This window comes from Lissotriton helveticus, chromosome 6 (genome assembly GCF_964261635.1).
Source record: "Lissotriton helveticus chromosome 6, aLisHel1.1, whole genome shotgun sequence".
Taxonomy (NCBI): domain Eukaryota; kingdom Metazoa; phylum Chordata; class Amphibia; order Caudata; family Salamandridae; genus Lissotriton; species Lissotriton helveticus.
Window position 1 is genome coordinate 350820224 of NC_136067.1, and position 72089 is coordinate 350892312.

Genomic DNA, 72089 nt, shown 5'->3' on the forward strand with positions numbered 1-72089 from the left:
TGTGCAATTCTCTACCCTGTACTGCTGCTGTCCTTGTTGGCGTAAAAATCCCCAGCCATCCCAGGGAGCCTGAATATGGGATATAGCAGAATGCTTACTCTACTCCCTCACTACTGCTAAGTGATGGATGGCAAGCACACTCTTGTCACGCGCCGCCTTTTGTTTTGTTTACTCCTTAGCTGATGCTGCAGCTCAGCATCTGATAGACTGGCAAGCTGGCTGGATCAACAGGTCTGTGTACTTTACAGTCAGCTCAATGTACGCCCCTTTAATCATGGAGATCCGTAACCATCTACCGAGCTCTCTATTCTCAATCCAACCGCACTAAACTACTCACCCAATTTCAACATTAAGCCATAAGATAGCCTGATCCTCCTTAACACAATTGCTCATTTTCAATTCACCGAACACCACATCCCATTATCTAGTCTTTCATTGCTTTGTCCAAGTCTACCCAGAAAGTTAAGGAGTCCAAGGTTTCTAACTTTCTATTGTAGACAAACTAGCTAGAGTTCTAGATAGTAGGAAACAAGAGCACACCTATCATGGACAGTGCTGCCGACGCGACTGCACGGCCCAGGGTGAGAGCCAAACATGTCGAAGCTCCCAGATGTCAGATCTAATGGCTCAGTGGACTAATGCATTTCCTACAGGGCTGCATGTTTCACCACATGTTCCCACTAATCATCAATGGTGTGACCCTGTGTTCCTAAAAACCTGTCTATTGTTTGGTACACAATCATATCTTTCAGTCGGAATGAGCTGGTAGCACATACACTTGTCGAATTATATCATATGAGGAAATAAATCCGGAAGAGGGAAAAAAAAAAAAAGACACGGGTCTGTATAAATGCATCACATATACGCAATGAAAAATCCAGTGACAGTAATTCATTCAAAAAGGTGCCTGTATGTGTCATGTAAAAAAGTGCTCATTCAATAAAACAAAAATATTTGCCTGTACAAATAAACAGAAGGCAAATTCAGAATGCTAAATAGGTCGGTACAAGAGGGACAAAACGTTGACGACATTTATATGCTGACCTTACTGTATCTCCACATTTTGGGCATCATAGGAGAGGCAAAAAAAAAGATAATTTATGAGAGACTCTAAATTTGTAAACATTTTTAACAGGCCAGTCAAGAAATCTGAATTTGCTTTATGTTTATATGTACAGTCACTCTTTATGCATTGCACGAGCACTTTCACTTGCCACATACGGAGCACCTTTTTGAATGAATTACTGAAACTGGATTGTCATTGAATAGATGCGATGCATTTAGTTATATATACACACCTGTGTTTGTGTTGTTTTTTTGTCTTTTGGATTTAGTTCCTTATATGAATTAGACAAGTGTATGCATGTGCTACAAACTCACTCCGACAGACCATTGGTTCACATATTCAGATCCCAGCAGGACAACTGTCCTTTCATCCTTCAGAGGTCGGATAAAATAAGTACGCTGATCTTAAGCAACAGTTGCAATCAGTAATCATAAGTGCTGAAAGCCCATCGGGTGATCGTGTCAAACAAAACTGTTCATTATGTTAGACTGCTTTGTTGCTTGTATGCTCACACTTGTTACAATCCTGTCCACAGTCGAGATACAAGACCTGCCAAGAATGTTCAAATACACCAGCTGTGCAAATCTGCAGAAGGACAGTGCCGAATTTAAAGGACACAGTGGTCCATGTGGCAACCTACATTTTCTAAGTTCAGTCCTGTTGCCCCTCCAGGTTTGTTAAAGCATAGGGCTCTGGGAGCCCAATAAGTCCGATCAGCCCTCCACGCTGGAGAAACCGAACTACTTAACATTCCCCCTTCAAGCGCAGAGTCTTACTTGGTGAGCAGTGAGCACGTGTTTCGTCCACCGTTTGCTTTCAAGGCTCATGGAGTTCTACAGATACTCTCACGGATGAAGCTCAGTTTAATTACCAGTAAAATTAGTGTGAGGGGTCTCAGGCAATTCCATCCCTGTATTTCACAAGGAAACAACTGATGGATCGCAAGATGGCAAGTTTAAAAGTGGTAAATACAATTGTACCATCCATGATACTTGATCGCCAATTAAAACAAAGAAAACTACTTCCTCAACTGAAGGTCTGTAAGTTGGATTAAAGGTGTGGTAGTGGAAACAAAAGTATTTAAATGCAAATAAATGGTGTTGGAAAGCTGCAAGAAGGTGACATGGGGCAGAGATATAATTATGTACTGTAGCTTACTTTTAAAGATTTTGAAAAGTCGAATTATGCAAACGGTTGAAAATACAAAGGTTTGAAGAAATGCAGTGTTTGCTTGCAGCCAATACTGGACTTAATATAAACTTAAATAAATAGTGTCCCCTGGTTATTGCTGCATGTAGTTGTGGAAAAGCTATGGACTACACCTAATAGTTATTTTAAAGGGTACGGCCAAGATTTCCCGTTGGGTCTTTATTTTTTAAACACTGTCGGAACCCAATAGGAATGAATGAAAATAATGGGGGGGTGGCCGTTAGGACATGGGGCATAGAGGGGCTGTAGATTTTCTCTGAATCGAGGTTATGCTTTTCTGAAGTATTTTGTAAGTTAGTAACTGATCAGCAATGGATAGGGGTATTCAATTTCCTGGCCAAATACCCTATATACCCCTACCCACTACCCTCCTCCCCAAAAACAAAACTAAAACCCACACAACCAGTGAAGAATGCACACCATATGGTTTATAATTTTCTCATCACTGACGAGCATCAAACTGCAGTGTATTCAGTGGTCAAGTCGGGCTCTTTCTTAAAGGGTGGTAGATAATCGTAGCACAAGCTACTTTTTTGTTCCATATAGACACTTTCCCTATGTTTGTCTTTTGGAAGATAAACATCTGATGGTGCGGATCCACTGAGACCATAAAGACAAAGGACCAAAAAATAAAAATCGCAATATTTAGGTAATGGATATCCTGATATCCTGAATGTGCTGTCCATAGTGAGACAAAAGCAGACCAGTATAAAAAGATAAAACAAAATGTTGTTAAATATGCACATTTTATTTATTGAAGAGATTAGGACAAAACATTGAACCAAATACATGACAAATAAAGCACCAGGGGCTTAAACCCCACCATGCAGATCATCACCAATCTTTCCTTGGATCTGGTACTTTTTGGGGCGTGGTTGTGGGTGGCAGGGGAAGTTCATCTGGACACAGCACCATCTTCTTAATTTTAGAAATATTACTCCATTAGGATTGCCAAAACAGAACCAACGCAGGTCAGCTGCAGCCTTTGTCTTGTTATCAAGAGCTGTGAACTCTTCAGTTTGCCAGTCACGTTCTTGGAGCAGGAAACTAACATCCCATAGTCAAATGTAGTAGCCAAGTAGCAGTATGTACATGCCACATACTATAATTAAGCACAGATTCAAGTAACAATTACATACTACAGGATCCACGTGTACTAACCCAAAAACATGACCACTGTACAAGACATATGCAGGCAGTTAAAGTACAACTGAGGTACTAGAAACACAAGTATTGATGCTGAAGGACTTCAATATTCAATAGCAATATAAAAAAGCAATAATAAAAACGTTTACCAGTCTAAATAATAATTTTAAAAAAAGAAATAGGCCAAACAAACTGCTTCTGGGGACAGCGACACCTGAACACAAACATACATACAAGTGTTAACTACAGCATGTAACATGTCATCCGAAGTCAACCCGTAATTGAAGTACTGGCTTGTTACATCACTACTGTGACATTTTCCTCAATAAATATCATAACATTCTTGACAATACAAAGGTGCATATTAATGTGTATGGTGGGGCAAGCATTCGTACTACAATAAAGGTCAGCTTATAAGAAGGCCTGCTTTGTCCTGCTTCGTAAGTCAGAGACGTTTTACCTCTGCACACTGAGGGGGTGGGGGTGGAAGAAAGTTTTTCAAATATTTAGTTTTTACATTAAGGATCGAATGGCTGACACCTTTTGCAAAATATGAAAATCTGGGCACTCTGCTTACAAATGGTTCAATAGCGCTCATTTAACTTAAGTGCAAAGTGGCAAACGTGGAAGGAATTATTTCTGACCCTGTTTGTTTGACATCAATATCACAGTTGGAAGTTTGAAATAATAGCTTCCTGAAAAAATACTGCTTTTTAATACAAGGATATTTCCCTTGTGTAAAAGAAATTACTACAAATGTCAGTTTGACAAGAGGTGCAACTATTTTTTTTTTTTTTTTATAATCGAATGGAAAAGTCGTTTACTGTTGGAAAACACGAGCACATTTTGCACCCACTTTGTGTCACGCTATCTTGTCAGAACACAACTTGTTTTGTATCCAGTCACTACTAGACAACATCCAATGAAAAATAAAAAAGTTAGCCAATTATTCGATCAATGAAAAAAAAAAAAATGGCAGAAGTAAGGTTTCTAACAGTGCGATGCCAAGGCATATTTGCAAGACAAAATGGTTCAAATGTCTGCAAATATTTAAAAGCAACGGAAGGAGTGATCATTGCAGACTCCTAGTTTCCTCGGATTGAAGCTACATGTTGCTTCATGCTGCCATAAACGGATAGCAGAGGCCCCTCCCCGTTGATGTGCCCCCATGCTACATTTGTGTACTAGTTCATTGTGGAAGTTCCTTTTGACTCAGGGAACTCTTTGCTACCAAGTTAGGCCAAGATTGTGATGAAAGCGGCCAGCAAAGACTCCTTCATGTGGCCTGGTCCCGCTGAAGTACCTTCTGAGAAGCACTCTCAGCAGTCAGTTAAAAAATGGGTCAATGTCTTCGTCCATGTTGACATCAGGCACCAGTTGATCCAACACTTCCTTAGCACCATATCCTGAATTAGATGCACTGAAATCTGTAGAAAACCAAGGATGGTCCAAAATTTCCTGCGATGTCAGCCGTTCCGATGGCTCACGGCGCAGAATGCTACGTATGAGGCACTTTGCCTTGGGCGATAGTGTCTCTGGAATGTTAAACTGCCCACGGCGAATCTTGCTGAAGAGGGAACTGGGCTCAATGTCATGAAAGGGGTATCGACCAACTAACATGGTGTAGAGCATGACTCCAAGGCTCCATACGTCCGCCGCCTTGCCAGAGTAGCTGCCATTTGTGTTTAAGATCTCAGGGCTGACATAGGCTGGACATCCATGTTTGTCAGAAAGAGAGTCATCATCTCCACGCAAAATGTAGGCATCTTCCAAACTTTCTAACTTCACTCTTGTCCTGAAAGGTAAAGGAAAAAACAGAAGTGTTACTTTGACCAAGATATTTTGTTCATCACACTGTATCTATAATCCATAAGGACCCTCAACTGCAACCCACACGTTAGAAGCAGGGCAAAAGAATGGGTACAGTAATAGCAACAATATACCCTCGGATGAATGTTGACTAGGCTAAATTTACGTTACGCCAGTGCTTTGGGTTACTTTTGTTAGGTAGACTTGCCAACATTTCGCCATTACATGACATCGTGTAATTAGGCACTACTCACAGTAAACAGTTACTGCAAAGGCAAGGGAACAGTGTGAACAGCAGAGCAGGAGCAGCTGTTGCTCATGGGGCACTTCTTTTTTGCACTTCTTTCAAATGGGAAATGCATCCTCTAATCTAAAGTGGACGCTAGAGTGCATTTTACACTAAAATACAATGCCAGTAATTTGGGTGAAATTTTGCATAATTTTACAAAAGCAAGTCTGCGAATTTCGCACATTCCTAATGGACACTTGCATTTGTAAACCAAAAATACAAAAAGGTTGAGTTAATGAAATGAGGGGAAAAGATTATATAATTGCAAGACGTGTGCAGCCGCAAGTCCCACAAGAATACGTACAGAAACGGACACTATGCATTTTGCTTTTTAATTTATGGTATTTAACACTTCATTCTACTACTCAGCCACAGAAAAACAACATTTTAGGACACTCTTCAAAGTGTCTAGGAAAAATGTTTGCACTTCATATGCAACATCTAGATTTGGAAAGAGGCTCTTCCTGGTCCAGGAGCCTTATCAAGATGGGTACGGGACTAAAAATGCATGAATACATGAGCAACCTAAAGTAAGGCACAACAACAAACCGGTCCTCTAAAGATCCTGGAAAAAGTTATATAAAGTACAGACTTTGAAATGCAGGTCAGAAGTCCTAAAATTGAGCCTGATGCACCAAGATGTAGTCCACTTCTATGACTTAAAGTACCATAATCAGGGGCACTGGAATTATGCAGTAAATTATGCAGCATGATCGGTCACATTTTAGAATTGTATTACGTTATTTGTCATTTTTACACTTAACATTGTCCATGCATTGGTTGCACCTCAACTGTTCGAGTAGAACACTCGAATATATAGCAATAAGCAACAGAAAGAAGGCCAGTCAATCTCTGCAAACGTCCGTCCACTGTGCAACACGTGTTGCTGTGCTTGGAGTAACTTTTGAACCGCTTGAGCTAAAAACAGTTTCTTTCTTAAGATTATGCAGCAGATGGTGGATTATGTTCCAAATCTATAAATTATGTATAAAGAACACTGCAGTCACAATTGCATAATTCCAGTGGGCCGGAACATAATTTACACTATATGCTCTCAATAAAAGTTACAAAATTATAATCTCTAAAGAATTTAAAAATGCAAAGGTTTTAAACAATGAACTTAACCGTAGGGGGCATACCAAACTGAAATTGTGTGGAAACCACAGAAAAAGGATTTGGTCTGTCGTCGTCAACAATTAGGAAATTAAAAACAGCATATATAAAACAATATCCAAGTCCCTCAAGCACCCTAGAGTTCACAATTTAATTTTTACACAATAAAAACATGTATCTTATGTGGGAGTATCGCACAATCAGCCTACCTAAAATAGGTTACTACAACACATGAGATCGAAATGCCCAATGCAGAGCACGCAAGCCCAAAATACAACCTCAAATGTAATTTGCCTTACTTAGTATTAGTTTTCTCCGACTTCACAGCCCTCAAACTGTTCAAAAGTGCAGCAAATACATTTGGAAGGATGAGTATAAATCCAATATCTGAAAATCTTTGGAAGTTCGAGATACTGTCTCGGAAAGGAAAGTGGATCTGAAAGGCCACAAATTGTTTTTCAGATGCTTTACCTATGAAGGCCTGGTCTTCTCCATCTCTCCTAAAAACCTAAGTGGGGAGCATACCCCTATTTTATGTCTAGTCCCCAAATAAACAAAAAGCTAAAACTGAAGTTGCCTACTATTAGGTTCCGAGAAGGGTTGACAATATTTATTTAGGAGAAGGGGGAATTGTTTGCAAGAGATATATTACTACAATGAGTCAATATTTTTAAAGACATACATTCCGTTTACTGAGAACTATTTTTAACATTTCATAACAACCATTTTACCTTATGAACCCCTGTTTTTTTCTGAAGCTCTTTAGGGATATAAATATAGCAAGGGTTTCGCCCAGAGTTTTGACTTAAAAGTGCTACCAAATGTAGACAGACCGCTTTTGGGAAGAACAATCGCCAGGGTCCTTCCTCGTGATTTTGCTACAGTGGCACCCTTCAAAGAAGGAGTATGCTATAGAGACTGGTGGAGATTTTAAGCAGACATCTGTCAAACTGGTGATCCACACAAATCTCCCTCCGTTTCATTTAAGGAATGACTGAAAAATTAATTTTCAGCACCCTTTGAAGCCAATCAGAATTCTCTGCAGGAGTTATCAACTGTTCCCTAGTGATGAAACGAACAGAGGTTACTACTTCACGACAGGGGCCAATACCCGAAATGTATAGTATCAGGAGCAACTTTGAAACCCTCAGACTGCAGCCATGGACTTGCAGCGGCTGCCAGCCTACCTGCTTTGTCATAGATTGTGTTCGGGTTATGTTTCCTGTAAAACCTCATTGTTTCGCTAAAAACTGCTTTTTGTTCTCAAAGCACACGACCTAGTATTCCCGGACACTAAAGGAGCTACTACTGTGCAGATGTGCTCCTCCAGTCCAAAGGAAGGAAGGTGAAAAAGTAACAGGAAAAGGATGGTTGGATGGCAGGGTGAAAAAGTACCAATGCAAAGGCAACAGGATCAATGGATGCATGGAAAGGTGAAAGGATGGATGAATCAATGGAATGACGGGGTGGAAGGGTGGATGGGAGCATGAAAGAATAGATGGATGAAGGGGGGGGGCTAATCGATGAGTGAACAGATGGATGAGCGGAAGGATGGATGAACAGTCTGAAGGGTGTATGGATGAAAGGACTGATGAATGGAATGGTGCAAGGGAGCCGGGATAAATTAAAGTAATGACAGCGCAGATGATGGATGGAGAAATGAATGGATAAACTGCTATAATGGTGAGAGGATGGATCGACAGAATGGAAAAATATAGAAGCATGAATGGTGAAAGTATGGGAGGATGTAGGCTAAAAGCATGGACGGATAGATGGGAGGGTGAGTGGGGACTCTTCTAGGGCGAGTCAGGCTTGCTCAATATCAAATGGGTCAAAATGTGTGTTGGTGGAGGGTTGGCTACTTCCTGGACAGTCATAATTCACTTTGTAAAAGTTAGCATTGTTCCCACCGAAAATCTGTCTACAGAGCAATGTTCATTCACAAAACATACAACATATATAAACGTGTATGAATGGGCCCACTCTCGGTGAGAGAGAGAGAGAGGGCAGGGCACATTTCCACTCATGGAACTGCTTGAACCTAGGAGGTTTTTTTAAAGAAGACGACATGCACATTAAAGGTTTATTACTGGACTGCAGTAGGCTACATTCTACAAAATACCACAGCAAGACTCCTAGCGAAAAAACACATACCCCGCGCCTGCAAAAGCGTGTGTCAGGAGCCACGTAATTAAAGAGCGCTCCGTTTAATGAGGAAGAAAACTAGAAAGCACTTAAGGAGACATTTGTGAATATGTCAACAATGCAAAATCAGCGTGTATTGTTGATTCACACTAAATCAAAGCTATTTAAGAGAGGAGGAAGCTATCGTGTCTTAACGCTTCCCTGCCACTGCTGGCTGAAACCGCAAAAGTGCAATCAGAGGGCAGCGGAGATCCTCAGACGGGAAATTACCTCGGTCGCCATAGAAACAGGCAGGGAAGCCCGTACAAAGCAACACCGTTTCTTTTTTCCAATCAATGTGACATTCGCTACCCCGCACGATCAATTAAAAGTCATGGAGAATATTCTTTGACAAGCACTGAGAGGTCGCCTGGCAGTTCCCCCCACATACACACCCAGTGCCCCATCTAAGAAAGCAGGCTCGGCCAGTCTCACTCCCACAAGCGGGGCAATTATTGCTAGCGCTGTGATACTACCGCTGCGGTAAACCCCGATAGCGGTAACTACCAATTACTGAAGGGGGGAAAAAGCTATACCTTTTGGGTAATTAAGTTAATAGCGTTCCCTACCCAAAATATTCCAAAGTCCACCTATGTGCCACAACCAACTTAACCTAAACTTACAGCAGGCGTTTAACACCCCAGACAAGCACATTTCTACCAGAGGCACCGCACTAGAACTGACAAGCAAACAGGGGCTGCACGGAAAGGCTGAATCCCAGACTGACAACTGCTGTTCCTTATGAAAAAGTGAATACACACAAGGAAATTACTTGCATAGGTACACGAACGGACTAAAGAGTGGAAACCACTTGTGAAAACACAATAGCAAAAAAAGCAATCCAAAGTCCTGCCTCATTCTGGAAGTCTTCCAGAAAGTTGTGCCACCTTATGAGCAGTCCCGTCCCCATCAGTAATGTTGCAACTACTCTCCCCCCCTCCCCCCCACCTTCACCCCAACAGCCGAAAACCCATCAGTCCTCACAACCGTTATGTACCCTTGTGGTTCGTTTGACTTTTTGCCGTGTCACTACCCCATGTACACCAGAGCACAGCCAGGCATTTTGTGGATACCTGAAATGTTTCAGCATCTTCGAGGAAGTGAGCACCACGGGAACGCACCAATACCTTGACGCACCATGCTCTCTGTTAACCTCGAGTGACTGCATAAATGCTTTGACATTTGTGCACCCAACACTCTGAAGCAGCTACAAGATAGAGGCAGATTTTAATTACACAAACACCTAAAAACAGTTGTAAGCAGTCAGCCACCAATAAGAGCCTTTTAGCAGGAGGACTGAGATTTATAAAATGGCGAGTGCAAGTCACACTTTTTGGGCCAATATTTGGATTAGGATAAACATGATCAATGAACTTCTCCTCTTATAAACGAGTTCAATATGCACTGCTTCCGTATCTAAGGTTCAGCAAAATGTATAAATCACTAAATCTGGGTGGAAGAAATAAAGTCCACTTTAAACATCCTCAGAGAAGATCCAGACATGGCACCAAATGGAATTTAAATCACTAATTCTGGCGAAAAGTGCTGAAATTGCTATTATCAGAGGATGATAGTTAATTAAAAGGGAGGGGGGGGGCGGCGGGACACTCGGTAACAGACCTGTCTAATTTAATGGAAGTGAGAAACAAGATTGGAAAACGTATGCTACAGGTTGGGCCAAGAGTCAAGGGCTTCGGTCGACTGATAGTGCAAAACTATCAGATGGGGCAGAGTGACCTCTTTTCAACTCTGTAGGGAACTGGAACACTTATCATGCCACAGTTACAGAATAGGAGAAAAAAAAAAAAAAAGAAAAAAAGAAACTGGACAGTGCAAAGGCGAAATTCTTAGGGCACCTGAGGAATAGCCAATCTGTCAGAAGCAGGGACGGTAGCAGTGCTTCCTTCATAAAAATAGTACTCTGGCGCTCCGCTGCTTTTTGGCAGTCTTTGTCCTGTACAAATAGCGCGTATATGCAACTGAACAAAACCTTCGATACAATCCTAAAGGGTGTTTCCCCAAAAGAGGTTATGTGATGTCAAATGAATCCCTATGGCTTTCTGCAAGCTTCACTAGATGGGTAGCAGGGTAACTTAATTCTAGAAAAAAAAAAAAGAACAGATGATGGGCGGAATGCTTAACAAATCAAACATTCACCCCAGTCACATATCTGAGTTGAATTGACCAGTATTTTGCTCACCACACCGTTCCAGTTTGGACCCAGCCATATGCAAATCAGTCTTGATCCTGCTCCCCATGGGAATAATGCAGCCAGAACTACCAAGCCAGGTCCTTCATGGACTTAAACAAGCATTCTGGGACCGGTTTCTGGGTATCACCCCTCATCAGCCAGGCTAGCTTGAATCCGGTGGCATAGCGAGTGCGGGACCCATGTCAGAGCACAGCCTCCCACTTAGCGTGAAGAGCGCAAAAAGAACAGATGATGCCACTGAATACAGGCTAGCCTGACTGATGAGGGGTGAAAGCTCTATATGTGGTAGTGTGGTCAAGCAGTTAGGCTTATCAGAGGGCTGTGTTAAACATTTATTTTACACACTCAGGCAAGTAATGATAGCACACACTCAAAGACTGAATCCAGACCAATTGTTTTGTATAAAAAGTTATTATTGTTATTGTATCCTTAGAACCAAGAGGAAATCCGTTGCAGGCAAGTCAGTTTAAAAGTAGCAATACTTTTCAGATACAGTGAAATTGTTCTGCAAAGCAGTAAACAATGCTTTACAGAAGTAGAAATACTTTAGTGTTTTCCGTTTAGAACAGTAGAACTTTACAATGGAAATAGATAGACTTTTGTATGTAATAGATAGAATGCAATGCAATCCAATGGAAGGAAAACCGGGTTAAACATTAGCAGGTAAATACTCTACTTACCGTGCCAGCCTTAATGGGTTTGGACTAACACTGGGCAAGGCTCAGTTCAAGTTAGGTACTACACCACCAGCGGCACTGGGGCAGCCAAGTACAGAGGTCACTGGGCCCAATGTTAGTCAATGGAGAATGGGGAAACTTGTTGCACAAAGAGGCTGCAGGCTCGGGCCAGGAGGCTAGATGAATGTGACCACCAGCTGGGCAGAGAGTTAAAGGGCTGAGGGACACCTGGGTACCATCGGCTGGGCTCCCCAAAGTCGAGGGAGGGGGAGGTGAGGATGCATGGGTGCCTTTTGGTGCCAAGTTTACGTTACCAGAGCCGGTCGCGGTCAGGGCGACCCTTCAGGTTAAGGCTGTAGGTAATTTTGTGGGGTCCTGGACAAGTCAGCCACCGATAGAGAGGAGGTGAGTATCACTGGAGAGAGGAGGTGAGTATCACTGGAGAGACTTAACAGGACAGGTAAGTCACTTGGGCCATGGGCGTCGGGTGCAGGGAGGGCAGGGGTCACGGACCCGCAATCCTTAAAGATGCGAGCTTCTTTCTGGACAGGGCCGCTGTCCTCAGGAGATCTGGTCTGAAGAATGGCAGTCTTCCTGGGGGTCTTGGAAGTCGCTGGCCATGGGACAGGTGTCATCTTCTTTGCAGGGTCTTTAAGCAGAAGGCCGGCCGGAAGGGCTGGGGACAAATCAGCCACCTTCCAGGCAAGGCTGAATGGCATTTTCTTTGTCCTTTATCAAGGTTCAGGGATGCTCCTATATACTGGATTTAGGGGTGTTACAGGGACTGGCAGGTGGTAGCAATGGGCTACTTGCCTTTAGGGTGACAACACACTTCTAATGCCTCCTCCCTTTGTGGAGAGGGCATTGCCCTAACCCGATTGTGTCAAAGACTTCCATTCAAGATGGAGGATTTACTAAGTTGGAGGTCACCTCGGTCCAGGGCACCTTAGGGGTGGTCCTGGCAGAGGGAGGACACACCTCTCCCGACTACTAATTTTCCTGCGGACCTTGCTGTCAAAAAGTGAGGCTTGGTCAGGGGGCGGGCATCTCTACTAGCTGGAGGCCCTGGCTAGCATATCAAATAGCACTAAGCCTTTGAGGCTCACCGCCTTGAATGCGGTTCCTGCTTGGGGGGGCGAAGTACCTCCACACCAAACAGCCTTTGTGCCTGACCCAGACAGCACAAGAGCTCCCTCCTTTCCATGGAGTCAGAAACATGTCTGCGTGTGGATACCTGGTGCAGACCAGACAGCTGGACACAAGGAAATGGATCATTTTTCAGAGGGCATCTCTAAAATGCCTTCTGGGTGCATTTTGTAACAAATCCCACAGTGGCATCAGTGTGGGTTTATTATGCTGAGGAGTTTGATACCAAACTCCTTAGCATTCAGTAAAACTATCATGGTGCTTGGAGTCTGATTAGACTCCCAGCCTACGCACTCAATATAGCTCCACTGCGCTTACAATATCTGTGAATGGAACAGACAATGAAGGGGCATATTACTCATTCATGCGGGTTAGCCCTCACCTGTGGGGTAGTGCACCCTGCCATATAGCTAGGAGGTCTGTTAGAGGGGTGACTTACCCATATCACAGGCAGTGGTCGGTGGGCATGGCACACAGGGATGTGTGACCAGTTGACTCTGAAGTTTTGTCTGCACCAAAACACAGTCTGCAATGGCTGTGTGTATGAGTTTGGTGAGGGGTCTCCCAGGGTGGCACAATATATGCTGCAGCCCTTAGAGACCCTATCTGGTCACAAGGCCCTTGGTACCACTGGTACCTTTTGCAAGGAGCTTACAGGTGAGCCAGAGGTGTGCCAATTGTGGAAACAAAAAAGGTACAGTTTTGGAAAACACAAGCACTGCAAACCAGATTGGCAGGGACCAAGTGCACACTCCGTCAAAGAGCTTCAGATATCATGAAAAAAGTGTGCGTGTGTGGAGGGGGCGGGGGGTAACGATGCATAAAAGGGGCACACTCCAACAACAATCAATTACGTTTGACTTCAATAGGGCCATGGCCTACCTCTCTTCAGCTGTCACTTGATTAGTCACCGGGCCTGTCCACATAGAAGATACAGCGGTTTTCATAGCCAATGGCCTAGGCCTTGGCTGAAACCTAATTACCTGCCATTTCCCCAAATTGCATTTGCAAAACCCTGAAGTTCGGACAGCTTTCATCACCGAACAGTGACTTACAGTTCTCAATAGTTTAGTAATAAATCTTCTCTTTTGAGAAAATGGGTAAATTATTGGCACAATTTTCTACACCATAGAATTTATATCCTATTAATCGTTTCCATAACAATTTTGTCTTAATTATATTGCTGGGACGTTTTCGGAAAGACTTTACCATTACATTGTCCATCTAACGTAGGTTTTGGAAAAAAAAATCCTTGAAATTCCTGATCTGTCAAATCTGTAGCTATGGGCGTACTCTTAACCAAGGCGGGCATACTAAACTTGGTTATGATATGCTAATTGTTCAGATAAATTTAGCATTGATCACACTGAACGTATTCCATTGCCCAGAGCCCGTAACAGAACTCGTCCAATTGGTCTACCTAAAATGCAAAAGAAAACCTTTCATAATTTAAAGCTGGCGCCTAGAGCAGTTTTGCAAAGTACTCCTTCTGCCAGGATGGATTCTTTCAGCAAAGAAAATTGTGCAAACTCTTTTCGATTCCTGGTTTAAACTTCCAACACATTTCATGGACTGTAAGGAAAAGAGTTTAGACCCAGGTGAGAATCTGTTTTCCACAAAGAAAAAATAAACTGAATAAAAAGTGAGCTTTTCACACTGCCTAGTACAGCGGACTCTGCAACGCCAACAGCCCAGTGAAGGACATGAAAAGGACCATTGGGGTGCCCAGAAATTTACGATTACCATAGACTTCACAAGAGAAGCAAACTAGTTTGAGGGATCTAATGAATGTGTCAAATTATGCAAATCTACGGTGCAAGTGTAGAATACTTAGATGTACACATTTACTACTAATTGGGCCACTCAAGTCTACAGCAGTGGTCTAAACCTTTGACTTCCATTAACCCCCGCCAAATCACTACTGTAAGCAGAGTCCCCCCCCCCACTACACAATTTTAAGTATTCCATTTTTTAGGTTGAAACACAAAAAACACAAGTGTACATCAAATGTACAAATAATGAAATATTGCATTTAGTTCAAATAAAAAAACTACAAAACAAATCTACATTTTAATTGGATGGTTGGAGTGTTTCAAAATGTAATTTTATTCATAAAAGACAGTGCTGGACATAATGGACTCCAGTATATAATTTTGTCTTTGCTGCTTCAAATGTGTGTACTCTTTACGAGGGCTTCAATTGAGGCCACCAATCACGCACTCTAGATTCCTTTGCTATACTTGTGCCGCTCCCACACATCATGATAATGATACCAAATCCCTTCATCTAGAACATTTTAGCTTTGTAAATGTTGCGTTTTAAGTATATAATTCCTTAACCCACTAATATTTAATTTCCTAAACAGTTGCAGACCCTAGAGGCCTGTGGGCCACAGGTTAAGAATCCCCGATTTAGGAGGCCTGAGCAGAACTTTAAAGCTGTGCCTCATGCATTACCCTCAGGACCTTCAACCCTCTTGTTGGCACTTGGATCCAGCAAGCTCCCTCACTCACACTCTTAACCACATGGATGCTCAGCATATTCCCCTGCTGTGCTGAGAAATCGGAAATCCCACACAACATGACGAGCTGGGCTCGTCATGAGCGTGCGAGAAGGCTACTTCATGACGAGCCCAGCTCGTCATGAGCGTGGAAGGGGTTAAGGATGATCTGAGGACCATCCACTTAAGTAGTACCTCATACATGTAAAACCCATGGGACAAACTCTCTAGCTGGCCACACCCCCGCAAACTTTCCCACCCCCAACCAAACTTTGTTCAACAAGCCATTGTTTTATAGTTAGATTTGACCAGCACAAATGCCCTTACATTAATAGAGCACACTCCTGCTCTCTTCCTAGATCATGAGCTATAAAACACTGCTTTCCCTGGAATACATTCAGCCAGCCTCTCCACTCATGGTTTACAGTGTACACCATGCATATTTTCTCTCGCTGCCCTCTTACAGTCTTTTGCTATGAAGGTAATAAGATGAGCTGTACGACTTAAATGTGTTACATGTTTGCAGTTTTAAAAAACAAAACTGATATACCACACTGTGGTTGCCATTTTTGGCTACGTTACTTCTTTAGTGTGTTTTTTGTTTAGAAAAAGGGCCATAAAAACTACAATGTATTTTCATCAACGAAGTCCAAGCTTTTAAACCACACTAGGGTCATACTAGAAAGAAGTATCAAGCTTCTTTCGCCCTTTTCAAAATCAATGAATTCTTAATCTCGGGCTTTGAAATAAGAACCGAGACTCTAAAATACTAGATTTGAGCTTGGTCATTAGGATTTGTTTTAAAAAAATGCTGTGGGATATTATAATTCAACAAAATGTTTTACTTTTACCTCTGGGGCGAGTACAATTAAGTACAATATTCAAGGTGAGCAGAAAAGGGGGGTTTGATCACATCTGCTTCAATCGAAATTTGTTTGTAGGGAATAATACGTTTGGGCATTTCATTTTTGGCAAAAGGACCAAAAACGTGTTTGTAGAACCAAGCAGTGAACTAATGGGCGCAGACTGATATATATATATATATATTTGTTTGGTTTTCTAACAGCCTCTGATAAATAATGCTCCACCCTGTAGTTCAGATTTAGAGAAAACATTAGGTGTAAGAGCCAAAGCAACGAAATTAGCTGGGCTAGTGCCCAGGTCTGCTTCCCTCTGCTTGGCGTGACCCTCCTCGTGACCTCGGTCTTCAACGCTGATAACGAATTTCCTTCGGCTCCTCGAAAGCCGGTTTGTTCGCTATTCATTACGAGAAAGGTCACCGTGTCACCGATGGAAGCAGAAAACCAGCCACGCCTGCGGAGCCAACTCCAGCCGCACGGCACCAAGGCAGGGAGGGGAAAGTACTGCCGTGCAGGGTCGACCCGGGGCGGAGGAAAGTGGCTCGGCAGCTGACGAAGCCCCGTTCATGTTTTATTCCAGGAGACATCTGTAGGCTTTGCTGAACTCTACAGAGGTGCACGTACTCATTCAGCGTCTCTAAGACAATGCACAATAAAGGCATAAGGAGGGACGTGCTCTGCTAATCTTAGCAACCTCCAGCCCCCATATATACATAATAAAGGAGGCCATCATCAAAATAGAGGAGCCTCAAGGGCTCATACGTCTAACAATTCCAGTCTGCAATGCCTGGCCCTGGGCCAGCCTTAGGTCAGGATGGCAATATGGAAATTAGGAGTGCACTAGGAGCAGGTTCCAGAGCATCTCTGTGAATGATTGAATGTGTTGGATTCTGCACTTGCCACACTCACTGGCATAAAATAGAGAGCAAAGCTTGTGCACGAACCTGCGTGCATCGGCCCCAGTTTGGACACATGCATCTCATTTTATATGGTCACAAATTCCCTTCATGAATTCCTGCATTTGCAAAATTAAAAAGAAAAAAAAGTTTGAATATGCACTCGATTGATTCGCACAGTTAAAATCCTCCATAATCTAAGAACATGCAGTCATCAGGCAGAAAGTAGCCAATAGGAGAATTTCTGGACTGTCAAAGTTTTGATGTTCATACATTTAGCATGTGCAATGAAGATGCACATCACTGGCATCATGGGATGATTTTACAGGGAGGCATGACAAGAGCAGGTTCAAATCTCCAGTTCCACTGACAAGTAAAGGAATCTATTTATTCCAGGTCGAGTCTGGATGGGATCCTTTTAAGGGTAAAAGTTGCACACATTCAGAACATTCCATTGTGCATACGCATGCCAACTGGGTGTGAATACAATACCTCAGTGCCAAGAGACTACATTAGGACCTCGGTATGCTCCACTACATGCACTGCTTAGACCCAACTGATGGTGGATTGGGTTAGCTTGACCTAGCTGCATCCTTACCCTGATATTTAATCCATGCTGCATGAAATGTTCAAGAAACAGAAATGTAGCTGCCCCAATACTCTCTCTGAGAGGATGCAAATGCTGTACAAGCCTGAAATGGGTCAGTGGGTGGATGGATAACCTTTCTGCAGACTACTTGAAGCCTGTTGGTAGAGCTTGAAGCAGAGTGAGCCACCAGCTAGTGCCAACTGTAGTCGACACTTGGGCAACTCTGGGTGAGGCCTTCCATTTAGATTACAGAATCTGAACTTACATGAGCAATGACCAGATGTTGCAAATTGTGTTGTGGCTAGGCAGAGATCCAGCTTCAGATCCCTGTGGTGGCTATGCCGCAAGATTTTCAAGTATAATACCACGTGTATACTGCCTCAGACCAATCATCTACATTTATGGAAAAAGGCATACTAGAGCAGAATGTCAACAATACATCACCAATATGCAACTCATTCCTGGGGTATACCCCTAAAGTTACCTTAATAAAACTGCAGGTAAAAAAAAAAAAAAACAGTCGGTCAAGTTTATGGGGCAATACGGATGACTTTTTTTTTTTGTAGTCTTGATATTGGAGAGAACTACTTGTGCTAGAAACTGGGTGGGTGTAGAACTTGGGGATGCTGGCAATGGCTGCATGTATACCACTCACTGGCGACGCCTGCTTGCTCAGCACAAGTAGGCAGGTTTGACACACTAGAACCTTAAGGTCGATATTCTCTCTTAAGGATGTGTGCCCATTATTCCAATACATTATTAGTCGATTATTCCAAGACAGTTATGGTTGAGGGATATGAGGCAGACATTTACCTCGTCAATGCTCTCACTTTGAGTAGGGCATGGGTTGATGGAGTGGTCTCTCAAAGTAATTAACAAGAACACTTTTGTTCCGGTATGAAGTCTAGAAGAAATACAAACATACATTTTAAACACCTCATTTATAGAGAAAAGGTGAGAAGCTTATAACAGGGGAGGTCTGCCTCTGGAGAAAACTAGCAAGAAGAAGTGGTGTGGCTTAAAGTCCACAGATAAACATCTTTAACAGGGTGTCCCAGGCACAGACTAGGTCAGTGCACTATCACAATGAATGTACTGTCCCCAGTGCAACCGAGAATCTGTTCCTGCACTGTGGGCAGTGCATTAGTGAAATACATTCCAGCCGTTTGAAACTGCTATTCTGCCTTTGACAGTGCAGGTGGTGGCTCAGCCTACATTACAAAGGGGGAAGAGTACTCCCGCCAGGCAGATGCAGTGAGTGATGGCACCTACCTACACTGAGATATCTATGTGGGGAGGAGGTGTTTCCTTGGAACAACCTTTGACATTCTTCCAGGGGGCACCTGGTATGGGGCAGGGTGGTAGACCACCATCTGTGTGCCACCTCTTTGTGGCACGCAGTCATTGACACTGACTGCCTCTTAGCCTCTACACCTACTCTGTATTTTAAAGGAAGGAGCAGAGGTAAACTGCTTCCTCACTTGCATGGAGCTACACGCCATGCTAATGACTGAACATCACCATTACATCAAAGCAGCACCGTGTGTGGCATGATCTGTATTAAAAATAGTCTGTCCGACAAGCACTTAGGGGTCCCTTCTGTAATGGCTACCTGCCCATGGGGTGAAAAAAGCGGGTGTACATTCCTATTGCTTCCCTGGGGCTCTTTTGATCCACTCAGCCTCTGCCATAAACTACTCCGGATTAACCAATACAAAACCGAAGGATACATTTCGGTCTACCTCAAATGCCAAAGTTTATTATTTCCATAAGGATTTTCACCAAGACTTCTTCTCAGTTCTCCAGTTCATGAGCTCAGCCCAGGTTAACAGAGTCCCCTACTTGCATACAACACACAGGCTGGGTTCTCTGGTAACTCTTCTCTTGGCTGGAAAACACCTCCAGTTGGATGCATTCAAAAACACTGCACAATTCTGGAGTGCCTTGCTACCAACACTTGATTTCAGAAGAACAGAGTGAAAAACTCTAGCGTTGTTTATGAACACCAATCAACCAAACCGCCAAATAATGGTAAATGCATTTCTGATGGGACTTTACCTTCTAATTTACCGTCATCCAATAAATTAATGTGTTTACAGGGTTACGATGTACTTTTGGCACAATTCGCATCAGCCTTTCGCACATGGTAACCATTCTCTGATGGGGTTTTATGGAGTCTTTGATGGAGTAAAATCACACCACACATTTAGAGATTATCTATAAAAACCAAACGCAAAGAAGGGATGATCCAGTTCCAATTTGTTCATAGCTCTGAACAGCTCCGTTGCAGTGGAGGCCTCACTCAACAAGCCCCATGGATCTTTGACTGATATACTGCCTACAGAACAATTTGGGCACAATCATGTGCCAGTGACCGGTCTTTCACCATGCAACTACATAACATAAAACCAGAGGAGAAAGGAGTTCACGTGCAAACTAAGTATCAAAACCAATATTCATGTGAAACCATTTTCGGTTCCCCAGAGGTATGCTTTAGGGTTTGCGGTGCGCTGAAATCCAGATTTTTCACTCACTATGCAACAAGAAAATGGAGTAGAGCAAAGTCTGAACACTCCAACAAAATGCACGGAGACTGATGTTGATTAAGATTAAAAACAAGGACAATTAAAAAAAAAGTAACCCTGCCGCAGAATGAATGGGTGTGGACTTCTTTAGGAGTAAACTGCGTTGTTAAAATGGTAAAAATCATTGTAAGAGCGCTCCATTCATGGGTTCTCAATTAATTGGTTTTAAAAAGAATTCCATTTCCTACAAAGCGTTGAGTCTCCTTTTCTCTGCTGTCCATCTCACTGCTTTCATTGTGCGTGCACCTGTGCTTCATGGAAGAGATCTTTTCAAACCTCTGTGGTTTGCTTCCCCATGGGTGTGGTGTGACTTTTTCAAACCATGTTTATGAATCGACTGCAGCAGCAGTTAATAGGAATGACTTCATCAGCCGGTGTACTTTCTAGTGTGTGCCTGGGCAAGGGATGGTACAGGATTTCCTTGAAATGGAGAACATGTTTCCAAGGTTGCGTCACCGGGTCTCCCCTTTCCTCCCCGTGTGGGTTCCTTCCAGCCAGCGCAGGTTTTGAGAGGGAGGAGGCGGGCGAGTAATACACTGCACCCAATCCGGCTCATGTATGAATAGCATGGTTTAAACAAAGTCGTGAGTGCAGCAGGTCTGTGGGTAGGCGAGGAGGTAGGTACCACTAAAAAACCGGCAGTGTTGGTGCCTGCCAGGTGAGTAAAGCTCTGTCCAAGAAACCTTGAGTGGAAGAAAGTGTGAACATCTGTCTATTTATAATGGGAAGCCACAGAAAACACAGTGAATGTTCTGTGCACTCGAGAGAAAGTTTCCCCACATGACCTCTCACTGCGGTGACTCACTGGAGTGGCATAGTCGCCCCCCATCATCCCAACACACTGGGCGAAGAGGAGAACCAAACATCGCTTTGTTCTCTCTTGCACAAGACTACATCCCATGATAATCACACTGCAAAATGTTTGACCTCAACGGACGTAAACGAAAATAAAACTCAGTGTTACTGAAGGTTTAATTCAATCAATCATCTACCAAAGATGTCAGTGACTGGGACAAATCCGACGATTTGTTAAAACGCTAAGCAACTGACCAACATGCTGTGATGTGCAGGGAATATATCCATCTATCAGTGGATTCATGTTAATTGGGCAACAGGTTTTTCTTATAATAAGATGACAAGTTATCAAAACATTGTTGAAATGCCTTATCGAAGGCAACTAAATCTATCACTGAATAAAATAAAAGTCTGTATGAAAAACAAAGCGCGGATGAAGCAGTGACCAAAGACCAGATCTCAAAGACTCAGTGGCGAACACTGCAACTTATTTTTAAACTCTTGGATATCTGATTTCACTTAAAACTTTATTCTGAATCGATCACGTGATTCTTTAGATACAGGTGCCTTCTAAAGTTAAGAAAAATACTTGCATCTAGTGTAAGCAATGTTTCAATTCTGATCACTTCTCCATAGCAAGCTGCAGAAGAAAAATACAGCAAGATGCAATTTAAGGAGTCAAATATTGTATGATGTGGTAAAAACAAAAATCCAGTGCCCAAGTTAACATAGACCAGTCCTTCAGAAGTACTTTGGGTTACAGAAGCGCTGCAGGAGATTCAAATTCAACATAGTGGAAAGAAATTTGCTAATGGAGTAACACATAAAACTCTAAAACAAGGAAGCACGTTTTAATGTTAAATAGACAGGTACATGGCATGGGATAAGAGGGAATACTCTATTAAAAAAAAAAAAAAAGGCCAGCAAATAGTGCTACTGGTGAGGCATGTTATTCTAATATCATAAAAAACAATGTTGCCAATGGTGAGCTGCCGATAAATAAATGCTCAAACGTTGGCGATTCCCCTCCAGCAAGATTGGCACCTCAAATTCTCAAACTGTTAGTCTTCAAGAGGAAATGTAATCAGAACAGAGACTAGGCAAGAGACAAGCAGAGGCAAATGATCTCTGGAAGACACGTCTGCACCGGAAGGCCCAATGCTGGCTGGCCAAATGCTCAAATGGGTGAGGGGGAGACACTACTACAGAAAGATAAGGAAGTTTCAAAAAGGTAGCATTTAGCATCTTAGTAACCCGGTTTAATGCAACTGCAGAGACAGGCAAGGTTCTGAAGGGTCAGAGAAGTATAGGTGTATTCTCACTTCAGAAAAGATAGAAAGCAAATCACATAGGCAAAAGCGGGCCAGGAAGAAATCAGCAAAGGTGAAATTAATGTGCATCATAAAAAGGAAAGAATGTGATTGTGCTGGCTAAACACAAAAACCCCGAGCGCTTCTGAATGAAGCTCTAGTGCCTTCAAGACTACCACTACTAACACACATTGCAGAAAACTAAAGGTTAACATTCGCAAACTTACATCTACAACATGGCTTACCTTTCATCGTCTTTGAAGACGAACTTCCGGAGCTTGAGGTCCCGCAGTACCAGTCCACCCTTGTGGCAGTGTGCTACAGCAGAGGCTATTTGATAGAACAGTCTGGCTGCCTCTTCTTCCTTGAGCTTTTTGCAGGTACGAACAAAAGAATGCATGTCCCCATGGCTCCTCTCGAAGAACACATAGGCCTTTGTCTCTCCCAGAATAATCTCAGTGATTTGGTTAATGTTGTTGTGTGAAGTTAACGAAAAACAGGGCGCCAGGGACTCCTGGTAGCAGCGAATGTCAAACACCTGCAAAACCAAAGGGAAGAAAAAAAAATCAGAAATGATTCTTCAAATAAGAAAACCTACATCACTGCATTGCAACCCCTCGAGCATAAATGGTCAATAGAAAATACATTTCTAATCCTAGAAGGTGCATGCATTTAGGACTGGTTAAGATGAATTTAAACTTTCTGGGTAGCAACAGATATCACCAACATGGGCCAGAACTTCTCTAACAGGGGGGTTGTTGGGCAGAAAAGATAATAATGCCACCCGTGTTCAAGAGGAATAAGCAAGCGTTGATGGAAGTGGTTAGCTTTTGGACCTTCAAGGTGCACAAGACGAGTCAGGCAAAGATCTAGGCAGAGGCGATAGTCTTAGTTCACAAAAAGAGAATGAATCTACAATCTGAATAAATGTGTATAGTTCCAGAATTCAAAAACTCGATAAATACTGCAGTTAACCTGCTTGAGGACACATGGCAGATGCCCCCCCACCCCCATCCCAGGGATCACGTTTTTAATTCTGCAAAAGCCATGTACCCCACTTGTGCAAGACATTTGAGGTGCACCTGTTCCATTACCACTATGGTATGGGACTTCCTCCTACGCTTAATGGTAACTTTCCAAGTTAGGAAAGTATCAGCAGAACCGTACACAGAGTGATAGAATGTGCTAGGTTTATTGGTGGTCATGAACTTCTTGCTAGACAGCCTGAAAGGAATGACCCCCTCTCACTTTGGGTCAGGGAATTACTCTGAAGGACATACTGCCCAATGGGGAGATTGTCTGCAGGAGTAAAGTGATCTGGAGCCAGAAATGACAGCTCACAATGATTCTGTGATTTAAGAAGTTCTGTTGGGGTTAGTATACAAATAAATTCAACTGAGGCATACAAAAGAATTTGGTACAGTGTGACAGTCTATTAAATTATGTGCCTGATAAACCACTGTATTGCACCTAGAAGCAATATCTCTGTTTTTTGTTGCACACTGAAAATGTTGAGGTGCGGAGAACGAGGAAAAGCTGGCCAGACTTTTTATCGGTCTGGAGAGGCGGAAATAAGTTAATGCGAACCGAGCGCTGGCGTTACGAGCCTGGGGGCCTAAACGGAGCTAATTGTTATTTCGGGACTCAGCCTGGGAACACGGAATGCGGAGATTGAATCCTCCAGTTTTAAGGAGACATTGTGCCGCTCGCAGCCGTGGACGTAAGCGCTTTGTGACCCTGTTTCCCTGCCCGCATTTTATAACCCTGGGACACAGTTTTTAATTAATTAATTGTACCGATACCTTGCCGAGTGAAGGGACTGAGCACCGGAGGAATCACAGCCAACCTTACCGAGGGAGCGGGACTGCGAGGACCAGCAGTCTGTGCGGGAGCACATCGGCCGCACCTGCTTCCTCTTCCCGCCCCCTTCATCAACTATATATTCAACCACTGATCCACGTATCGCGGCACGTGCGCGGGACGGGCGCAAGGCGGGCCCATTTTAGCCCGGGAGAGACCGGACCGGGCCACCCCTCTGGCCCCTTCTTGTTGGAAAAGCATACTTCGACACGGAGATCTCCAAGTGCTCTGCTTCGCAGGAGATTTAGACACCCCAGGATTAACGGACCATGACAACAAGGGAGACACGGAGTAAAGCAACGGCTATGTCCATCATGGCCACAGGTACTTTGGATAGTTTCTTTATCAGAGCTAATACTGTTGTAAATAATGAACTGTCGGCCCTAGAAAGACAGATAGCAGACGGCATTGAATGTACTAGCCACCCCCAACCTCTAACTCTAAATACTGCACCCCCTTTTGGATAGTATTGACCAAATTATTGATGCGGTCTTACAACAGCTACGGTCTTCAACCTCTCAACAATCTATACTCAGAGTCACCCCACCCCACATCTGATCCAGCTCTGAACCAGAGTGAAGGGAGTGAAACAAACCAACATCATGTACGGGGCCTTCGAGAGGGTGCTATTCCTAAAAGGAAAAGAACTAGACAATCTAAGGCGGTTAAAAGGGCAAAACTGAATCATGCCTCTAGTACTGTTAATATCCCGGACATAATGGAACCCTCTTCTCTCACGACTGTTAATGAAATTGTGACTTCAATACAGCCTTCCCAATTGCCTGTGTTTGGGGAAGCGGGTCCATTCATTTTTGGTGAGGGGTCTTGTGGAAGGGGGGGGGGGGGAACAGTCTACATCACTTATTGTCAATGTTATGCGGAAGCTTTTAGAACCCATTCTTGTGCGACTCGATTGTATTGACATCAGATTGCAAGCAATTGAAAATGGCACTGGGGCATGGAAGGAACAACTAAGAACCTTGGGTAATAGCTCTGATGTAACATTAACAAATTTGGGGAGTTTCTCACTCTAATTCAGCTACTATCCCAGCCACAGGACTTACTACATCACCTATGACAATAGCTGTACCTATAGTTAGTCCTCCCACCTCTGTCCGTGTTCCCCCTCCGAGGCAAGTCCCCCCGGTACCCCTAGTGCGGAAATCAAAGCTACCCGTGACAACAATCCCGTCAAGGCAAGAAAAAAACTCAAACCAAGATCGCCGACCGCCCTGCTCAGAATGCCCCCTCTTTAGATTGCTCACACATAGTTAATCTCCCTCCAGAGGCGGCAGCCCATACAGTAATCCTGTCCGGAGTACCGGAACTCTCCACCTCTGTACCAGAACCCTTTGATTCCTTAAGAAACAAGGTGATTAGCTGGCTAAACATCCACAGACCTTTGCCACCAAATTTAAGAGGGGAAGTACTAATGGTCAGGCGGGTTCCTTGGGTCGGACATACAAGAAAGGAGATTAACGGTGATTGTATTCTGGTAACTTTCAGGGGTTCTCGGATTGCTCCGCATATTACTAACTGGCTGGGCAGTTAGGGAAATACCATGATCCAATTGCTACCACTGTCCTTTTACCCGCCTAGAAATCATAACCCGCATCCTAGGGTCATTGATGGTTGGACTAGGGTGGGTTTTGCCATTGATGGCACTAGGTATAGGTCCACACGGCATGAAATGCCAATGCAGAGTCACTATCTCCATCCCAATAGCTACAGTTGTCTCGAAGAGGTGGACTGACTGCATCGAGATGTATCTAAGGGAGGAAGCGATAGGGCGGTGCCTTCTGCAGTAGTACTAGAGATTGCTCCAGACATCACTGACACTGAAAATTCCCCGTTGTCCCTGTCCTTAAGGGTCCGACGACTATCATTTCAGAATCCCGTATGGATTCTTCTAAAATCGCCCCTGGTTCCCATCTATTAAAAATTCTTTCCTGGAACATAGCGGGCCTAACTAATAAATTGGCTTGCCCAGACTGGGGTTCATACATTGATTTGAATGACATATGCTTGTTCCAAGAAACATGGGCACGGGAGGAACAACATCGTTTGGGATTCACTTCATTTTCGGTTGCTGCTAAATGGGCGGGTAAAGGTCGCCCATCCGGGGGGCTAACAATTTGGGTGGCAACTCATTTGGGCTGTAGTGTTAAAACCATGGACACAGCCACAGATGATGTCCAGTGTCTAATCTTGGAATGGTTTTAGATTGGCAGTGGTTAATGTCTACTCTAGACCTGTGAGTGCCTCGTCCGAGTCTGGAACCATTGAGGAACTATCCTCCTTTTTATCTAGCATACCGAGGGTCTTATGTATGTGGTGGGAGGTGATTTTAACTTTCAGTTTGAACCACCCGACGGTCTGTTAGATGCTATAAGGATGATGTCTGGGAAATCCCACAAGTATCAGGTCCCCCAGTAAGAGCATGGACCCCTCTAGCTCTACAAATTACTTCACTGATGTGGACTCATTTGTTAAGGGCGTGCAACGGGCGTTTAAAGTCTGATATACCACCTGCCTTCACTTTCAATCAGTTAGGGAGGAGGGCATGCCTTGATTACATTTTTGTGGAGTGCAGGGCTTGGAAAAGAATCCTAGATTTTAGGGTCATACAGAGGGGGAGAGCGACCATAACCCATTAATCCTAGATTTTACAATCCCGGGTCCCGATAGGGCCACTCTATTGCCCCGACCTGACATTCCTAACACGTCCACCCTTTCAAGTACCAGACGCAGGATAAGATGGGACACGTTGGCTAAAAATCCCAACGGTTTGGCCAATTTATATACCCAGATAATCCCAGTATTGGAGGACGTTGCTGTACTTAAGGAAGAGCACCCCCTGGACACTTTCTATGAAAAATTGGGAGAACTACACTCTGCATTATTAAGCACAATAAAAGAAATGTTAAATCCCATAGGACCAACTAACGGAGGGCCCCATAGGAACCCATCCTGGTACAATAAGGTATGTAGGCAGGCGAAAGCGGACCTCCTAGAGGCTCTAAAGCAGAACAATAGGGACCTCATAAAAACCAGGAGACAAGTATATAGGAACCTGATACGTCATGCCAAGGAGGAATGGGAAAGTGAGAAATGGGTAAATTTAACCACGGCACTCGCAGTCAAAATGCGCGTAAGTTCTGGTTAATTGTGAGTACTGGCTCATCTGACCCAGATCAGGCAGTAACATCTAACATCGCTACTGAGGTATGGGAACAACATTTTGCTGAGCTTTATAAGGAAGATACCCACGGCACATATGCCCATACGATGGACATAGTAAGCACTCTGGTCCCTGATCCCCATGACCTTAAGTTTTCTCTAGCTGAGGTCCATGCGGCCATAGTTAAGCTCCCAATGGGAAAAGCCCCAGGGTTGGATAAGGTCCCGGGGGACCTTTATAAACAGGCACCCGAAATATGGGCCCCCTACCTTCAAAAATGTTTCCATGCAGTCCTCGGGGGAATGGCACCTTCCAATACTTGGTTGGGAGCCAAGCTGGTCCCAATCTTCAAGAAGGGGTCACCTCTCCTTCCACTCAACTATAGGCCAATCAGCCTAATAGATGTATCACAAAAACTTTTCTCAAGGCTGATTTTGGACCGTCTTTTAGATTGGGTTGAGGAGGCAGAAATCCTGAGTGATTTTCAGGCAGGCTTCAGAAGGAAAGTGTCCACAACTGACCAGATCTTTAGATTAAACATGCTCTACTGGAAAACGGTCAAAGTCCAGGGCGGCTCGCTTTATACTGTTTTCGTTGACCTCCGTGCGGCCTTCGATCTGGTCCCACGGGGTAAACTCTGGAGCGTACTGGGGGATTTAGGCATTCCAACCCCCCTCTTAAATATGTTAATTCGTCTCCACTCTCAGAACTTCGCGAGGGTAAGGTGTGGGAGACATGGCATTTTGTTATCTAGCTTCTCCGTTGGCAGGGGGTAAGGCAGGGTTGCGTTTTGGCACCAACCCTGTTTTGCCTCTTTGTCAACGGAGTAATCAACCACCTGAACTCGGTCCCCAATAGAGACGCTCCAAGGCTCGCTGGTGAGGGGATCTCTGCGATTATGTCGGAGGATGATACCCTGTTGCTGGCTAAGACACCAATGGGCATACAGCAAGTCTTGGATGCATTTGTCTAATTTTGTCATGATCGGGGACTGGAAATAAATCCAAAACGAAGTTCATGATTTTTAACTCACCGAAAACAATCCGCCCGAATCCTGCTATAGGAGGTGTTCGTTTAGAGAGAGTCCAAACATTTGAATATTTGGGACTAACCCTAAATGAGGATATGACTTGGGTACAACACCAGATCAAAACCCAATTAAAACTCTCCCAAAAAGCAGGTGGGATTCTTAAACTTCTGAAGCAATCAGTCTCTAAACCTATTTCTCCCCCCTTGAAATCTATAAGATGCAGGCACGGGGAGCGGTGATCTATGGTGGTGAGCTATGGGGCTATAACTGCAACCCTGAAATCAACACCATAGAAAACAGGTTTCTCAGGCAGCTGGTCTCTTTGCCAGCCAGCACGCCCCTACTTCCCCTCAGGATGGATTTGGGACTCAGACCCCTTAAAGAACAATTGGGACTTAAACCCCTTACCTTCTGGAGACTTCTTTGGGTAACACCAGAACTTGCCAGCTACAAGCAAGAGCTCGCAGAACTTCTAAAAACACCAAATGTCTGGAACCTGCCCTGGCTGAAATACATTGGGAAAGAATTCAATAGATTGGGATGTTCTCTAATATGGATGAACCCTGAAGAAGCGTGCAGTGGTCTATCCAGACTGGAATTGGTTAGCCTGTATTATGATAAAAATATGTCTGCTTGTCTAACCAATGCCAAAACTGGAACATTGACGAGATCATTTTTGGGTCAAAAGGACTACTATAAACTAGAGCCTGTTTTTGACATTATAAGCCATAATGGCCATAGGAAGCTATATCTCCAATGGAGATACGACTCCCTACCGATAAGGGCCCTGACCTCACGCTGGCTTCCCAATGCCCCCAGAAACTGCCCTGCGTGTGCTGCCGAAACAGAGTCCAAATTACACATACTATTCTTTTGTCTTTCCTATAAGTACTCTAGGAAGAAGTGGATCATCCCTATCTGCAAAAATGTGGGTATTAGGCAGTGTTCTCACTCCTATCTAATACTAAAAACAGATTTGTCCCCAATTATTGTTTTTGCGGTCACGAAATTCCTGTCTGCCATGTGGAACACTAGAAGGAAAATTTTGGAAAAACGAGATGCACTACAATTGTGTAATTTCCTTAAGGAGTTCCGTGGTCTGTGATGATCTGAGGCCTTCTTCGGGGGATAGTCCTATGATTTGTGGTTTTGTATTTTAAATAATTATAACACCGGAACATATTTTCTTTTAACAATTATATTGATATATGATGTTTTATTGTGCACTCTTTTATGACATTGCCTTTGTCGAAATAATGATGAAATGAATGAATTAGTCTATTAAATGATGTGACTGATAAACCACTGTATTGCACCTAGAAGCAATATCTCTGTTTTTTGTTGCACACTAAAAATGTTGATAACAAATAATTATACAAATACCATCCCACGTCAGCGCGCCTTAGAAGCCGTGCTGTTGGTATTTTAGAGGTTAAGACAGCATTTACAAGTAGTGCGACAAGAAACAACTAGTGATTTTTCTCTTCATTATATTGGCAGGTGGGAGGAGGATGACAATTGATCTCCTCTAGGTATTTCAGGACAGTTGGGAATGTAATGAAATTAACTTTTAAAGCCCGTGGAGCAAGTATCAGGTCTGATGGTTCAGATTCTTCTATGGTTTCCCTGCTCCCACAGGTAGAGGAAAAAGATAAGCACTGCAACACAGACTCTGGTGAGGGGCGGTATAAGCAATTGAGACTTGGATGACATAGGCCGCGCAAGGAGAGGTGCTCCCTGAATTGTACACTAAAAGGACAAAAAGTGCATAGCTGGTAGCAGACCACCACCTTCCTTCAATCTTCCAGTGTTAGGCCCATCTCCCCAATAAGTCCCTAAAAGATATTGGGACAAAATACAAAGAACCTTTTTTAAATATACTCACTACAATGTGCCACTTGTGGCCTGGCCCGGCGCATTTGAGGTGACCTCAAGTATAGCGTGTTATATGCCAGGGATAATGTTTATTTAATGCAAGTGTTGGCGTGCCATCTTACTGTTGCAAGCATTATTTCTACTCTGTATATTAAGTAGCAATGCAATGATTTCCTTGAAACCAAATAAGTAGCAAGGTTTATTGTCCAAAAGAAACAATTATACAGCTCAGCTTTGCAATGCCAACGCGTGTTTTGCAAACATTTCAGGCGCGCAATCTGATACAATGTGTATCAATAGTTCAAGAATCCTTTTGCATGACGTGATTATGTGCATTTTTTTTGCTTAGCTTACTCTCTCTCATCAGTCTTTGGTATGGACTCAGTAATGTAGTTTTCCGACCCGTCGTCGAAATGGCCAGTGTGTCGAGTCTAGTAGCTAATATGAAGAGTACCTGTTGAAGCTGAACTATAAACTACACATTTTCTTGGCCATTAAACTGGCGGCTTGGTTACCTTTAAAATTAAAGTTTTTTAACATAACGGGGAACACGTGAGCAGCGTCACGTGTGTATGGATGAAACAGGAACTTTATTCCAGATGGACCCACGACTGATTCCGTGCACAACAGCACGACAAATGCTTGCCAGGAGCTTACATTCTAGAATCACCATGTGAATTCATCATCCACATTCCATACACTCTAACCAAACCATACTACAAAGCGTCTAAAGAACCATGCTTGTAAGTCTGTGGGTACTGCGAGTCCTCGCCAGACCCAACACCACGGCCAAATGAAAGGGTTGCAGTCCCGAAATGGAGACCTCGGGCCGGTGATGCAACAAAGCGTACAATCCACAGAAGAGCGGGGATCTGTTAGATTGCATCAGGAGGTGTGCTGAGGGGCCTGGTTAAGTGCGGCTGCGCTCACGTGTGCCCCGAGCACGAGTTGTCCTGCTCATTGCACTGTGGGGCTTCAGCTTCACTAGCTTGCACTGAGTGCTCCAAGCACACGATTGTGCTGGGGGAGGGGTAGCGGCATCTTCACTAGCATGCACCGAGTGTGCTCCAAGCATATAGTCTGCTGGCTGCACTGCTGAGGGTTCTAGGCCGCACCGAATCAGGGCGCTCGCCCATCTGCAGGCCGCTGCATCCGGTCCATGGGATCGCGGGGCTCTGCTCCGCATGCCTCGCTGATGCGCGCGGCTTTTGTTCTTGGCCTTCGCCACAGAGCCGGCCGGCGTCCCATGCGGGCACGCGTCAAGCTGTTTCCGGAAGCGATAGTAACTAAGCCGCGCGTAAGAGGGCGGGATATCCGGGGCGCAGCAAGGTGACTTCAGCCCTCGTTACCTGTGACCGCAGGGGGGCTACAGCGGAGGGGGTTCCTTCGTGCACGCGGACGACATTAATTGCCCAAACGGGGTGGGGTGGGGGCACCCCACGTGCCAACCCAGCTGTCCGCCTAGGCGAGAACCGTGTGGGGCAATGAGTTATTGAAAATAAAAATACAACGATGCCGTGCAAAGAAAAAGGGGGGGGGGTGAGGGGCATATGTTGTACTGGTAAAGGAATTTCAAGACGCTTTGTTGGTTTCACGCGGAAGGTTGACGTGTAGAAAAGGGTGCGAAGGAATCTTCCTAGTGAGTGCAGAGAAGCTTGGTGGCGCTCAGTGGAGTCCCATAATCATGATCACAATAGCGCCTCTCCACTGAAGGCTCCCTTTTGGGGAGCAAAGGAAGTCACACGATGCATGCAGTCCAAAACGTGGCGTGTGAAGACTCGCTGTAAACAGTCGGCCTCTCGACCCATCTAACTTGCTACAAATTTAGACCTGCACTCAAAATGGAAAGAGCCCAGTGCCAAACTAGTTTAGACATGACTGAGTGAATTCAAGCTACATTTCTGTAATGGGATATGGTCAAGGTGTTCACACTGTATATAGCCTGTATTTTTGCAAAGATTTTGTTTACATTAACCATTCTGAAAGCGTGTTTTCGTGTTACTGTTCACGCCCACGTGTTATATGCAATGCAAGCGAGCACAAATGGTCCCAATATTTACATCAAGTAAAATGAGTCGGGCCTAAACACTCTTGGCTAGGTGGGCGCTATTACCGCATGTAGTAAAGTGCATTGTTCAATTCGCCTCCCGGACCGTTCAGGCGTTGCACACCGCATTAGGTCTTCGTGGCACTAAGCTTCTTTGCCTCCTTTACTTCTACACAACTATTTTCATCAGGAAATGTATGAGGCAGGTGGGGAAATGTTGGCCTCGCGGTCAGACGCCTCTGGTTCAAAGTTGGTTGCTGTACTCAACTGCGTGACTGGATTAGTACAACAAAAGAGCGGAGTGCCCATGTGTGGAGTAAACCTGCAGGAATTCGGCCATGGGCGAACATCACAAAGACAAAGTAGGTGCTTGCGTCACCCGTGCATAGCTGGTATATTTTGGGGAGTTTCTGTGCAGAGCCTGGAAAGCAGCGCGTCTCGTACTTCACTGCGCGTGGGCGAACCCCTCGCCCAACAGGCGCGCGCCTGCTACCTTAAAACAACCTCCGGAGGTGCAATCCCGCCACATCCTGCAGGGTGCTCACCCAGACACCGCCCCCAAAAGGGGACACAAAGAAGAAGCGCTCACGTGCGGCGCTGCCACCTCCCCCCAGGCCTTTGTTTATAATTACCACCACGAGGCCCGGCGGATTTCGGAGGACGTGGCATTGGCGGGTGGCTGGAGCTGCCCTATCTAGTGACTGGAAACAAAGGGGAGCCGGGCACATGGGGGGGGGGGGGGGACAAAGCGCTGCGGAACTCCCTTAAACGTGTGCGCTTTAGGACTGTGGAGTTGTTCTAGTTTAACTCAATGCAAGGGCAAAACACGGTAGCATGTGCAATCTGTATGGAAACATTGATAACTTAGCAAAGGGCCAGCGGGTCTGGAGAAGCTGGTGGAAAGGGAGGGGAAAACTGACATGCATGGGAGTGATATTTCCCCAACCCAAGTGACCTATATATCATTTCAGTATATATTGCTTAAGGTTTGGAAGATAGAAGATTCACCATCTTGCCCCCACCAGGCTTCTATAGTGCTCCAACGAGACCAGTATACCCCTGTCATGTACTGGACCTTGTGATGCCTGGTGTACCTATGGAATGGGTGGAAAGAGTACTACTAAGAACAAAACGCTGCGCCCGCCCTGCAAATGTGAGCCCACTACAGAAGCGACCATATTTTTGCTTACCCCCTGCAAGGGCAAACAGCAAAAAGTTATGCTTGCAGTTTTCAACAGGCCAGTTGCCTTTTAAGAGAGTCAGCTATGCAAGTGACAGGCCACGCTCCACTGACACAAGTGCATCCGACTTGTGAATATATATATATATATATTTTCACATTTATATTATTTCCCCACAGTTTTGCACAACTCCAAATAGCCAGGTCGCCTCTGCACCCCCAGGGCCAGCTGGCCACGGCGATGCCCAGCATGACCACACGAATCCTCATCGTTCAATAACAACTGGGGAAGAGGGGGGGGGGGTCACACTCACCTTGCAGAGCAGCTGTTGTCCGCTGTGCTGTTGCACAGCCAGGAAGGTGCGGTCCCCCTCCAGTGGCTCTAGCAGCAGGTAGTTGCCGATGCGCGAGGCAACGCCGTGCGGAGAGCTGGGACTCTCGGGCGGGCTGGGCGAGCCCAGGTTTGGGCTGAAGGCATCGGGGGAGCGGGTGCTGGCGGGCTCGTCCAGGTCCGGCTGCGCTTTGTGTCCGGTCCGCGGCCTCCCATAGCGCGGCAAGACGAGCATGGGGTTCGGCCATGGTATGCTCATGGGGACTTCGGCTGCACTGCAGCCGCCCGGCTGGTGTGTGATGCGGCTCCGGCAGGGAAGGTTTCCCAGGTGGTGGCGGGTTCGGGGGGAGTAGTTCTCGAGCCCCGAGACTGTAAATGAGAAATTATTGCCGTCCTTTGAAAAAATTAACAGTCCTCGAGGGCTCCCAAGGTTCGGGGAGAAGGGCTCCCACTCACTGTGCTACAAAGAGAGGGTGAAAAGGCAAAGCATTAAACCCAGTTTACGTTTGTGTTGGATATTGTAGTTACAATGACGATCCGATGCAGTCCACTCAAATAAAAAAAGTTGAGAATTGTGGTCACCCCCCAAAAAAATATCCAGATGATGCAGGGGGTGAGGTGGGGGTTAGTGCTGCATGATACCGGATTCTCCTCCTGCAGCAGGCGCTGCTGCCTGCCTCCGACCTGTAGATGGCGCCCAAGACCTTCGAAAGGTTGACGCCGTGCAACAAATGGAGCAGAAAAATACGAGGGACATTCGGTTCACAGCGGCCGGCAGCAGTAAAGAAGCTAAAAAGGACATTTAATTTTCGTGCACGCCGGGGCAAGCTGCAGGATGCACCATGCACTGAGGTATACTCAATGATTTAAGCGTGGAGCACGAATTCCCAGCGGTTCTCTTGTGCTCGGCCTCTCCAACGATGCAGACGCACAACGAGAACAAAAAAAAAAACAAGCGAGAATACAGAGGGACGGTTCGGGGTTCACTTGTCCAGGTTTTGAGATGATTTGTTGTCTTTAGTCTAATTTCCTTCGCATTCCGCGGGGAAAAAAAGAGAAAAAAGGGATGGCCGGGCCGATCCCTTTCAGCAAGACATCATCTCCGCTGCGGTGTGTGAGGGGACTGGATACACCCGCGCGCCGCTGAGCCTGGATCGCCACTCAATGTCAGCGGCACGCTGAACACAGAGCCCCCTATCTGTGGCGCCCGCCTCCTGTCTGCTATTGGTAGCTCCGGACACCCTCCTCTATTTCTGTTGGCGGAGCCGCGCGCCAGTCAACGTCCCGGCGGCCAACCATGTTCCTGGTATCACAAAGGCCTGTTCAACGCTCTTCCCTTCTCTTTCTTTCCAGTTTCCAGGAACTTTCTCTACAGATAGACCATGGGTGCGATTTCAGCGTATCCCTCCGCCACTCACAGTGTGTGGTACGTCAGGTATCCCTCCACGCACTTTATGATTCGGGTTATGGAATAATGTTACACACATAATTGCGGATCCCGAATTAATCTGTACGTTCAAAAAACGGGCCGTTTTGCATAAATGTTTATTGACCTGGAGTACCCCCTTCAATGTGTATCGTGATATATACGCACCTGGCTCTGCAGATGCTAGAGTGTGCTTCGCACCTGGTTAGTCGGTGAGCGCACCCATTTGTAGAACACTTCCACGAGGAGATGCTGAAAGGGGTTCCACGCACCTTTTTTTCTTATGAGAACTTGTCAACGGAGGACACGTGGGACTTTTTTTTGCAGTTTTCCCCGAGTTAATACATGTGTTAGTCTACTGCCTGCGTGCCCGGTGCATGCTGTTGGCACAGAGTTGACTGCAGAACGAATTTTCTCAATGAAGCCTCCCTCCACCCCCCTCTTTTTTCTTGGCAACGTCGGTGTATTTACAGCTTGAATCCTTCAATGTATACAATTATGTGGGAGGAGTTCTGCCTCTGGGGCAGGTTTAATCGCTAATCCGCAAACCAGCAGTTAAAAAAAAACCTTTACAAAGATATTGTGTAATTTGTAGCCTCGCCAAGATAGGGATACAGCCGGCTTTGCGTAAGCAACCTGCAGAATACAAGGAATGTGTGTTCTCAGGAGGCGGTCGCGCGCTCCAGCTCTTTCCAGGAAGGATCCCATGGCGTGTTTTGACTCACTAGCGCCCTTGTTTCTACCTTGCGTGCTTTGAAGAGTATCTTATTTTACTGCATGGAAGCTTACAGCACGATGAGCAATGCAGACAGCTGGTTCCCGGGCTTCAGCTTGAGTTTCCTTTTGTGAATGAAATTTGACAGTTGGCGTGTGCGTGCATGCTGTACGTTTCACACTTTTGCAATCCAACCATCCGGAAATTTTGCATACGGCAATTATGTATATGTTTGTTTACAAACCAGCAGTAGCAAGAAACAAGGACCTTACCAAAACAGGGTTGCACCTAATATGTCAGTACAGCGGCTAAGCCAGTAGGTCTCACCTTTAAAAGGTGATAGCCGAACCCATGACTTTGGCAAGGCTTAATGTTTAATTGCATTATCAAAAAATAAAATAAAAACAGTTTGGCTGACCTCCGCGTGATGACATTGACATTTCTCTACACATGTCACCAAGCCTGTCAGGATGCTGCAGTGGCCGTTTTTTTTTTACTTTTAATTTGTTGTCCCAAAATGCAGACACCTGGAGTGGGAAATTAAAAAAAAACAAAAAGTGCTCAAAAATGTTTTTCAAGAGAAAAGGAGCGGTCGGTAGCAAGTTCCAACACATGAGCACTCTGAAAAAGAAAAGCAGTACATATAATAGAAAACGGAAGCAGCGGAAGTACATGAGGAACAACCGAGTGCTTCAGATTTATGCTGAAGATCATACTCTGCCAAACTCTAAAAGGCTCCGTCGGTCCTTATTAAATACTTTTACACAGAATATTAAATTGCAAAAGGCACTCTGTGCATGCGACCCCGGAGGACCTTGAATGCAAGTGCACAGGTGGAACACCTGGTTTGATGATGAATGTTCGGAAGGTAGTCGTAGAAGGGGGGTAAACAGGAGCCTCCGTTACTCAAAGCTAAATCAAAGCGATATAAGTTTAAGAACTGCAAGATAGCTGCGAAAACTGCTTTCCAAAAATTATGTGCTCACAAAAGGAGAGAGTTCTGTAGGTTAAACTGGGAGGACATGCTAGCGATTGACAGGGATAATAAGCTGTTTTGGAATCTAGTGACCTCTGTAAATATCTTGTCACCCATCATCTCTTGAGGCCCAAATAAGCCAGGAAGACTGGTTAGTTTTTATCTTCTCTTTATACAAGGGTGGTAGTCCTCAGAATACATTAACAGTGCAGTCCTATTCTGAAGAAGATTCTGAAGTGATGATTGCTAATGAGCAGATGGCAGTAGTCTTGTCAGAAATAATTTATAATATGAAAGCTAATAGGGCAGGTGCTCCAAATGACCTTCCAACTGTGATATTTAAAAAAGGTCCAGGGAAAGGGGCACCATATTGAACCGGTTTTTCCAATGGGTACCACTGACCCTGAATCTTGGAAGGGAGCTATAGTGAAGCCCATTCATAAATAGGGCAAGATGGATCAGCCAGCAAATTATCACCTGATTTCTCTTTTAGATATCCCGGTCCAAACTTTACACCCAAACATTGTTAAAACATCTAGCGGCCTTGGCCTTCGACACTGGATTGATTCCCGCGGAGCAAGGAAGCTTTAGGCCAAAGCACTCCACAATGGACCACTGTTTCACACTGTGGGAAGTTTCAAAGAAGTCTCTGGAGCCGGTAGGTGGCCTATGCTGCTGTTTTGTTGACTTCTGTGTGGCTTTCGACAGGGTGGATAGAGGCACGCTTTGGCACAAACGGCAGCAGTGAAAGATATCTGGAGCAATGTTCGGCAAGGTTATGAAGCTCCTCAGTGGTAACTGGGTACAGATGGATATCAATGGGCATGGAAGCCTGACTAGGAACATTCCGGTTGAGAACAGCTTGCGACGGGGTGATTTTTATCACCCCTGCTTTATAGTCTGTTCATTGCAGAACTCCCCCAGACGTTACATGATACACATAGCTTTTCACCAAAGGTTGGAGGTAGGCATATTAGTATGCCTCATGTACGCAGGTGATCTAGTGGTTATGGACCATACTCCTAGAGTGTTACAACTGACACTAAATTCCTAAATGCCTACTGCCTTGAAAACAAATAACGATACATGTTGACAAGACAAAAACAATGGTTTTTGCGAAGAGGAAAATAAAATGTGGGTGGTTCGTACGTGATATACGTCTAAAGCAGGTTAGAAAGTATAAATATCTGGGTGTAACCTGTTCAGACGATTTGAGGTGGGTAATACAAATGGCTTCCTAGAGATTTGTTCTATCCACAGTAGTGACTGGAGTGAAAAGATTTGAGTGTACGTTTGGGAGCCATACCTTTGAGCCACTAAGTAAAGTTTTACATGGTAAGCTAATTCCACAGGCCCTTTATGGAGCAGAAGTGTTGGTTTGGGGGTATGCGAATATCATGGAAAGGTTTAGATAGTAATTTACTGAAACTGCTCCTGGAACTCCCATAAAATGCTTTGATTCATGCAGTAAGGAGGGAGTTGAGAACGGTAGACTGGAGTGCCCTGGTGGATGCCAGAGCCTTGAGCTTCTATTTTTCCCTGAAAGATGGGATGCCTCATGATAAATTGCCAGAGCAAATTTTACCTGCAATAATGTTAACGTACGCCGATAAAAAGAATCCTGTGGTAATAATGATGAAGCGTTTAGGAGATCCAGTAATGCACACCAAAAGTGCCGAAGTGGACAGGACCACCCAGATGAAGAGTACATTCAGGCAGTGGGCTTTAGAAACTAGCTGGAGAGAGGATTTGCACTATCTCCAAAACAAAGAACTCAGTTATTCCCTTCTTAAGCTCTCACGAGAGCGCAGATCTATTCCCATACTTGTATAACATTCCAGATAAGCCCCTATATAATAAAGTCTAGCGTTTGAGGGTGGGAATCGATCCTGGGTGGTGTATCAAGGGATTAAAATAGAAGTTGCTAAGAACAATGGGCACTGCACCTGCAGACAAGGTGGGATATATTTAATGAGCCATATGAGGATGTCCTGTGCATTCTTCATGGAGGAAAGAAAAAAGTTACTCTGACCTGTATTTAAAAAATCTGGAATCCAAATGAGGAAAATGGGTCTAGATTTGATACATGACTTTAGGTTCCAAGATGTAGTGATAGCCATTGGCCAGTATTTGTTTAAAATCTTAAGGACATCAGCAATATTACCCCTTTTTAAAGGATTTTAACATAACGTTGGCATGGGTGTTTTTTACTTAGTAAGGAAATCCCAATTGTAATGGGAGGATCTCCTAATAGGAATATGTAAGAAGAGGGGAAGTATGTCTTAAACTGAAGATAGATTACGAGAGAGCATTGAAGTTGTGATAAGCTACTACTTAAATTGCTCTTTATAAACGCTGATAGGCGTAATATGAATTGTTTATCATTGGCTTAAATCTTATGACGTTTTAATAGATCTGTAAATATATGTGAGATTTTGGGCTATAAACCATATTGAGTCATCGTATGGAGAAATTGTAATGTTTATATCTTTGTAATTGTACAAATTGTAATCGTATGGGGTTGAAAGATCTAAATACTAATTGTTATTTTAGGCTATATAACATAATATTGTCAATTTTTATGAATTGTGTGTATATTTATAAAATATTTTATTTCTTGGAAACACAGTATTTTGACTGACTGACAAGTGCACTTGCACAGCTGAAAGGCGTAGGTCATCGTCACAGAGCACTGGTGTAATACTTCACTCTGTGATGGTCTTCTCAGGACGCCCAGCCATTTGTTGTGGTCTGAGTGTGCTCACAAGGCTGTCACAGTTTCTACTTCAGCTCAACTATGGTTAAAATCACCGGAACTCGTGTGTGGGTTTAGATCTATTTAGTGAAGCTATTGCAGAGAAAACACGCATTGTGCAATTGTTGCACACATAGCACTGCGCTTGAAAGCACAGTGGAGTCAGTTACCATCTCTCCATGTACCAATAAGCAACCCTGCAGATATATACAATTTCTTGATTCTGTCTGCAAGACTTATGCAATAATTAGGTTAAAATCCCATAGTGGAAGTCCAGTTAATTGGTGGAATACTGAGAGGACATTGTGGGTTCCACCTCCACAGCAATCCAAACGTTTTACAAAAGGGCTTCTATATGGGATCTAATGCAAAACTCTATTGCGTACTACCCGGCAAGAATCAAACCAAGGTGCTCTCAACTCCTCCTTTTACAATCTTTCACCAAACCAAACCACAATTTAGAAATACAACTCCTTTCTTCTTAGAAATTAGTCTTCAAGCAGTCCAAAGGCTAAACCTAGAGTAAGAGTCCTCAACACCTCTCAGGGAGCCTGATACTGACTATCATCATGCTTCTGTGCCTGGTCATGAAACCCATTTCTGTCCTAGCACTCTGTAGAGTTTTCAAAATGTACCCCCCTGGCGTCGTACGGAGGAGGACACAATCTGTAGAGGGTGCGGCGAAGCAGCAGAAACGCTACTGCATGTGGTTTGCATTTGTCCAGCCTTTACTCTCCAACGTAGGTTTAAGCCGAGGGGGGAATGGAATCGGCTGGGTGTCCGGTCCTGCAGGCAAGCTATTATTGCGGCCTTGAGCCCAGACAACACAGATCTAAATATAAGACTGACAAATATGATCCAGCAGGCATATCGTAACTTTAAACAAAAGTGACCATTTACAGCTTTCCCCTAATCTTTTTAAATTAAGCAACGCTTTTAAAACAAAAAATCCCAAACCATTAGGTAATTAGAGACAAGAATAGCTAAACAGCTTTTATGACCATGGTATGTTTTACGTATGTAATCACAGATCAGGGTAGCAGTTTATTATTTTTTTTTTTTTGTTGAGAACCTTTATTGTCACTTCAAGTAAATACAAATATGGGCCTACAACCACCTCGGCCGGCCGCTAGTCAAGTAGTAAGTACAGCAAATCAATGTAGAAAAATACAGCAGCCCAAAAATGAGGGTTTAAATAGTGTCCAGGAGAGAACTTGTATTCAAGCGTACTGTGCTAGATTCAGGATGTGAGAAGGTTCATTTTACAATAAAGAAAAACTCAGAATCAATGCCATACGGTCATACATGGTCCTACAATAGCAAGCATGAAACAGGAAATCCGCAAATAGTACTAATACGTTTGAAATATTGGGGGTAAGGCACCCGAGTCAGTATAGATGTAAAAACAAACACGTTATGTAGCAAAGCTGCACCCCACCCCTCAAGACGAAACATACTGTAGGAGACACGAAAAACGACGACACCAAAAAGGAAGAAAGACAAAGGGCCATAGAAACAAAGAAAAGACAAATTAACAAACCCCATCCCCCTACCCCCCACCCAGCACCCCCTGCAGAAGGCCACGGCCTACCCCCCCCCCCCCCCCCCAGCAGCGTGCCTGTCGCCCTAAATAAGAGACCCAAAATATAGAAAAAGGGAAAAAGAAGAAAAAGAGGAAAACCGTGGGGAAGGGCCATCGATCTGGCCACCCGCCCCTCCTCCCCCACCGCGCACAATAAACGTCCCAACAACCAGATCAGAATAGACACGGAAAACATTAATCACCGATAGCACAAGCAAGAACATACCCGCCGAGTGTCCCCCAAATCACAGTCAGCCAACAATAAGTTCCACTATGAACTAGAAGGTCTCACCCCTGGCCCTTCCTATCAGTAGTACCAACATACGTCCACTTATCAATCAGCATACAGAGCAGAGTGAAGGGTCCAAACGCTCTGGGCGGATCGGGCAGCGCTGTTATTCCATGGGACTTCAGCCACCGGAACCCAGCCGAGTATGTATGGCGGAAATCCGTCAATGTCAGTATCGACTCCGGACGCATCCTCCAGTCCGGACACGGTCTCACCAGCCAGGGAAAGAGAGTCACACCATCCGGCAAGCGCTGAAACGCCACCAGGGCAGCCCAAACCATAGATCGACGTTGTTCAGGGGAGCAGTTTTAATAATATTTGTAACTAAGATACGGAGGATGATGATTATTCATATTTCTGCTGGGTATCTGACTGTCTGTATTGTTTTTTGTTTTTTTTAAATATTTGTAAACAACATGAACCGGAAATTTCCCCTTTAAAGATATTTGTTTTATATCTAAATAAAGTTTATTATGTATATATGGTGCTCTGTAGAGTTTTCTGCAGTGAAGGTCCTGGGTCTTAGACGGTCTGCTCCCTATTCAAAATATTAGAAGTGAGGTTTGGAATTCCTGGGTCAACCAGACATTGGGAAGTGGCTGCGTCACTGTGACAATCCAGGACAGGGTCTGGCAAGCAGGAGGCCTGCCTGCAGCTCCATTGTACAATAGCGCTTTATTTCAATACGTTTCTTAAAGCAAAGGCACAGTACACCCTGGCCAAAAGTTCATGACTAGACAAACTGAAAGTCTAAACACAACACTGAGTTAAGAAGCAAATAATGCAGGGGAGCCAGATACCGTGCTGAGCTCGATGGCAGTTGACTCTTGCTAATCATTTCGAAGCACTTCAAAGGTGCTCCTAACAGGTTCCTCTGTTAAGTTGTGTAGTAGGTTTAAGTAAATAAGTAAGCTTTTGTTGTTAGGTTAATTAAAATCGTAATGGTTTATAATGCTGCATATGGGGATTGAGCCAGCAATTGAAGACTTCTTACGTGAGCTATACTCAGGTGCCACCGGGAAAGTACGCTACGGGACTGAAGGCCAATTTACAGACAGCTTCCAAATACAGAAGGGGGTCAGGCAAGGTTGTGTGTTGGCCCCCTTCTTATTCACGCTCTATACTAATGGACTGGAAGCTGCAATGCTGCAGGGCGTAACGGATTACCCAGAAGTTGATCGGCGACCAATCCCGGCACTACTATACGCCGATGACGCGGTGATTCTCGCGCGCACCCCTATCCAGCTACAACAAGCATTAAATAATTACTGCACCTTTATGTCTAGCCTCAATTTAAAAGTCAACATTAAAAAAACTTACGTGATGCATGCCGGCACAAAGGGGAAAAAACTGAAGACAATTTTTGTAGACAAACTCCCCCTCGAAAGAACTAAAACCTACTCATACCTTGGCATTACAATAGACGAAGATTTTAAATGGAAAGAAGCAATCAACTCACGTATGTTATCACTAATAAAAACAGTCGGTGCTTTAAAAGCATTTTCTCTACGTCTAGGAAAAAAACCTCAGGCCGAGATGATTAAGATCTACAGTGCAAAATGTGTTAGCACAGCGATCTTTGGAGCAGGAATCTGGGGAATAACAAATGTCGAACAAATCCAGAAAGTTGAAAACACATTTTTAAAATTCCTTCTAGCCGTCCCAAAAAGCTCAACTACTTTTGGCTGTCATTTAGAACTTGGAGTGGACCATATTTCAGACATTATTAAGATCCAACCTATAATGCTGTGGCGCAGAATATGGGCCACGGACGAATGCCAGCTTACTAGAGAAATTATTAAGGACTGTGTGAAACTAGAGTGTATGAAGAAGATAAAATGGCTATCTTATGTAAAATCTTTTTTCACAGATGTTGGTTTGTTGAGGTATTTTGAAGAACCACAATCAGTCACAGACATATCAAAAAAGGATTTAAAAAAGCTATGTCTGTCTCACCTAACCCAACTACGAATAATGACCGAAATAAGAAAGCCATCAGTCCAACACTGCCTAATGATACAATTGGTTCCATCAATCCAACCGTATCTGCAGTATGACTTGACGCAATTTGAAAAACTTCTCCTCACTCGTTTCAGATTTAATCTTTTTCATATCATGGTTTTATTCCCTTTCCAGAATGTTTGGACAAGTAATACGACACCATGCCCCTGTGACCATACTTCCCCTCAGTCCACAATTCACGTAGTTTTCTTTTGTGAATTTTATATGCCACTTCGTAAAAGGTGGATTTTACCAATTTTAAAAGTAATGAAGATTCGAAGGTGCCGCCCTGCATATTTGGCGCTGCAGTTTTTGGAAAACAGCGTAATGTCAAAATCTGTGGCACAATATTTAAAGTTGTGCCTGAGGCATCGTATGAACTTATGAAACTTACAGAGTTGCCAAAAAGATGGACCATAGTAAACGTCCTGTCTTATTTCTTAAAGAATGTATTATTTTAACACATTATGAACTTATGTTTTTTAAACTGTTTCTCTTTTGTATATGTCAATATCTGTACTTTTATGGCTTTCAAAACGAAAACCGAATAAAGTTCATTTTGATTTGATTTGATTTGAACTCCCAAATGTTTATAACTGGAAACGTCTTCCAGCTGCTGCTGACGGGAAGTCCAACCAAATTCTATGCGTATGGCCAGGTCGGTTTTGGATCAGCATGGTTTTGGTTTTTGATGTATTGATTTCCAGCTTATTGGTGATGAAATAATCCTGCATTTCGGTTAACTCCCGCTAGAGCAGAGGTCTTCAAACTTTTTTAGGTTGAGCCCCCCCAGCTGAATTTATTTAGATGTCGGGCCCCCCCACCACTTGACAAGATAGCTATCTGTCCATATCTGGCTAATAATGTTAAACACAGTAAGAGTGTTTAGAAAACTGCAGGTTTGCGAGTTGGTGCGGTGAAATGACAGAGGCTTACTACACAGTCCAAAACTACATTTTTCAAGATAAAATGTGTGCAAATTGTAACGGGTTCTCCACTTAATTCTTGCAAAGCCTCCTCAAAGAAACTTCTGTGGTCAATGAAATGAGTACCATTCAAAGACTATGCTCTCCACGGAGAAGCACTGTAGAGTTACATTTATTTCACCGCATTTATTCAGGCCGTACTTGCATGTTTCCAAAGCCTCGTGCATGTGTTTGGCATCGCAGGAACCTCAGGAACAAAGCCTCGTACTTGTGTTTAGTTTTTCATGCCGTACTTTCATGTTTTCAAAGCCTCGTGCTTGTGTTTGGCATCGCAGCATCCATGCATCCATCCACCCACCCACCCATCCATCCATCCACCCACCCATCATGCATTCATCCATCCATCACTCATACATCCACATGCACCCATCCATCCATCCATCATGCATCCATCCATCCATCATTCACCCATCCATTGATCATGCACCCATCCATCCATCCCCCCATACATCCACCAGCCACACATCATGCATCCATGCACCCATACATCCACCCATCCATTATCCATCCATGCATCCATCATGCACCCACCCATCCATCCATCATGCATCCATCCATCCATCCATCCATCCATCCATATATTCCATCATTCATCCATCCATCCCCCGTACACCATCCACCCATCCATCCATCATGCACCCACCCATCCACCCATCTATTATGCCCCCATCCATCCATCCATCCATCCATCCATCATGCATCCATCCATCCATCATTCATCCATCCATCCATCCATCCCCCCATACATCCACATGCACCCATCCATCCATCCATCATGCATCCATCCATTATTCACCCATCCACCCATCATGCACCCATCCATCCATCCATCATTCATCCATCCATCATTCACCCATTCACCCATCATGCACCCATCCATCCATCCATCCCCCATACATCCACCAGCCACACATCATGCATGCATCCATGCACCCATACATCCACCCATCCATTATCCATCCATCATGCACCCACCCATCCATGCATCCATTCACCCATCATGCATCCATCCAACCATCTATCCATATATTCCATCATTCATCCATCCATCCATCCCCCCATACACCATACACCCATCCATGCATCCATCATGCACCCATCCATCCATCATGCACCCATCCATCCATAAGGCATCCATCCATCCATCAGGCATCCATCCAATCACCCATACATCCACCACCAACCTCTTGGCACACAATAATGTAATGCAGAATTATACTTATTTCATGCATAATTATAGTTATTTCACAAAGCCTCGTGCTTGTGTTTTGTTTTTCATGCCGTACTTGCATGTTTCCAAAGCCTCGACCAGAGCAGGAAACTCTTGTGCATTACAATAAGTTGACACTGCAGGAACCTAGCCTCGTGCTTGTGTTTGGCATTTGACACCGCATTACAATAAGTTACAGCATTACAATAAGTTGATAGTCACGGTAAGCGTTGTAATCGCATGCGATGTTAACGGCATCGCGCCGTTGTCGCATGCATAGTGAATGCATGCGATTCAAACGATACTGCGATGTAAAAGTCGTGGTGTGATGGCACCGCGATTTTTATTATTTTTATACAGAAAACAATCGCAACAGTTGTTACAGGGTTTGAAAAGGTTGTCTTGTTCCTTTTTTATGCTTATTGCTGTATTCTGGAATAAAGCAGGTACTAATGAAGTGAAACCTTTGCCCAGATAGCATTAACCAGTGCACATGATTTGCCTTTTCTTGCTGCGCGGAGTGGGCAGAGCAGACAGTCAACTTCGCAGAGTTGTAGGCATCATTGGTGCTGCAGGTACTGGACACCAGGGCCCAGTGGCATAATGAGACAGCTAAACCTCAGTTAAGGCTGTCGTACTAGCCTTCCTTGATTGCTTGCTTGCATTAGGGCACAATACACACTTGCTGTACCAGTGTTTCAAACTGGCTAGAATCGCAACCCGGAAAGCTGCTTGCTTTGGTGGTCCATATTGATACAGGAGCGTCAGCCCCGATAGACTTGGCACCAGCAATAAAGGAAAACGAGTTGCAGTCTGACAAAACTGCGTTGGAATACATACTTTCTCTCCTGGTATAGTTGATGCCTTCATTTGAAAAGTGATTTGGGTTGCCATAACTGTAGATGTTTAGGTCACTGAAGAAAACGTTTAGCGGTGTCGGGGATGGGGGGGTGAGGGAAAGGGGCCGCTCTCAGCGAGGTGGGGGAAGAGAAGTCTCTATGCTGGGCAGTGGTCACAGCGCCGCCCGGGCTTCGCCGTCCTACTGGAGCCTGTTTCCCGTCTTTTAAAGACCTTTTGACATGTTAATGAGGTGTTGATAGTCTTCACCCCTTCTTAGGGCCCCTGCAGCTCCACTCTGTCTCGCCACCGTGGGAAACAATGAAAGGTGAAATTTTATGGTGCGCGCCCCCCCTGAGATGGCGTCGCGCCCCCCCAGAGGGGCGCGCCCCACAGTTTGAATAACTATGCGCTAGAGGCTTACTTGTGTTAGACTCATTAATACCACATCAACAGCATATCAAAGATGATGTTAATTTACCCAGGCGAGGTGGGTGAAAGTTGGTCTGATAAAGCATTGGTGCTAGGTCTGACAAGAACAAATTAAATAACTGGTGAGCCAGCACACATCCCTGCTTTAAGCCCTTGTTTGTGGCAGTCCTTCTTGAGACCCTGGTACTATCACCCAGCTTGACTCTTTTTTAGTTTATATTTGTAGAGCGCCAATCACCATAGTTCTGTAGGCGCTGGTAGCGTGGACCGAGGTCCATTGGTCCCAAGTTTAGTCAGCGTACTGAGTGGATTTAGCCGAATGCCTCAGTAAACAGGATGGTTTTAAGTTTTTTCCTAAATGGCAGTAACACAGTTTCCATTTGTATACTACTCGGAAGATTATTCCAGACCTGGGGAATTACGACTGAGAAAGCCCCATGGTGGTTCTATTAGGGTGCGGGCAAGCCAGCAAGCTGCCTCCGATGACTGGAGGTGCCTACTAGGCACATAGGACTTCAGGCGGTCTGTGATATATTTCGGTGCCATTCCATATTTCGCTTTGTGCGCAATGCACAGACCCTTGAACCTGATCCTCTGCCTAATAGGGAGCCAGTGCAACTCTTTCAGCAGGGGGGTGGCATGTGTTCTTCTTGGAGATTTACAAATCAGCCTTGCTGCATCATTTAAAACTACCTGGAGTTTCCCCAGGAGTTTTCCAGGGAGCCTTATGTATATTGCATTACCATAGTCCAAGCGTGACAGTATTAGGGCTGTCACAACGGTACGCATGGTAGAAAATGACAGCAGGGTACCAAGCTTTCGAAGTTGCCGCAGCAGACTTGTGCAGCTCCCCACCACTGCCGATACCTGATTGTTTAGAGTAAGTTTGGCATCTAATTTGATGCCAAGACTCTTTACAACTGGTACTTGTGTCGGGGTGGTACTGAGCTCTTGGGGCCAAAAAAGATTTGACCAGTGTGAGGCCTCTGTGGTTAAAACCAACACCTCTGTCTTATCAGGATTCACTTTTACTGAGTTCGAGGTCATCCAATTCATGGTGAACCATAATATGTTCTGGACATTAAGCTGAGCTTGGGGACAGTTATTGACTCGGACTATTAGCTGGGTGTCATCAGCATAGTTGACCACCTGGTAGTCTAGCTTTACCAGTGATTCTACCAGCGGCTGAAGACAAATATTAAATATCAGGGGGAATAGTGCTTAGCCTTGTGGGACCACCCAGGGTAGGACACCCTGCCGAGACCTGCAGTCCCCAAGTTGGGTTCTTTGAGACCGGGTTTCTAGAAAGGAAGTAATCCATTGAAGCACCCTCCCACCGACTCCCAGCCGCCGGACACGGGGCAACAGCTGCGCATGGTCCACCGTGTCAAACGCGGTTGCGAGGTCTAGTAGGATCAGTGCTGAGGGAATCTTCTTTTCGGCTGCTAGCCTCAATTCATCCAGCACTGAGAGTGTCACCAGCTCAGTGCTGTTATGTTCCCTGAAGCCTGCTTGTCGTGTATGTAGCAACTGATGTTCTTCCAGGAAGGTAGAAAGAGTTTTAAGTACATGTTGCTCCAGGACCTTTGTCAAGAAAGGCAGCTGGGAGATCGGTCGGAAGTTTTTCAGATTGCTCAGGTCCGCCCCGGTTTTTTTGGCAGTGGGATCACTATAGTTTCTTTGAATTTTTAAGGTACCTTCCCTGTAGTTGGAGAGAGATTTAGTACGGATAGTACCTCTGACCTTACTGCAGAGACAACCTTTTTAAACACCAAAGGAGGGCAGGGATCTTCGGGAGACCCAGACTTTACTTTGGCCATAATGTGGGCTAGGCCCTTAGGATTGAGTGTCGGAAAGGTAGAGAGCAAGGTATCCATGTGCTCTGGAGGGTCCACCACTAATAGCGGACAGGGAGTGATGCCAGTATTATTTATTTCAGTGTTTTTAACCTTGGTCAGGAAAAAATCCTGTACCTTTTCACATTCTACTTGGTTTACCACAATCCTTTGGATATTCCAATCTTTCACTTTCCTCCACAGCAGGCTTGGGTCTATGCAATCAAATGCTGCTTTTAGGTCTATACAGCAGAGATTTCATTTTCCTTTTACATTTATCGGCTATTAGTGAGACTACTAGAATGTTTACTGATGTTCTGGTCCCTTTCTTAATCCGGTCTGGTTTGCTGGGATCAGAATGTGCTTGTCAGGCCAAAAAATTAGGTCTGCCAGGATCATTGATACATAATACTTTGCTTCTACATCAAGTAGTGCTATAAGGCTGTAGTTTGCCAGATTCGATCGATCTCCACCCTGTAGATTGAATTGATTATTGAACCCAGCCAGCAGGATGGCAAATAGCCTAGTAACTCTGCTTCTTTGAATAGCATAGGTTGGTGGTTACCCCAGAATGTTTTGCCACATTTGAAAATGGCCCGGGGAATGCCATTTGGTCCCGGTGCACCGTTGCCTCTTCCTTTGAATATTATGTTTATGACATCTCCTGCTGAGAAAGTTGGAAGAGATGAATTGTCTGCGAGGAGGTTGCTTTTTCTTGCTAAGCTCAGATTTACAGTTGTTTCAATCCTTACACCTTTTACATGATTGAAGGATTGTTCTGATTGCAAAGTCAGCAGTGTTTCAGGCAATTTGTCTCTCTTGATTCTTCTGGCCAGAAAATCTACCCAGGCTTTCTCCTGGACATTGGAGTTGTTTAAAGCTTTCATTGGCCTGCTCAGGTTGTTAACTGTTTCCCAAAAGGAGCATGAGTTTGTTTGGTTAGCGCTGAACACCAACTTTGTCCAGTAGGACTTGTTCTGTTTTCTGTTCTCTTAGCATTGCAATTTCTTTTATTCTTTCCTCTGCTGACATACCTTTTCCCATGCAACTTGATCAGTGCCTGTGCTTTTAAAGTTCATAACTGCTTTTGTTTGTTCTCTTTTCAATGCTTGCACTTTCCGTGAAGAAGGATAATATAACGTCCCTTGGGATGTATGTCAGTACAACGCGATCTTTTAGATCGCGGTACTTTACAACGCTGCCATTACAAAACAAGTCGTTACAATGTCTTGCGTTGGAGGGCGCGGATTGTGTAATATTATAATTTTATATTCCAACATCAGTCCACATAACAGTAGGGAAGGTGTTGGAATATAAAATTACAATATTCCTTAACCAACAGCGCCATCCAGCGCAAGTCGTAGTAACGACTTGCGTTTTAATGGCAGCATTGTTAAGGTAGTGCGGTGTAAACACCGCATTGTAAACAATGTTTCCCGTCCCTTGTATTCTCCTTGGGCTGCCCGACATTAGTGATGTCAATTTGATCATGACTCTATCCAATAATTTATTGAGTTAGTTTTATTGCTTCCACTGGCCTCTGCTAGATCCTTTATTGTACTATTCAGGTTCTGCAGCGAAGCATTTGTCCACCACAAATGCTTTAAGTTTATCAAATTTATGCGGCCTGCCAATGCCTGGACGATAGTGTGCCTTTTGGTGTTTACAGCGAAATGTGCATGTTGGTAAGGGTGATTGCTCAAGGTCGTAAATTTAATTGAAAACTGTAATAAGTATTGAAACAGGGATAGCGAAACAATTGTATAGTCCAATATAGATCAAGTTTTAGCTTCATGATATGTGAATATTGGGGTGAGTACTCAGTTGTTCTGCCATTGATTACCCGCATTGCTAAATATTAGAACGCTGTTACTAATGATTGACCTGTGCGATTTTGGCGGTATGTTGATAGTTAGTGCTGTGGTAGCACGTTCCAGTGTTAATTGTCTGATGTCAGTTTTTGGCCCTCATCCGTTGTGTGGATTAAATTAGCGTAAAGTCTCTTGTTGAGATTATGTCCTAAGAAGGCTGGACGCTTCTTGTGTCTGAGAATGTTGTGATTATTAAGGAGGTAAGTTATTTTTTCTTTTTTGATTTTGGGTGAACATAGATATTGATCAGCAATACTGTTTTTGTGCATGGTTTCTTATGTAAATGAGTTTATTTATTTGCAGACCTGGATTGGTGGATTTTAACTGTTCAGATTTGATATTTAGTTTTGTAGACACATAAACTGCTAGTCCTCCTTTTGGGCACCCATACCGCTTCTTTTTGTTTGCCCCCACACTCTAGTGAATGAAACCTTCCAGGGTTAGATTATCAAAAGCCAATGTCTTCTGGAAGGCTATAATTTAATAGATTTCTCAATCCTGGAGTAGAGTACCTTCTTCTAACAATCTTTTTTTCCCCGCTATGTTCAATGAAAGAAGGCATACATTATCTCTCTCTGTTTTCCTTGGTATAAACTCTGTGGGTCATTCTCCCTTGTGTGCATTTAACCTGGCTGCTAGTTTGGCTCATATCTATATACATGTTCAGATAATTTCTCCTTATAGACATGCTTGGGCTTCTGTAGTGTTCTGTTTGTTCCCCAAGAATCACGCGACACCGTTGCTTCTCGTCAAGTATGTTTATTTGTTGCTCGGGCACAGCTCGCCTCGCGTCCTACCCCTGCGCCTCGTCCCGTCCAAATGTCCCCTTCCCTGCCCCTTGACCGGATGTGGTGATCGGTGTCCCCTCCCCACATCCTTGACCCCTTGGGTCCTAGTGCCCACTGTCTGGGCATGACATCTCCTCATTTGTTACAAACAATATATATATAGAGAGAGATAGATAGAGAGAGAGAGAGAGAGAGAGAGAGAGAGAGAGAGAGACACGCTGGTGCCGGCAGTTCTTCTTCTTTCATTCTCAGTTCTTTGAAATGCAAGCTGTTTCTTGTGATGTGATACCGCCCGGCTGCTGCTGTTACCATTGGCCCTTTCACTTCCATCACAGTCACCGGGTCTTTCGAGAATGCACTGTCTGACTTCCTCTGTTGTCGTTGCCTCACTAACACTGTGTCTCCTTCCTTTAGTTTTCTTTTGGTAGCGTGCCTCCTTTGATCTGCGTATGCCTTCATTTTTGCTTTTGCCTCTTCATCTTTGACAGCTATGGTGTTTCGCTCTACACTCGTTGTTGCTTCTATCTGTGGTAGCCTGGTCCTGCTCGAGCGTCCCAGGACAAGTTCGGGCGGGCATCGGCCTGTGGAGCTGTGAGGGGTGTTCCTGTAGTCCCTCAGTATCTGGCATAGTGCTTGTCCAGTCGATATTTGTGTTATTTTCGCTCTGTGTATTGCCTTCTTTATGGTCCCCATGAACCTTTCCGCCATCCCATTCGCTTGTGGCCACAGAGGCGTTATTTTCCGATGTCTGATTCCCAGGTATTCCATGAACTTTCGGAATTCTTCTCCCGAGAACGGCGGGCCATTGTTAGTCTTTAATGTTTGGGGCGAGCCCCATGCTGCAAACACGTCATCCACGACTGGTAGTGTCGCGTTTGCTGACGTTGACGCTTCTTGCCTGACAATTGCAAAATGGGAGAACTCATCTATTATTACCAACAGGTAATTTCCTGTCTCCAGTGGTCCATAGAAATCTGCCGCCAGTTCAGTCCACACCGCTTTTGGTAGTTCAGACATCTGAAGTGGCTCTGGCTTGGGCAGCGGCACCGTCACTTGGCAGACATGGCAACGCATGACAGTCGCCTCGACCATGCTGTCTAGCCCCGGGAACCACACTTTTTCTCGTAGCATTTTCTTAGTTGCGACCATTCCTCGGTGTGACTCGTGCGCCAGTTCTATCATCTGGTTCCTCAGTGTTCGGGGCATCACTATTCTCGTTCCTCTCATCATGATGCCATTTTTGGTCTCTGAGAGCTCTTCGTGGATCTTCTTGAATGCCAACAGTTCCTCCTTCATTACTCCTTCATCCACGATGCTGTTGTTGTTGATGTGTCTCCACCTTTGCTATCTTGTCACTTTCTGTATCGCTTGCATGGTGGGATCCCGCTTGGTCTCATGTTCCAGCTCTGCCATTGTTATTGAGGCCGGCGTGTTGTGTTTCAGTATGAAGTTCAGGTATTCCTCCGCTATTGTCGTGGCCTCAGTTGCGTGTGGCAAAGGATGTCTGGACATGTAGTCAGCTGGGTTGTGTTCTTTGCCAGGCTTGTGTATTATTTTGAAATTGTAATCCATTAGTCTTATTCTCCACCTCTCTATCCGGGGTGGTATCTTTGCGTTGGGGTTTCCATAGATTGTTATGAGTGCTTGGTGGTCTGTTATTATCGTGAATGGTTTCCCATATATGAACATGTGATAATGTTCGCAGGCCCACACAACTGCTAGACTCTCTTTTTCCGGTTGAGAGTATGCTCGCTCAACGTCAGAGAGACTCTTACTTCCGTATGCCACCACACATCTTGGTGAGTCCTTGCCTGGTCTTGCGCCAGTATTGCTCCCAACCTGTAAGGATCCAGAAGCCGTTTCCGCAGGAGTGCCAGGAACCGAAGACAGGCCCAACCCTTCCCCCCTGCACCTGTTGTGTCTATCAAACCCTAGAAAACAACGGTGGTATGTAGGGAAAGGAGGGAACAAAACAAGGGAAGGCAGGGAAAAAACAAGACTCCACGGACTGGTACCCTCAAGGTGGAAACAGGCGCTAGGAGGAAGGTATGAGGATTAATATACAACAATAGAAAACAAAAGTGCAAAAACTTGTATACTCTCTGTGTATTTACCTAAAAGCTTTTAAGATGTTTCGTGTGAACATTGGCCAAACCAATCTTAAATGTCTCTCTGCACCACGCCAACAGCGAAAGAACTGCCAATTGCCTGGTTAAATGAAAGGTAGATGATTTTCCTACTTTCACTAAGTCAAGTAAAAGACATTAGGCTAGTGTTCTCTTATCCTGTGGTGCAAGGGTTTAACTGAGGAAGTAAACTTGTCTTGTTTAACAGATTCTCTGGTCTATTGTATCTGAAATCAAACAACACAAGCATAAGCAGTTATACTTCACAGTCAGAGAGGTAATAAAAAGGAGCGCCAAAAGCGCTTTACCCAGTCTTCTCTTCTCGAGCACTGTGACGAATGCCAGCCTCCGTAAGTACGAAGGAGTACAAAGAAATTAAAAATAGGGATAAAGGAACCAAGCGGACCACCCCAGCTCCAATCCCCGGGAGATACCCCACTCCTGCTCCACACAAGTCCGGCCAATCGACGGAACACAGGTCCGGCCGATGGGCGGAACCGGTAGACGCAGGCTGAGGCTCCGAGGGGAAGGAGAGAGGAAAGCCGGCAAGGGGTGAATGGAAAGTCCACAGTATCGGGTCCGTCCAAAATACTATGGACGAAGGCGAAGTGGGGGTTGAATAGCCACACTCCAGGTAAAGAGCGAAGAAAAAACCCAATGGTGTTACAGGAACAGTAGATGCAAGGACTTTCGGACACGGGCGCTCGAGTCTGGTCGCCCGAAATTAAACACGAGTAACGAGGGAAGGCTCTGCGGAAGTGACGTGACGCAACAACAATGGGACACTAGAGCGTGAAGCTCCGCGAAATGGGGAAGTCAGGCATTAGACTCTGCCTGACCTCCCTCGCACATGCGCACCATCGAGCGGCCATCTTTGTAGGAGATCTCGGACTGGCCGGCGAGCTGGCAGGCGTGACAGTACACCCCCCTTCAGTCCCCCCCATAGGTTTGGGCTTGTTGGGGTGTTGCCTATGGAACTTCTTGACTAGCCTAGGTGCATGTACCTGACTAGCTGGTTCCCAAGTACGCTCCTCTACGCCATACCCTCTCCAATGAATGAGATACTGTAATTTCCGCCTGACTCTCCTGGAGTCAATTATAGCTTCTACTTCGTATTCCAAACCATCGTCTGTGTTACTGGCGGAGGTGAAGCTGGCAATCTAGTCCCAGGCTCAACAGGTTTCAGTAGTGAATCATGGAATACAGGATATATTTTCATAGAGGTAGAGAGGTCAAGTTTCATGGCTACAGGATTTACTACCTTTAGAATCTTGTAAGGACCTATATACCTAGGTTTGAATTTACAGGCTCCTTTCAGGTTGATGTTTCTTGATGATAACCATACTTCATCTCCCTGTGAATAAGGTGGCTCTTGGCATCTGTGAAGATCGGCTCCCTTCTTGTATCTTGCCTTACCCTGTTCTAGGTTGTCTTGTGTGAACTTATGTATTCTTTGTATATCTTGTATCAGTTCACTGGCTGCTGGCGTAGAGCAAAGAGAAGAAGAATTGGACGTGCAAGAGAGGCTAGGCATGAGTCTTGGATGGTAACCATAAGTGTTGAAGAACGGCGTGAAATCAGTGGACGAGTGATGACTGTTGTTGTATGCCATCTCAGCTAACCAAACGAACACATCCCACTCCTTCATGGATTGTATTGCCTGACATCTAATGTATTGTTCGAAACACTGGTTAACCCTCTCTGTCTGCCCGTCTTTCTGGGGGTGGTGACTAGATGAGAGTCTCACATCTACTGATAGGAGTGCACACAGTCCCTGCGAGAACCTGGATACAAATTGGGTGCCCCTATCTCTAATCAAAACAGAAGGGAGTCCATGTAACCTAACCACTTGTTGCAGAAACACAGAAGCTAATGTCTTAGCAGTAGGGAGTCCTGTCAACGGTATAAAATGAGCCAACTTAGTAAACGTGTCAACCACAACTAACAACGTATTGTGTCCCTTGACTGTGTGAGGCAACTCCACTATGAAATCTAAAGAAAATGTATGCCATGGACTCGGAGGTGTGGGTAACGGATGTAACAGTCCTACAGGGTTTTGATGGGAAACCTTACTCTGGGCACAAACGTGACAAGCCTGTATGTACCTTCTGGTGTCCTTTCCCATCCCTGGCCACCCAAAAAATCTTTTCAGGGTTTCAATGTTTTTTTTATACCCAGGATGCCCTGCTAACTGATGGGAATGGCACCATTCATGAGCTTGATGTTGTAACTCTGCGGATAGAAGAACTAGACCACAGTTAACATAGTAGAATTCTCCCACCTTGATAGCCTCGTATGTCTGTGTGATCTGTTCCATCTCATCTGACTCTTGTTCTCTCCTCACCCTATCTAGGAATTCTTCCTCACAAACGACCCCCCCAACAAATCTGTCTCTGGCTATGATGGGAGGTGGTTCTCGGACTTCTTCAACAGGATCATAACCCAACCGGGATAATACGTCTGCTTTGCCGTTCTTGTGCTCTGCTCGATACCTAATAGTAAAATCATATTCACCAAAAACTGAGTCCACCTAAGCTGTCTCATACAGAGTGCTCTAGCGGATTTAAGGAACTGAAGGTTGCGGTGGTCGGGTAACACTGTCACCGTATGGTTGGCCCCCAATAGGTATTGCCTCCACTCTTCAAAAGCCTTCTTAATGGCCAGTAGTTCCTTGTCTCCCGTACAGTAGTGTATCTCAGCAGGGGTAAGTTTGCGTGAAAAGAAGGCCACTGGATGATAAATCCCTGTTTCTGGATCTGCTTGCGAGAGTATGCCTCCTACTGCCACTTGGGAGGCATCTGCTTCTACCAGAAAAGGATAGGCTGGATTGGGATGACGCAATATAGGGGCTTGAGTGAAGGCTGTTTTCAATGTTTCAAAAGCGGTATTGGCTGCTTGGGTCCATTGGAAGGGGACACCCTTCTTTAACAAAGCCGTAATAGGCACTACCACCTTGGAAAAGCCATCGATAAAACGGCGGTAGAAATTAGCAAACCCTAAAAGGCTTTGTACTTCCTTGACACACCGTGGAGTAGGCCACCTATGGATTGCTTCCACCTTTTGTGGATCCATACGTAACCCCTTAGATGACACAATAAAGCCTAGAAAGGCTACTTCCTGGACGTGAAACAAACATTTTTCTAGTTTGCAATAGATATTATTGTCTTTCAACCTCTGTAATACCTTCCGAACATGACTCTGATGCTCTTCCATAGAGGAAGAGAAGATCAGTAAGTCATCAATGTAAGCTACAACGCAATCCTCCAGTAAGTCTCTCAACACCTCATTGATGAAGAACTGGAATGCCGCAGGGACATTACAAAGCCCAAACGGCATCACAAGGTACTCGTACAATCCGAATTTAGTACAGAAAGCCGTCTTCCATTCATCTCCCTCCTTGACTCTCACAAGATGGTAAGCCCCCCTTAAATCTAATTTCGTGAAAATGGTAGCGTTCTTCACTCTGTCAAGGAGGGAGGAGATCAAGGGAAGCGGGCACCGGTTCTTGATCGTTACGCCGTTTAGAGCTCTGTAATCGATGCAACACCTCAAGCCCCCCTCTCTTTTAGGGATAAAGAAGAGAGATGAAGAGGCAGGAGACCGGGAGGGGCGAATGAACCCTATCCTAAGCATGTTATCTAGATAGTCACTTAAATACAGGTTCTCCTTCTCAGTGAGTGAATACACTCTACTGCAGGGTATTTTAGCCCCCGCCTGTAAATCAATACGGCAATCATTTGGCCTATGGGGTGGAAGGCTCGTAGCTTGCTCTTCATCGAAGATGCCTTGAAAATCGCGATATTCTGAAGGCAAGGCAGGAAATTCAGAAGAGGTTAGGTTTTCCTCGGTCTTCCTCTCAGACACTACCACTACCACATGTTCTCTGCAAACCTCCGATCTGAACTCTAAGGTGGCATTTATCCAATCTATACAGGGGTTGTGAGTGCGGAGACATGGTAACCCAAGTAAAACAGGAAACTGTGGGGATTGAATTATGTCAAATGCTAAATACTCTTGATGTCCTTGTAGAAGTACTACTAGCAGGGTTACCGTTTGATGGGTGATGGGTCCTGATTTCAACACACTACCGTCAATCGTAGTGACTTTTTCCCAAACCTCCTTAGGTATCTGATCAATAAGATGTTGATTTGCCCAGTTCCTGTCCATAAAATTCCCTGTAGCCCCAGAATCCACCATGATGTGGACTTCTACAGTCCTATTGTCATATATTAAACGAGCCGGTACAGAGAAATGACTCGGGTGTTTTGTCTTTATGTCGAGGGAAGAGACTATCAAACCAGAATTACCCGAAACCCCATTCTCACAGGGTCTCGGGCTCTCTAGTTTTCCGATATTTTGGTTTGAGAGGGTTTTGTTGGACAGGTTCTCAGGAAGTGGCCAGCCTCATCACAATAGAGACACAGCTTATTGTCTCTCCACCGCTGCCTTTCTTCAGGACTCAAGGGACCTCTTATTGTCCCTATCTGCATAGGCTCTCCCTCGTCTATTGTCTTTTCGGTCTCTGTTCTTTTCTGATAGAAAAAAGGCTTGTGATCAGAACGTCCTCTCTCTATCGTTCTTGCATTCTGTGATCTAACTTTACTACCAAGTCAATGAGGTCTGGACAATCTTCAGGTGGGTCTACTACTTGGGACAATGCATCCTTAAGGTCGTCACGTAATCCCTTAGAAAACAAGGCACTGCATTTTTTGTTTGACCAACCCGCTTCTGCTACTAATCTTTGAAAGGTAGTTATATAAGCGGAAAGCTCCTTTGTTCCCTGTTTTAAGGACAACAATTCTGTGTCCGCTGAATGTGTAAATGTGTGTTTGTCGAAGAGCTTTTTCAGTTCTCTCCTGAATGTCAGATAATCATGTAACAGGGGATCGTTCCTCTCTATTAACGGTATGGCCCAATTGGCTGCTGACCCTCCCAAATATGATATGACGAAAGCCACCTTTGATTGGTCAGTCGGAAAACAACTAGCCTTACGCATAAAGTGTAGCTGACATTGACTAATAAAAGCAGCAAATTTGGTGGTATCGCCAAAAAACCATTCCGGTGGAGCTAAAGGGACAGTTGTGGGATTGGATATATGTATGACTGGGGAGGAAGGACTGGAACCTGCTCCTCCCACCTCTGAATCTCCCTGTCTCTCTCTTTGTAAAGCATCCACTCTACTAGACAAGGCTTGGGTCTCTAACTGTAGATTACCCAACATATTGGCCAAGTCTTCCATGGTTACTTGGGTCATGGCACTCGGGCGGAAAAAACAACGTGGGCTTTGCGCTCTGTAAGGATCCAGAAGCCGTTTCCGCAGGAGTGCCAGGAACCGAAGACAGGCCCGCTCCAATCCCCGGGAGATACCCTACACCTGCTTCACACAATTCCGGCCAATCGACGGAACACAGGTCCGGCCGATGGGCGGAACCGGGAGACGCAGGCTGAGGCTCCGAGGGGAAGGAGCGAGGAAAGCCGGCAAGGAGTGAATGGAAAGCCCAAAGTATCGGGTCCGTCCAAAATACTATGGATGAAGGCGAAGTGGGGGTTGAATAGCCACACTCCAGGTAAAGAGCGAAGAAAAAACCCAATGGTGTTACAGGAACAGAAGATGCAAGGACTTTCGGACACGGACGCTCGAGTCCGGTCGCTTGAAAGTAAACACGAGTAACGAGGGAAGGCTCTGCGGAAGTGACGCGACGCAACAACAACGGGACACTAGAGCGCGAAGCGCTGTGAAATGGGGAAGTCAGGCTTTAGACTCTGCCTGACCTCCCTCGCAAATGCACACCATCGGGCGGCCATCTTTGTAGGAGATCTCGGACTGGCCAGCAAGCTGGCAGGTGTGACAGAACCACCACCGGGCTTGCATCCACTGTCAATTCAGTGCACAGTCGCGGATCAAAGTACGTCAGATGATCTACTGCAGTCACTGCTTTTCTGATCTCTTCAAAGGCTTTGCTGCATTCCTCTGTCCATGCAAAGCTATGTCCTTGTTTTGTCAGTTCTCGCAACGGTGCGCTTACTGTGGCAAAGTCTTTGTTGTACCTTGCACAGTAACTGGAAAGACCAAGGAATGATCTTACTTCTGCCACATCGCTACGCTGCCTGGCTTTTTCCAGCGTGTCCACCTTACTGCGATCTGACCGCATTCCTTTTTTTGTTGGAAAAAATGTGTCCGAAGAATACTAGTTCATCTCGTCCCAGTTCACATTTGTCTTAGTTCAACGTGAGCCCTGCCTGCTCTAGTTGAGAGCATACTTTTCGCAGCGCCTTGTCGTGTTCCTCATCCGACTTGCCGAACACTAGGATGTCGTCGCTGTAGATCAGGCTATTCTTTACTGGCCTTATCACTTGTCTTATTGTCTCTTGAAATATTTCGGCGGCTGAGGATATTCCAAAACTCAGACGCTTGTAGCGGAACAGACCAAGGTGCGTGGAGAATGTTGTTATATATCTTGACTGAGGATCAAGCTCCAGCTGGTGATATCCTTTGCACAAGTCTAGTTTGGAGAACCTTCTGGTGCCTGTTAGGCAGCTGATCATGTCGTCGAGATGAGGTCCAGGGTGTCTTTCCCGTTCAATTGCTGTGTTTGGTACTCTCATGTCAACACAGATGCGAATTTTGGGCGTGTTTTTCTTTGGTACGCACACTATTGGCGACACCCAGGGTGTCGGCCCTTCGGCTGGCTCTATAATCTCCTGTTTGAGCAGTGCCCCAATCTCTTCTTCTACTTGCGGTTGCAGGTGTATTGGCACTCGCCGGTGTTGTTGAGCTACCGGTTTTATCGCTTCATCGATGTACATCGTTATTTGGCGCCCCTTTAGCTTCCCCAGCCCTTTCAGTATTTTGGGATATTCCTTTAAGATGCTCTTTTTTTCCGACATGTTATACGTCATCTCGAGCAGGCCCATCACTTGGGCAGTGACGTTGCTCAACAGGCACGGTGCTGGAATGTCACCTCTCAGTACATGAATCTCTTCTTTTGTCGTTTGACTTTTGTATGTTAGGTTCTCTGTGAATTTTCCCAGGTTGGTCACGGGCCTTTTTGACCCCCATGTGAACACCTCAACTTTCGACGGTTTCAGCGCTGGTTTCACTTCCATCCTTTCATATTCTGACGCACACATGATGTTGCATGTGGCGCCGCTGTCGAGCACGAACCGGGCTCTGTGTGGTCATACGTCAATGGTCACAGACTCTGTCTTCTTTATGGTGCTTTTATCTACGAGGCGGATGCTTTCTTCAATTTTGTCTTCATCTGTGGACATGACAGCAGTGTCTGACATGAGGTACAGTCGCTCTACCTTTTCTTCTTCTTCCTCATCTGCCAACTCTATTGAAGAGCTTCTGTTTGCTGTCTCGACATGCCTGACATGTCTGCTTGTCGTCAATCGCGGTCTTCCCGGTCTTCCTCTCATCTAGTGACTCATCGGTGTATTGGAATGCTATGGTGAACGTATATCGCTCGAAATCAATGTTTCTTTGCGGGTCAAATTTGTTTGTCAAGCACTTTATTAGGTCTTTGTATGTTGATATCTCATTTTCTGGTAGGGTCACCAGTAGATCATCTACTTCGTCACCCACTAAGTTGAGGAACAGACCTAGTTGCTTGGCCTCTATTACATCAGTGGCCTCCATGTATCTCGCAAATCTTTTGACCCATCGCTCCCATCTTATCCCCACTTGTGGCTCTGAGAGGTTAAATGGGAGAGGTCTGCGATATTGGGCGCTCTGCCTTTCGCTCCTTGTCTCTGCCATTTCTTATTTCTGTGTTCTTGGTCATGTCTTGTGCTTTCTTCCTGCTGTCACTCTTTATGCCCCACTTTGTATTTCTTCTTCTGTTTATTGTCTCTTTTTTGGCATCTCTTTGTGCCCCTTTTCATTTGTGTTTTCTTGTTCTTATTGTCCTTATTTTCTTTGCTTGGGCTTGTTTTTCACCCTTGTGGTGCTCTTCCCGGCACTTTTGGTCTTTTGGTGCTCTTTCTGGCTTTCTTTCGATCGTTTTCGACTTTGCCTGGTTTCAAAATGGCCACCGGCACTTTCCACTTTTCTATTGGCCGCCGAGACTCTCGCGAGACTTCGGGACCAATCCGAGCGTGGCCTGATTTCAAGATGGCCGCTCGTTGTCCTCGTGCGCTGATTGGCTCTTTCTGCCTGTCTCCAAAATGGCCGCCGAGCCTCTCGTGAATTTTCTTTAAATCTCGTGCTCACGCTCGGCGCTTACCGGGCACTTGGATCTTGCTTCTGCAGTGGTCGGGGTGGGCTCCCGCGTCGGTGCTTTCAACAGAGGCGCGAACCAGTGTGGGCTCCTGGCTTCGCTGTGATCCTCCTTTCTTCACACGCCGCGATCCAGGGTGGGCTCCTGGTTTCGACGTTGCGAGGTAGGCGATACACACATGTTTTCTTTATACCCTCGTCGCCAGTTGTAGTGTTCTGTTTGTTCCCCAAGAATCACGCGACACCACAGCTATGGCACAGCTCGCCACAGCTCGCCTCGTGTCCTACCCCTGCGCCTCGTCTCGTCCAAAAGTCCCCTCCTCTGCCCCTTGACCGGATGTGGTGTCCGGTATTCCCTCCCCACATCCGTGACCCCTTGGGTCCTAGTGCCCACTGTCTGGGCATGACAGCTTTTTCCTCAGGTGTTCTGCAGAACTGAATACACCAGAATCTTCTCATTTGATTTTTTGGGAAGTTGCTTTGTTCGGTAACTGGCTTTTGCTATCAGCAGTTCGTGGTAACATGTCTTTGTTTGTTTGGTCAGTTTTATACCCCATGCTTCAAATTGTTGTAGGGGGTCAGTATAAGTTGTGCTGCTTCTTCAGACTACCGTGTGGTACGAGTTTGTTCATGTGCTTAAAGACTTTGTTTGGAAGAAATTCCACTGGTAGCAGGTCCGAGGATTCTATGTCTCTCAATGCTCAATTTCAGCTGCCAGTTTTAATATATTCCCCCCTGTTGAGACTATCATGCCGACCTTGCGAGTCGCATTGCGGGGTAAAAATTATTTGTTGAGTATCTTTGTTATTCAGAGGAGTGTTAATCCGGTTCGAATGAGGACACCAAGAGTTTTTTAATCGATTCGACTTTCTGTGGGTTTGTACAGCTACCTGATCAGTATGAGATAATGTCAGTTGTCTCATAATCTGTTGATGTGCCCTCTTCTGTTGTGGTGTGAAGGAGGTCCGCCTCCTTACACTCCTGCAGGTCTCTTATTTTGTTTGATGCCTGGTCTCCGGGAGCTGTCTCCTGTGCACTAGTCATTGAAACGTTTGTTGATGGGGCTTGCTGGATGGAATTAGCACCTTTTAGACCTGGCACCATTGGTGTGGGTCCCCTCTGCATATTTTGCCTTTGCCTCCTGTGTTTTTGCTGTGTGTTGGACTCCATTTTGCTGGTCTAGATGCTTTGGGCACTTTGCCACTGTTGTTTAGTGACAAAGAGCAAGTGCTCCCTTTGTAAATTGTTGTTATGGATTGGTGTTTCCATAATTGGCTGATATGATTTACTAGTCAGTCCCTAGAACAGTGCACTGTGTGTGCCCAGGGCCTGTAAACAAATGCTGCTAGTGGGCTATAGCACTGATTGTGCCACCCACATTAGCAGCCTGTAAATGTGACTCAGATATGCTACTGCAGTATCTGTGGGTAGTGTAGTTCTGCTATGTCAACTTGGCAAGTGTACCCACGTTCCAGGCCCTACCCGTCCCTTTTCTTACGTTAGTCGTCCCTAATGTAGGTCCAAGGTACCCCTGTGGGCAGGGGGCAGTGTATGTGAGAGGTAGGACATGCCCTGATGTGTGTGGCATGTGCTGATAGTGAATTACAGCCAATTTCGTTTTTGGCTATTGCAAGGCTACCTGTTCCCATAGGACAGAATGGGGAGTTTGCTTATAACATCTTAGAAATATAACTACCCCTGGGAACAAGGTAGAAAGTTAAAGTTTAGTATGCCTGAACTCAGAATGTTAAAATGCATCTGTTAGTGACAGTGATATTTACATTCTGTGTTTGAAAATACCACTTTTAGCCTCTGGCAGGTTTGTGTATTACATGTCTGGCTTTTGGATGACAAGGGCTGGAGCGGAGCAGTGGCCCCAGAGAGCCTGGTGATTCAGAGCTGGGCTGAATAGACCTGGGCTACATTTACAGTAGGGGGAGGAGATTTCCTTTCACCTGACTGGGCCTGGTCTGCCAAGGACCATGCTGTCTCCACCTCCTGCCTGGAAGCTGCACCAGAGAGGACAGTACCTGTTTTGACCAAGCACACAGCTTCTCTGCCACTAGAGAACAAAGGGTTTTGTAGTATAAATATTGGGGCCCAGACCCCAGAACTTTAGATCACTTCTGGGAAATCAAGAGGAACCTTTGCCAAGGAGAAGAGCTGGAGAAACTGGAGGAGGAGTAATGCCACTTTGCTGTGTGCTGTCGGGTTGGCCTGCAGTGGCTGTTTCTGCCAAGGAGAGGAGAAGGACTTTGCTGTGTGCTGTGTCCCCTGCTTGAGGAAGATCTCCAAGGGCTTGAAGTGGAGCTTGCCCCCTGTTCACGAGGTCTCAGGAAAATCAAAGACCGCACCAAGCTTCTGGGTACCATCTCTGGAACCGCTGGTTTCAGTTGCCTGGAGAAGAAAAGGGTAACTGACTCTGTCACCGAGCCTGCCACAGGATTCTGTGTCCTGAAGGCACTGTAGAGAGCACTACCTTATTTCGCAACATAGCCCTGGCCTCACTGACTCCGTCAACGAGCCGCTGCTTGCACTGCATCCTGTGGGCATCACACTCCGCACCGCTTCGCTACACGCTAAACAAACATCATCAACACCACCGCTACCCGACCTGAACATCAACCTGGTCCATCACCGTTTCATGACCTGCTAGCACTGCATCAAGCTCCATCTCACCCTGCAATACAGGCCTTGGTCTCACCGACTCCGTTAACGAGCCGCTGCCTGCACCGAGCAGTGAGGAGACCCCACGCTGCACCGCTTTCATCTCACATTTCAATCGCGGCAGTTGCTCCGGATCATCTCATACACACATGTCGGCTGCAACAACAAAAGGTACTGTCTCTGAGTCTGTCTACGGTTTAGCTAACCCGTATCAACGCAGTTGGCTGGAATTGTTAGACTCGGACGAAGCTACTGAGTCGGAGGAACTGTATTTTCAAGTTTTCCCTGCAATTTAACCCCTTGCGTGCATCGGACGGCCGCTGGTCATCCGACGTCACGGTGGGTGTGTGCGGAGGACGGCCAGGGGCCGTCCGAATCACGCCCACGCCATAAATAACCCGCACCGCGGCAAAAGGGTTAAAGGTTATTTTGCACAGTAACTATTTTTAAGAGCATTGTATGTTGGAATTTTGTATTTTTTGGTCTTGCTGGTTTAGATAAAGTTTGCTTATTTATCTTAACTGGTGTGGTCCCCATTTGTAGTGTTTTCACTGTGTTACTCTATGCATGCACAAATACTTTACACACAGCCTCTGAGATAAGCCTGTCTGCTCGTGCCAAGCTACCAAGGATTGAGCAGAGGATATTTTAGAAGTGTATCCCCCTTAGACTGACTAGTAAGAAGGGTCCCTACTTGGACAAAGTTGCAAACCTCTGACAACTAGAGACCCCCATTGTAACAGGGCCCTAAATACTTTTTAGTCGGATCCCTTTAGTCTGATTTGCTTTGTTGGCTTGGTTGTTGCTAGGTGCCAATCTACCTGACCTCTGGGCCTATGCCCTGGGCCATCATCATCATCATCATTATCCCTGATTCGTGGGCTCTGCTGCATTGTTCATTTCATATTGCTTTTTTGCCAGTTATGTTGATGTTGTGTTTTTAATGGTATTTGTGTTCCACTGCTGGCTTCCTTTTTATCTTGTGTTCTTCTTATTTCTTTCACTGCCACTTTAAGGACAGCATTAGTAATATTTCTTGTTGTCATGCTGTCCAGTTTTTCTATAGACAGAGATTGTTCCTGGGGTTTCATTTCCTGGTTTTTGTTGCATTTAATGTTCTCTTGCGATTGACCACAATTGGCCATTGGATTATTGACTAATTTGGCTTTTTAAATATTTATTATCTCTTCCAGGATCTCAATAAGGGTATTTAGCTTGTTAATAATTGGGCAAAGTGGGCATGTTGCTCGAAGTGGAGAGTGAATCGCGTGTACTCTTATTATTAGATCAGTCAGTTTTTCAAGTTTGGTATTAATACCCGCTATATCCTTAACCACTATATTCATTAAGTCTATTTGGATATCCAATTTGTCCGACTGCATTAAATGTGCCTCTGTTGAGGCTTATGAAGTGTGTAATAGTGAGGTGTAGATACCAAGCTGACTGCCCAAATCAACTACAGAGTGCCCCATTGCTGTTTTTAAGTTTGCACCTATTGGAATACTTATATTAATAACAAGCGGTGTTTTTAACCCCTTCGCTGCTAGGCCTTTCCCCCCCCTGTGCTAAGCTTTTTTTGGCTATTTGGGGTAGTTCGCGCTTAGGCCCCTTCAACATTTTGACCACATGAGGTAGCCACGCAAAATTTGCGTACTTTTTTTCCAACATCATGTGGAAAATGCAAAAAAAGAGCTACGGATGAAAGAGTCTGTTTTTTCCCCCTGCAAATGGTATAAAAAAAGAGTTGTGGTGCTGAAATCACCATCTTCCCAGCTTTCAGAGACAAGCAGACATTTGTCAGAAAACCAAAATTCTTTACACAGTTTTGCCATTTTTCTGGGACATTGCCTATTTTTGCTATTTTTTGGGCTTTCAACCTCCTTCCAGTTAATGGTAGAAATGGGTATGAAAGCAATAATGGGTCCAGGAAAGCTATAACTTTTGGAAAAGTAGACAAAATTCTGAATTCAGCAAGAGGTCATTTGTGTAGATCCTTCAAGGTTTCTTTATAGAAACTAACAGTTAAAGATAGGAAAAATTGAAAATTAGGTGAAAAAAACAGCCTTTGTGTCAACGTTTTCACATATAACTTTTTCTAATTATGACAACTCCTTGGGTGCAATATACCGTTACATCCGCTGGACCTTCCTGGTTGTGGGCATATATAGGACTTGTAGGTTCAGCAAGAACCAGATGAACCCAGAGCCAAAGACGGAGCAGCAACTTGCAATAGATTTTTATTATGTACCTGGTATATAGCAATTATTCTGGGAAAATGTATACATGGATAAATTGGTATGAAAGACACCTATGTATTTCTGAAATGGGAACAAAATATAGAGTTTAGAAACAGTAGATATTTGCACATTTCCAAAATTGGAAATACTCATACTAGCATGAGAATTATCGATCATTTTTCAAAATTACTTCTTTTTTTCACATTGTCTTTTATTTGGAAGGTAGAAATGCATCGAAAGTCAATAGGTAATAACAGTTGCTTTACAAACCTGAATTACCATACGTCTCCCGATAAAAATGGTACCTCACTTGTGTGGGTGGGCGTAGTGCCTACGACAGGAAACGGCTCACAACGCAACATCAACACACCACATTTTCACAATGAAAAATTACCCTATTTTTTGCAAAGTGCCCAGTTGTAGTTTTTGAACCCTAGCTCTGCCGGCACCTAGGGAAACCTAGCAAACCTATACATTTTTAAAAACTAGACACCCAGGGGAATCCAGTATGGGATGACGTGACTGCCTCTCACCAGGTTCTGTTACCCAGAATCCCTTGCAAACCTAACAAATAGAAATTTGTGGATCCACGTAGATTCCAGAACTTTCCCACACAGAAATTTGAGAAGAAAGTGCTTTTTTCAGCTAAATTTGAGGTTTGCAGGGGATTCTGGGTAGGAAAATTTGGGGGGACCCACACAATCCATACCTCGCTTGACTCCCCTGGGTGTCTAGTTTTCAGAAATGTGTGGTTTTGGTAGGTTTCCCTAGATGGCCAAAAACTCATGGGACCCCCCCTTGCAAAACCAGGTTGTTTTGTGATAGGTAATTTTGATGTCAACTCAATAGGTTTTGGGCCCTTGCCTGTCGTGGTCACTAGGCCTACCCACGCAAGTGAGGTACTATTTTTCTTGGAAGACTTTGGGGGATGCAGGGTGGGTGGAAATTTGTGGACCCACGCAGATTCCAGAACTTTCCCCCACAGAAATGTGAGGAAAATTTGGTTTTTTGGACAAATGTTAAGGTTTGCAAGGGATTGTGGGTATCAGAATCTGGTGAGAGCCAGTCAAGTCCCCCCATCCTGGATTCCCCTGGGTGTCTAGTTTTCAAAAATGTACAGGTTTGCTAGGTTTCCCTATGTGCTGGCTGCGCTAGGGCACAAAATCCACACTTAGGCATATTGCTAACAACAACTCAGTGCCTAGTCGTCTTTCTGCCGCCCTGGGTGAGATATGAGGGGGGATTGCCCCGATATGCTCCCAAGGAGGGCAGAAACACTGTGGCTAGTTTTTTGGGGGTGGGGCATTGGTATGCCCATTTTTGGCAGCCCCCACCCCATGCATAAAAAAGCCAGTGTAATCGTTGATGTCTAGTGGGCTTTTTGTCCCCTGAGGGGGCAGAGTGGGGGCTACTGCCCATGGGGGGGCAGAAAGATTGTAATTGTTGCGAATTAAAATTTGCCCTAATAAACCCTGGTGTCTAGTAGGATTTATGCCCCCCAGGGGGCAGATTTGGGGCTACTGCCCCATCTGTCCCCCAGGGCGGGCAGGAAGGCTGTACTTTTTGCAGGTAGGAGGTGGGGGCATGGGCATTCCCGTTTTGTGCAGCCCGCATCCTAATTCAAATTTGCCCCCAAAAAAATCCCTGGTGCCTAGTGGGCTTTTTGCCCCCCCCCGGTGGGGCAGATTGGGTGCTACTGACAGGGGGGGTAGGAAGGTGGGGAGGGCATGGGGGCATGGGCAAGCCCGTTTTGGGAGCCCCACCCTAATTCAAATTTGCCCCCAAAAAATCCCTGGCATCTAGTGGGCTTTTTGTTGCCCCTGGCAGGGCAGATTGGGGGCTAATGCACCCATGGGGCAGAAAGGCTGTCGTTTTTGCAGTTGCCAACTGCCCCAAGGGGGGTCAGAAAGGCTATACATTTTGCGGGGTGGGGGCATGGACATGCCCTTTATGGGCATCCCCACCCTAATAAATTGTACAGCAAAAAAAAATATCCCTGGAGTCTAGTGGGCTTTTGCCCCCCCCCCCACGGGGGGCATATTGGGGGCTTCTGCCCCATCTGCCCCCCAGGGGGGAAAAGAGACTAAATCACACCAAAACAATTTGGGGAGAGCAAAAGCCCTTGCCCAAGGGGCCGCTCCCCCGTCCCTGGTGTCTAGTGGGTGGAAGCCTGCTTGGTGAAAGCCTGCTTGGGGATTGCCCCAGGAGGGTAGTCCCCAAGCAGGCTTCTACTGGGAGATTATCCCCTTCCAATGATACCTCTCCCGTCTTTCTACGTGCCCGGGGGGCTGAGATAGCCCCCTGAGCACATAGAAAGTGAAACTGAAATGAGCCTAAAGGCTCATTTCAATTTCCGTTTCTGTGCAATGAAGACAGCGGCAACATGCGCACTGATCATCATGGCACAGAAACCAGGGAGGGGGCCTGGGGGGCTGGGAAAGCTCTTCCCCAGCTCCCAAGGCTTTGGGGAGAGAAGGAAATCCCTCTGCTCATAACAGAACCATTCCGTCATGAGCATCAAAGGGGTTAATTGTGCTGTTTCTGTAAATAGATGTGAGAGGTTCAAAGCAGTATCAAGAGATATTTGAACCATCCTTTATTATTGCCATGCAACAATAATGTGCTCATTGTTTTGTTTTCCAGATCCTTTAGATACATGATACTGATTGATCGTTTGTTCTTCATAGCCTGTAAGAGTTCTCAATTGCCTTTTAGAGAGATGGATCTCAACCAAGAATTTTCTGAGTCATCCTGTTGTGCCTGGACGGTAGCATTTAACCCCTGGAAGCTCTCCTATTTTGAGGTTGCTCCTGGTGTGGAGTGTGAATGTTTTATCTTATTGAATTGAATCCTAATTTTTGAGATTTTTTTTTGTCATCCTCCGTGTTTTCTAAGTTTCCATATTCAGTGTATTGTACAGGTGTAACTGTTTTGGTCATCTCAATGGTAATTCTGTCTTCTGTAACATGAGGGAATCCTGCATGGTGAATTTGAGCCTCTGTGATTGTTAGTTTTTTGGGTTCTCGCTACCTGCTTAGGAGTCCCCTTTTTTTTTATTAATGAGGTGTCTGATCCCTCTAACATTTCTGCCTCGTGGTTGATTCCTTTACCCTCTTGATCATTTGGAGTATCAGACATTATATCTGGTGATGGCTGGTTTGCTTGCAGTATTACTTTCTGTTCGGCCAGAGGTGTTGTTTCAGGTATTGAATACATTGCGGCTCCTGGATTTTTAAGAAAAGTAAACTTAGAGCATGTGTTCGGCTTTCCAAACATGGTTAGTATCAGTGATATGAGAAGATTCCTTTGAGTGTCACTTGCCTCACTTGTTTTAGTTGGATTTGTAGTCTTATTCACATTTAGTCTTTTGAGTACCAGCTTCTGATTGGTATTCTTCTGCCCAGGCGTCTGCATTATTTTACCTGATCTCATTCTGTTGTGATTCTCATGATGCTTCTCTTGCAAATTTTCTGATACAATGTTTCTGGGGTTCTACTCGGACACTTGCTCCTTGTACTTGGTCCTTTTACCCCTTTTTATATTTTACCTCCTCATGGGGAGATTCACGTTCGAGCGAAGCTCAGCGGAAGGATCCACAAGTCATAAACAATTCTGGCTAAACCTTTCCATGGCTTCCCGGGGCTCTCACTCTATCACTCGTCCTTTTGTAGTGAGTCACATTTTGGTATGCTCAATCTGGTAGCCTCATGAGTTAGCAGTCTAGTAAAGTTCAGTCAGGTGCAGGGGGAGCAAGTGGCATGGGAGGTATGGGGAGTGGCCCACTCCATGGGAAACCGCAGCAGACTAATACCACCTGCTGCTGCACCCGACGGGGGAACCTGCGGCTCTATGCCTCACCTGGGCTCTCAACACTACCATCGTTGCCTCCTCCCTCTCGCCACCGGCGGCCTCAGGATTGTCCAAAATGGTAATATCCTCGGCCGCGGATCTGTTGGGTGGCCAAGCGACACCAATTGGAGCCCGGCACACTCCCCGTTTCCTGTGCTCCCAATCGCAGAGGAAGGGGGCTGGGTTACGACCAGTGACGACCGGCAATCAGCACCCAGCAACCATCTCCGTGACCTCCGATGACATGTGACAACAGTGCGTCCATGTCCAAGGCTGTGTGTATCATCACAGGAAACCAGTCCATGTCACTGATAGCAATCTGTAGCCGGTTTAAAGTGCTGGTACTAAGTTCCTGTTAAGACCTTTTCAATTCCTTTACTCAAAATACTGAAAGGTTTCTCCCCAGAGATTAGTGGAGGATATTAGAGGATATTGGAACTACATGATAGGCTTTCAGCATCTACCAATCTGCAGTTATGTAAAACACCTCTTTGCCAAATTAGATGCACTGAAGTACTAAAGAATATACCATAGAGCTATACTTACCAATAGCCCACACACAATAGTTACCAAGAATAAGTCAGCCGGCAATGGAGAAGGTTCAATCGTTTATTTTGCAAAAGCGCCCTATATAGGGGAGCCTCCCTCTCGCCACAGCTCTCAAAGGTGTGCAGAGGAGACTGCTGGATTACATTCAAAACAGTGCATATATACTTTTGGCATACCTCATAGAAACCCCGTACATGGAAAAGTACCAGTTCATGAGAAACCAACAGGAAAACCCATATAAGGCACAACTGATTGATTCGAAACTCAGCTCAAGTTATTCCGGGGGTAGGTCAGTAAAGGTGCCTCCCGTCCATTCTGGTGCACGGGAGTATAAGCATGGCGCCTACAAGAATGTGCTCCTCTTTCAAGAAAGACAGATGCGACCTTGAGTTCCCTAAGTTAGAATCAATGATCTGTTCATAGCCCAGGCCATCCTTTCAAGCTTTTCTATCTGCAGCATGTCACGTGTTTTCCCAACTAACGAAAGAGGCCTCGGGAAATGAAACCAAGATGGCGTTCGTTCAGTTCAGGCCTGATTCTGAGAATCTAAATGGGTTGAGTGTATTTACAAAGGGATTCTATCGAAGTAGCAGTGATATATTGGATATATTACGACAACATTATATAGTATAAACTTTATATTCCTTCAGACCGCCTTTTTGGCGTGATTTAGCCAATATATATTACAATATACCGGATTATCTAATCACACTCTTTGAGTTTTTAAAAAAAGGGGTTCCGGCGGCTGCTCGCTCGCTGGTTGCTGCCGCTCTACCCGGAGAGGACCGGCCATTTTGATTGCAACCTGTGGAGGGCTGGATATCCCCGGCCTCTGGCACCCGGGAGG

The 72089-nt window shown here is 45.1% G+C and overlaps 1 protein-coding gene across 1 annotated transcript; it reads right to left on the bottom strand.

Moving 5' to 3' along the window:
- Window positions 1–3002: 3002 nt before the first annotated feature.
- Window positions 3003–35059, bottom strand: TRIB2 (tribbles pseudokinase 2). The gene is made up of 3 exons (XM_078647784.1): window positions 33874–35059; window positions 22632–22924; window positions 3003–5216 (listed from the first exon to the last, which is right to left on the bottom strand). The coding sequence occupies exons 1-3, from the start codon at window positions 34147–34149 to the stop codon at window positions 4748–4750; spliced, it is 1038 nt and encodes a 345-aa protein (XP_078503910.1). The 5' UTR covers window positions 34150–35059; the 3' UTR covers window positions 3003–4747.
- Between the last annotated feature and the right edge of the window lie 37030 nt (window positions 35060–72089).

Excerpts from the sequence above, each read along its gene's own strand:
- TRIB2 (XM_078647784.1), bottom strand. The coding sequence starts at position 34,149 with ATGAGCATACCATGGCCGAACCCCATGCTCGTCTTGCCGCGCTATGGG. Across the intron at positions 22,925-33,873 it reads GACAACAGCTGCTCTGCAAG|GTGTTTGACATTCGCTGCTA; the intron begins GTGAGTGTGACC and ends TTGGTTTTGCAG. Across the intron at positions 5,217-22,631 it reads GTCTTCAAAGACGATGAAAG|GACAAGAGTGAAGTTAGAAA; the intron begins GTAAGCCATGTT and ends TTTACCTTTCAG.